Below are 72,089 nucleotides of genomic sequence, written 5' to 3'. Positions count from 1 at the left end.
GACGTGACAAACAAGAAGAACTAGCAACAGACAGAGAACACAGGTATAAATACACAGGATAATGAGGAAGATGGGCGACACCTGGAGGGGGTGGAGACAATCACAAAAACAGGTGAAACAGATCAGGGTGTGACACATATGATCTCTGTGGGCATAGCCTAGTGAATATTTGTCCTATCATTTTTAACATGCAACAAATTTTAACATCAGCCTGGTCTCATAGACTAGACATAACATAGTGCATGTAAATCAAACATTTGGTATGGTTATATAAGACAGATGGTTACTTACGGTTAGGGTGGTTGGTCAGGGTAAATGGGTGGGCGTATAACGCAAACCCAAAGGTTGGGAGTTCCAATCTCATCACGGGCAACTTTAGCATTTTAGCAACTTTTCAACTACTTACTACTTTTTAGCTACTTTGCAACAACTTAGCATGTTAGCTAAACATAACCCTAACTTCAACCCTTTTAGTGAACCCTTCCCTAAACCTAACCTTAAGGAGCCCTAACATTAACCCTTTAAAATGATTCCTAAACTTAACCATAACTTTAAACCTAACCATTAGCCTAGCTACCCTCATGAGACAGAAAAGATTTGGCATGGGTCCTCAGATCCTCAAAAGGTTTAACAGCTGTATCATCGAGAGCATCCTGACGGGCTGCATCACTGCCTGGTATGGCAACTGCTCGGCCTCCAGCCGCAAGGCACTACAGAGGCTAGTGCGTACTTCCCAGTGCATCACTGGGCCCAAGCTTCCTGCCATCCAGGACCTCTATACCAGGCGGTGTCAGAGGAAGGCCCTAAAAATTGTCAAAGACGACAACCACCCTTGTCATACACTGTTCTCTCTGCTACCGCACGGCAAGCAGTCCCGGAGCGCCAAGTCTAGGTCCAAGAGGCTTCTAAACATCTTCCACCCCCCAAGCCATAAGACCCCATAACATTTAATCTAATGGCTACCCAGACTATTTTGCATTGCCCCCTCCCCTCACTTCTACGCTGCTGCTACTCTCTGTTATTATCTATGCATAGTCACTTTAATAACTCTACCTACATGTACATATTACCTCAATTACCTCAACACCAGGGCACCCGCACACTGACTCTGTACCGGTACACCCTGTATATAGCCCTGCTATTGTCATAAGGTTGTATTCAAATTTGATTTGATAAATAGAGATTTAGAAAAGAATAATACGAAATACTCTGAGACCAGGTTGTTTAACATCGGTGGTGTGGGTTTCAAGTTTGGGGATGCTAATTTTCCCCAGAAACATGCACCTTTATAATAAAGCATTCCATGCATCCTCACATTTGCAGACTTATGTAAAATAGCCTACTATTCCTAATATGATTAGATAGTCATACTGGCCGAATGCCATGATTGAGCATTGAACACTTTTCCGGAGCAATTCCGGGGGTTGTCTGTCAGGCAGCCTACCATGACGGTAACTTCCCAGCCCATCAGTAACCTGGCTGTTAGCAGTTCTCATGCAGTGTTCTCTCATCATCGAGCTGCAGTCCTCCTCCTTCCCCTCAGAACGGTCGAAGATAGCATACCTCATCACACTGAGGTCCAGGGAGGGCGCTCGCCTGGGCTACAGCTGTGTGGGAACAACAGTTGGCCGTATGCTTCAGTATGGAGGAGTTCGTGGCGGAGGTGAAGAAGGTGTTTGATTCTCCATTGTCCGGGAGAGAGGCTGCCCGGAAGTTACTCCAGCATTGGCAATACTCCCGCAGTGTGGAAGACTATGCGATGGAAGGGACAGAGCCTTCTGTTTACTGAATACTTCACCCAACTCGTGATATGTTTCTGGAACCAGGGACAAATCAGGAGGTGCAGAGTCACTGACCTGACTGGAAACGGCAGGAGAACAGGCAGTCCTAAGGCAGTTAGCATGACAATCAATGCTCCAACTAGTTACCTTACCCGTCACCCAATCAAACGAGGGATTGTGTTCCTTCAGCCAGGTGTAACCAAGAACCAGAGGAACATGGGGCGAGGACAGAATGAAGAAGAAGATAAACTCTGAATGATTCCCCGACAACAACATCTTAACCGGTTCAGTCCTCATAGTGATCCGTGCCAGACTACTGCCGTTCAGAGTGGTTGCTTCAATGGCTTCCGGCAATTGCTCCTTGGAAAGCCCCAGCTGTTCCACCAAGTCGGCGTCAATAAAACTGCCATCGGCACCTGAATCGATAAAAGCGGTCATCTCTAAGCTCTGATCCTTATTCATAAGGGTCGCAGGAAAACGGGGTCTGACAGGAACTTTGAGAGGTTGAAACTGGCTCGCTAAAATTCCTCCCAAAACTAGCGAGCCGGGCAGTTTAACGGGCGCTGTGGACAAGCGGAGATGTAATGTCCGAGCTACCACAGTAGAGACAGCTGTTGGTCTCACGTCTACGTTGGCGCTCCTCCTTAGTTAGCCCGTGTCGCCCCACTTGCATTGGTTCAGGATCTGGTGGCAAGACCCCTCCACTAATCCCGTGTGGAGAATAACGATCAATACGTTCTGGTTCACTTCCTGAACCGAATGGTAACTGAGTTGCTGATTGATTGGATGGGCCCCACTGCTTCTCCATCCTTCTCTCTCGGACTCTATTATCTACCCGAATAGATAAAGTGACCAAGCTGTCTAGGTCACTAGGCTCTGGATAGGATATCAGCTCGTCCTTGACTTGCTCCGACAACCCCTGGTAAAAAGCCGCTTGTAGTGACTCCTCATTCCAACCACTCTCCACAGACAATGTCCTGAACTCGATCATAAAGTCTGCCACACTGCGAGCTCCTTGGCGAAGAGTGAACAAACGTTTAGCTGCGTCCTTACCTCGGACTGGATGTTCAAAAAGCTTTCTCATCTCTCCCGTGAACTCCTGGTATGAAGCCATGCAGGTCTCCTGTCGTTCCCAAACGGCTGAAGCCCATTCCAGAGCTCTTCCACGCAGCAGTTCAATAACAAAGGCTATCCTAGCCTTGTCAGTGGCGTAAGAATGGGGCTGCAGATCAAACACTAACCCACACTGCATAAGAAACGAACGGCATCTTCCCAAATCCCCTTCATATTTATCAGGCGTCGGTACCTTGGGTTCACGGAAGGAAACCGCACCAGACACGGCAGGTGAGATGGGTGAAACAGGTGGTGAATGAATCGCCGGCAAACTGAGCTGATCCTGGATTTGTGTCAAGCTAGCAGATAAGTTCTGGATTGAACCCGCTATCTCCTGTAGCGCCGTCTTGTGTTGTCCCAATGTCTTCCACTGCTGGGTAATGGCATGGCAAATGGAGTCCAGGTCCGCTGGGTTCATCCTTGGCCGGATCGTTCTGTCACGTTTTTCAAAATCGAACCCAGAAGCAGACCAGGACAAGGAGAGTAGGAAGAAGGTGAGTATTTATTTACAAGTGAATGTGAATGGGTAGATATATCCAGGTGGCGTAGCGGGCAGCGATGGTGAGTTGATGGGAGTAAATAGGTGGATCCAATGGGGTAGCGGAATCCTCCAATGACCAGGCGGGAATGGGGTAAATGATCCGGGTGAGTAACTGAAGACAGAACAAACGGAGGTAAGTTTAAGGCAAGCAATACGTAAAAAACAACAAAACAAATTCTATCCAACTTGAGGCTGATACTATGGCACAACATACTGTTCATGGCTAACGATCCGGCAGGGAATGGATGTCAGGTCCGGGCTTATGAAGAGGAGAGATGATGATCAGGACCAGGTGTGCAGATAGCTGATGGGATACAGGTGCGGGTAATCAGAACTCCCAACTGGCTACATTGCCCGGCAAACAGACAGGGTGCGTTCCAGGACGCCGGAAAAAACACTCCAGAACAGAACACAGGCAAAAAACAGACTCAGGAAACGGGATTCGTGACAGCATGACTGTTGGAAAACGTGTTAAACTCTATTAACGTAAAATTCTGTGTGTAGATTTATATTATGAGGTTTGAACTATACTAATATTGTAGAATTAATAATCATAATCAACATCTGAACATACTTACGTTAAACATTAATTGAGCCACTGAGTAATAGATAAGATATACACTAGGTACGGGGCGACGGGTGTGGTCGATGTAAGACTGGAGTGGTGTTCAAACCAAGTGCTGAGAAATAAGGTAGATTTATTTTGTTATTTTAATTAATTTACACAAGTACTTCCCGGTTATTGATTTTGGTTTGATTGTTCAGATAACACCATTGAAATTAAACAGGAGGTTAAGGTATACTAACATTAGAATCTGTTTTCATTATGGGGAACAATGAAATGCCCTAAGAGTGGATTGCAGGCGGAGTTTTTTATGTTAAAGGGACAGTGTACGTTTATCACAGTTGTGTGTGTGTGTGTGTGTGTGTGCGTGTGTGTGTGTGTCTAATGGCTGGGTATTTAAGTACTTTGGGAAGACAATTTGGAGAAACACGAATAACACATGAAACATCGAGACAAATTATTTGAGTTTGAGGGGATTATCGTAATTGTTAGGTTTTGTTTTTGTAGTAAATGTTTGGGTTAAGGGGATTTCCATGTTCCCAGAGACATGATATCTTAAAGGGGTACACTCACATATGGAATATTAGGAGTTTTATTTTCTGAGTTTTAATTACACAAGTGAATTTTTTTTCAAGATAAAGGGTTCTTTAACATGTCTAATATGGTATGGAACACGAATGTAAGGGGATGGTGTAACCTTTGACCTGCTTTCATGGCTCGCCCGGGTGGTCTAATCAGCCACAAGGGGGTGCCATTTGAATAATGAATTTGTGGTCATGGGTAATACTGTTTAAAAAAAAAATGTTTTTTAAATTTAATTTATTTTTTAAGGTAACATAATTATAGTGGAGATAATTAACCTATATAAGGACTTTAGAAATTGCCACCATAGGCATCTTTTTCTAAAAAAAAAACATGATTTAGATAAAGCCAAACAGTTAGACATTTAGTTCAAATTTGGAAACATGAGAAAAAGAGCTACAGACAGATAGGGGGAAAAGGCAGACAGAAGAGCCCCCCCCCCCCACACACACACACACACACACTGCGGAGACCTTGAAGGTTGAAGAGCAGAGAGGAGAAGTTTTAGAAGGGGAGCCTTGACGAGGAAAGATAACAGAATGTGTAGATAACAGTTACTGAGTGGAGACAAAAGGAAGAATTGGACATGGAGAGGCGCTCCTACATGATAATGTCAGAACAGAAGGATAATATACTAATCTTACCTAAGTCATTATTTAGAGTAGGTAAGGTTGTTACCTGAGCAGAGCCAGGTATCAAAAGGGGGATAGGTAAATTGTGGTCTAGGATAGGATGGGGCCTATTGGATAAGAAACTAAAGATATAATCAGATAAAACATATGAGAAACTGTTTGTTAACCAAGCCTGTATGTCCAGGATTTTATGCATTACAGGTGAAGTCACTCAATCCAGTCCCAGAGGCTTGTTGGGGGGACCATACCAAGGACTCCTGGTGACAGCTAGCTAGGTATTGGTCTGTCACATGTTATGTCCCAGTATTGGTCAGTCACGTGAATGAAACAAGATGGTAATGATGAATTAATTATGCTAAATCATGCAAATATAACTTGTCTGTGTATAGCCGTATATAAAACAACTTCTGGGACTGCCCAGGGAGAGCCCCTGATTGACATGTGTACTATGGTGCATTGAGTTGGTTGGAACCCCTCCAGCTTGCTGACAATAAACAATGATTCATTTAAGATTGACTTAGAGTGTCCCTGAATGAGAATTTCTACTAGAATTTGGTGTCAATGAAAACTTACTTACCCCTGACCAATATAACTAATGAACGCTTAAAAGATTTCCTCCACCCTGGTAATGCATTTTGAAATAAGCCCATACCCTGTTAAATAGAACCAATGGATGTTGAACATGATTTTCTGTTAACTAAACTTAAAAGGAAACAATTTATTGTACTCCCGATGGAGTTTTAGTTGATATCCCAAATTATAACATTCTAAACCAATTCGTGAGTAGGCAAAATGGAGACTGCATCTGTTTCCCTGCTGTCTCAGGTGCCAGACTTATTATGGACAGAGCATGACATCTACTAGGGACTGAGACCGTCCCAACCCAGTTAATACATATTGATCCCTCCAAAAGCATTACATATGAATCTTAAAATAATAGACATTTAATAAATATTGAAGCAGAAAGTGAATATCCAACAGAGAAAAAAAAATATATATAGAGTATCTTTTTGAAGGTATACTCAGATTAAAATAATGCCTTCCAATATTGAGAAAGTTATCATGTTTGTTACAATTTAAATCTTGCATTAGGGGAAAAGGCAGAACATTGTTTGAGAGTGATCTGTGTGTACTAGGAGTAGTAATTGAGAATGTTTTTCTTCTACTGGAAAGAGTAGAGGGGTTTTAGTTGAAGGAAACATATTATGGAGACTAGGGAAAGTAACAAAGTGAATGGTAATTGGCTTTCAGGTAGCAATCCAATAATGCAATATCTTTAGTAATTTGAAGGAGTAAAACAGAGGGATTGAGCATTGGGAATGATATTAAATTAGATGTTTCTCACTCTTCAAAGCCTGGTCCACTGCTCTCGTGTTTAAGTCATCTGTTGTTTGGCTTAGAGATAACCTTTCTGCGGAACAATAGATAGCCGCCAGTACACACTGAACTCAAACAGGCTGTGAGAGACACAATGGGGAAGTTAGGGACAGTTTGTACGCAATTGTACGTCAATGCAACAGGTCAAAGAGATTACGATTACAAGAGAGTTGTTTACTTTAGAAGGGGCCCAATTTAGCTTTACGGGACACCGTATCATCTGATATGTTTGAAGTATAAATGTGTCTGAAGTATAATTCTGTATATGCATGGGCTTATTGAGACTTCCTGCCCAAGATGCAGTAAACTTGATTAATTATTTTTTTAAAGGGACTGATTAAAATGTAGCATAGTGAAAACTAAGTACATGTTAATTTTCTTTCTTTCAGGACTGTTGAAATGTTTGCTACCAAGTTTTATTTTTTCATGTTTATCAATGATTCTGTATCTCTCACACACATGCCATCACCCACACACAACTCACCTGTTAATAAATATTTGTTAGTGGTTCATACTCTGTTTGGGATCTTTTTATTTTGTTTTTGTGGGTTTTTCATGGTTTAGAAAGGATGCTGTACACACATGAAATTCTATTGTCAGAGTGTTGGCTGCACACATGTAAATTCTCTTGATTAGAATAAATGTACTGAAAAACACAGTGTAAATCTGATACACTAAATATTTTAAATATTTTTAAATAATGTCTATGGTACAGGAAAACAAAAACTCACTTAATAGTGCTGACTGATCCCTGACCTCTGTTCTGACTTCCTGGTGAGGCCTGATCACGCTCACTAGAAAGACAGCAGACATGGTTTTTTATGGACTATGTAAAAACAAATTATTAAGAAGAAGTTTATCATTTATCAATAGTCCTATGAGTGAGAAAGAGAGATGTCTAGTCTATTTTTCCATTACCTTATTGGATACAATTATTTCCTTATGGAGTTTATCAAGAGATAATTCAATTTGTTATTCTATTTTGTTTATTTTGATTTAACAGGCAGTTTTTTTGGGGGGGAATGCGTGAATCACGATGTGAGTCATGTGTCCAAACGGGGAATTACCAGTCCCCTGGGGCCCTTTGGTAAATATACAAATAGATTTTCTTCACATGCATGCCTGTAAAAGAGAAAAATAAATGTTCGTAATGGATGACAGTTACTCCAAAATAATTTGACGTTTTCCCCACCCCGAGTGATGTGTATTGTTGTTGTTGTTTTCTTTTCTTTCTATTGTTTTGTCCTGCTTCAATAACAAATCTCCCCAGTTTGGGTCTGCTGGATGGTTGGGATTTCTCTCTAAGGATGAGCCCACTGACTCCCTGGTCTGTAACTCTGCAGTGAGATCGCCTCGATGATAGGGGAGTATAAGCCCCAAAAATTTTTTTTGGGGGGGGGGTGGGATGGTTTCAACTTTGTGTTGTTATTCTCTAAGACTTCTTAGAACTCTGGATTTCCTGAACTACAAATGCCCTAAACTAAACTGTTGTTATGGTCTGTCCTCTCTCGAGGTTATGGCGAAGGTGACCACAGATGGTATCTAGCTGCATGGAAGATAATTTGGCCAAGAACAGAACACTGTGAACCTCAACACCCCATCTAAACCGCCTGAAAATGGTGAAAATGGCGTTCAGACCTGAGTCCGAGCCAGCAACCTGTACACAGCACCCAGAAGCTAACAACTGCATTTTGTCTCATGCTTTTTTCTCTCAGGAGTGCGACATGAGTCCATGTAGAGTGAGCATGGAGAGAGATCCAGTCCAAACTTCTCTCATGCTGCTGGTGTACCGGTAGGAAAATGGACAAAGACATAATGGACTGTAAGGTGAGAGGGCCATTATCAAGGGCCATCCACTTTGAATATGTGCCATTAAAAGGACAAACTGAAACTACCTGAAGAAGAACACAAAGAAATGCCAGGAAAGGAAGGATGAGTGCAGGGGAGTATGGGCGAGTGGGTATGTCGAAAGGAGTGGGTGTACGGAAAGCGAATCAGCTAATTGGGTAGATTTGTTGCCATTCCGATTGGGCTGCACGACGAGTCGACCAGTGCACGCACCTGTGTTGTATCAATGTGCCTGCTGACTTGAAGTGCTTCCTACTGAGCAGAACAAAGCTGCAGCAGAGCCAGGAGCTGTGCGTGCCCAATATGTCTGGAGCGTGGCGCGAGATTTGGCCTTCCAATTTAGCTACTGTCATGGAGATTGCTAAATATTTTCATAAAGAAGCTGATAAAACACACAGTGCAAAATCAAGGTGACTTACAAAACTGAGGACCAAGAGCAAGAGACGGAGTGTGGTGATGCAGTGTCCACAACTACAGAATCAATGTGGAATCTGAAAAGACACTTATCCAAAAAACATGATGGTGTACTTACCATGTGCACATGCTAAAAGAAAGGAACGAGGTGGGTATATAGAGAAGTGTATCATTGTAGCAAAGTATTTATAGACAAACATCTGATCTCTTCAAAGATGTTGTTCTATTATCTACAATAGTGCATAATCAAGGTGCCTTCCATTTTGATTGGGTTATTTTGTATTAAAACCTTCAGGCCTACCTATTGACAAAAAAACGAAACAACTCCGCATCTCTGCCCAACCTGGCAAGAGTGGCCAAAAGGGTGCTTTGCATTCTCAGTGGCTCTGAAAGTGTGGAGAGAATATTGTCTGCTGCTGGCCGGCTCCCCAGGCACCATCGCATTTGCCTGAAGCAATAGACTGGCCAAACTCCTGTTTCGAAAAATGAATTCAAAAGGCACTAATAAGTCATGTTTGTTTAATTTGTATTCAATTCTAAGTAAGTCACAGCCTATATACACAATTTATAGACTATAATGATTTAATACAACAAAATGCTGTTTTAATGCTGAGTGCTTTATGTCCCTACCAGCCTAATGTGTCGCACTTGCAAATGCTTCACAATGTATTTCTTTGTAGGGTATAGCCTTGAAATAACATAGCCTAAATAATAAATGTGCCTTCCTTCATAGGCTCCCTGACTGGCTCCTGACCTATTTAGAGTGTTTATATGCTGTTTAATATGACATGTAGCCTATTTGAAATTATGTTCGCATCTTATATTATCTTACACATTTTCATGTTTATTAAAATACTTTTCATTCAAATCCATATGGTTTAATTTCAATATTTTAAAACCAATTGGTACGTCCCGGTAGTCACAAAAATAGATGGGTGTTGGTTAAATTGTGATTTTAATGATTGGAGCGAATTTGGAGTGCCATTTTTATTTTCTGTGACCAATAGAGCGCTTTTTAGTGGAGTGGTGGGAAAAGACATGGAGGGTAGGAGCTTGATGAGCTGGATTTCCAACCATTCAATCGCCCCAATGCTCTGACTCCGACCCTCCCAGTGCTAGGAGCACAGTAGTACTCATTTTTGAGAAACACCCACAGTATACTACTCAATGGGAAGGACGTAAACTGCAACAACAACGTGACATAGTGCCCTTCGCTCCAGCTTGACAAGCTCTACAGTCCAACAACAAAGTGGGGCTACCTAGTAGCCAATATCAGACAGACAGTCACAGTAAGCACACCAGAGGAGACTGGTGGGAGGAGCTATAGGAGGACAGGCTCATTGTAAAGGCTGGAATAGAATTAATGGAACGGTATCAAACATGGAAACCAAGTTTGACTCGGTTCCATTAATTCCATTCCAGCCATTACAATGAGCCTGTCCCTCTTATCGCTCTTCCCACCAGCCTCCACTGAAGCACACACATGCATACAATGCATGAAGCAACAATACACCCACCATCAATACTTTTCATCCAAAATAAACAATTGTCAGTTATACTCAGACCAAACTCTCGCGGTATGGTAACTCAGAGTACGATAGTTGCTTTGTAAGAAACGGAAGAAAAAAAACTGTGAAATCAAAACCATCTAACCTTTCGACTGACAGTGGAGGCTGCTGAGGGAAGGACGGCTCACAATAATGGCAGGAAGGGAGCAAATGGAATGGCATCAAACACATTGAAACAATCTGTTTCTTGTATTTGATACCATTCCACCAATTCCACTCCAGCCATTACCACGAGCCCATCCTCCCCAATTAGTGTGCCACCAACCTACTGTGATATACCCACTCCTTTCCATACACCCACTACTTTCCTTTCAAAATACCCACTCCTTTCCACAACCCCACTGCTTTCCTTTCGACACACCCACTCGCCCATACTCAGGTTGCCATATTGAGTACTACAGTATGAGTCATAATACCCATAAAACCTAGCGGTAAAACCCATAAAGTTTTTTTTTCACCATTAATTTTTCCATCTGTGATTTTAGAGCGACTTCATAAAAAGGTCTGTGTTTCATGTAGGGTTACCCTGGCGTGACGTTTTGATAACAATGCAGATCTCTCGGACAAGGTCACTTTAGCAATATATTCACCTGTAATCCCCCCCCCCCCAATGGAAATGCTAATTAGCCGCTAATGTGGCTATCATACAGAACTGCACATCCTGACTCAAGCTGAAGTCATCAGACCAGGGATATTTCTCCATGCAAACTCATTGAGAGGTAGTAGCAAGTAGATATTATAGCCTTTTTAGTTTCTCCTGTAAATAATTGATATTGTGTATTAGTCATGTGTATTCTTGTTTACCATTTTTCAAAATACCTAGCTAGCTACCTTAGCATTTTCTAATTACTATAATTTTTTTAAATTATCCTCTGGCCTTTGTAGAAAACTAGCTAACGTTCGGTCTCCATCGATCTGAAGCAAAGATGGCTCTGTACTATGAACTGGATTGTAACCAATACCCTAATTTGTCATTTTCCGACCTCTGTAATCGAGAGGCACCACTGGAGTCGTGTGTGATAAGGTAAGCCCTGTTTGCTATCTGCTAACAAACTATTTTGGTTAGGTGAAAGATCTGTGGTTAGCTATGTGCTTATGAAAATTAGCTAGATACCCACCGACTGTAGTTAAGCGTACAACGCACATTACTTTCCTTAAAAGTTAACTTCCTAGAAGTACACATCACGGACAAACTGAAACGGTCCACCCACATAGACAGTGTGGTGAAGGCGGTGCAACAACACCTCTTCAAACTCAGGAGGCTGAAGAAATTTGGCTTGTCACCTAAAACCCTCACAAACTTTTACAGATGCACAATTGAGAGCATCCTGTCATGCTGCATCACCGCATGGTACGGCAACTGCAAGGCCCACAACCGCAAGGCTCTCCAGAGGGTGGTGCAGTCTGCACAACGCATCACCAGGGGCATACTACCTGCCCTCCAGGACACCTACAGCACCCGACGTCACAGGAAGGCCAAAAAGATCATCAAGGACAACAACTACCCGAGCCACTGTCTGTTCACCCCGCTACCATCCAGAAGGCGAGGTCAGTACAGGTGCATCAAAGCTGGGACCGAGAGACCGTAAAACAGCTTCTATCTCAAGGCCATCGCTGTTACACAGCCATCACTAACACAGAGAGGCTGCAGCCTACATAAAGATTTGAAATCATTGGCAACTTTAATAAATGGATCACGAGTCACGTTAATAATGCCACTTGAATAATGTTTACATATCTTGCATTACTCATCTCATATGTATTTTATACCATCTATTGCATCTTGCCTATGCCGATCTGTCATTGCATATTTATGTTTATATATTCTTATTCCTTTACTTAGATTTGTGTGTATTCAATAGTTGTGGAATTGTTAGATTTCATATTGCTGCACTGTCGGAACTAGAAGCACAAGCATTTCGCTACACTCCGCAATAACATCTGCTAACCATGTGTATGTAACCAATAAAATTTGATAAAATTTGATTTGAAGTAAAAAGAAAACCAGCATAGGCTAACATAATGACTGTTGTGACCTTTTTAGTGTCAATTCTTCAGTGAGTTAGCAAGCTACTTTTTTCACGTGGTGACATGTTAGCTAACGTTAGCCCATCAGGGAAGGGATATTTGTCTAGCTAGTTAACGGGATAATTGTCATCAACAACCGCTGAATTGCATAGCGCCACATTCTAGGAAAACACAGCTTAGCCTTTTGTTAATCCACCTGTCGTGTCGGATTTTGAAAATATACTTTACAGCGAAAGCAATCCAAGTGTTTGTGTAAGTTTATCGATCGCTCGACAAAACATTATGTACACTTAGCATCAAGTAGCTTGTTCACAAAAATCATAAAAGCAATCAAATTAATCATTTACCTTTGATGAGCTTCAGATGTTTTCACTCATGAGACTCCCAGTTACACAATAAATGTTCCTTTTGTTCCATAAAGATTATTTTTATATCCAAAATGCCTCCGTTTGTTTGGCGCGTTATGTTCAGAAATCCACAGGAAAGAGCGGTCACGACAACGCAGACAAATTCCAAATAGTTTCCGTAATGTCCACAGAGACATGTCAAATGTTTTTTATAATCAATCCTCAGGTTGTTTTTAAAATATATAATCGATAATATATCAACCTCAAATGTCTTTATCAGTAGGAGAGGGAAAAGAAATGGCTGTCCAAACTCTGTTGCGCGAGCAAAACTCATGCGACCACTTGACACGATGTTATCTTTCTGGCTAATTTTTCAAAATAAAAACCAAGTCTGAAGACTGTTGACACCTTGAGGAAGCGATAGGAAAAGGAATCTGGTTTATATCCCTTTAAATTGAGCAGAGGGAGGCTATGGAACATGGAGTTTTCATAATAGAAGCCACTTCCTGGTTTGATTTTCCTCAGGGTTTCGCCTGCAATATCAGTTCTGTTATACTCACAGACAATATTTTGACAGTTTTGGAAACTTTAGAGTGTTTTCTATCCAATACTAATAATAATATGCATATATTAGCAACTGAGACTGAGGAGCTGGCCGTTTACAATGGGCACCTTTTCATCCAAGCTAATCAATACTGCCCCTGCAGCCATAAGAGGTTAATGTTAACTCACAATTAGTGTAGTCAGACTTGCTAGCTAACGTTAGGCTGGCACCGTGGCAAGGATAGTTTATTAGCTAGCATGTCACCAATTAGAAAAGTGTCACTACATGAACGCTGAGCTAATCTACTTCCGGCGCTGACAGAGATGGCCGCCTCGCTTCGCGTTCCTAGGAAACTATGCAGTTTTTTGTGTTATTTCTTACATTAGTACCTCAGGTCATCTTAGGTTTCATTACATACAGTCGAGAAGAACTACTGTATATAAGATCAGCGTCAACTCACCATCAGTATGACCAAGAATATGTTTTTCGCGACGCGGATCCTGTGTTCTGCCTTACAAACAGGACAACGGAATGGATCGCACGCAGCGACCCAAAAACGACTCCGAAAAAGAGGGAAACGAGGCGGTCTTCTGGTCAGACTACGGAGACGGGCACATCGTGCCCCACTTCCTAGCATTCTTCTTGCCAATGTCCAGTCTCTTGACAACAAGGTTGATGAAATCCGAGCAAGGGTAGCATTCCAGAGGGACATCAGAGACTGTAACGTTCTGTGCTTCACGGAAACATGGCTCACTGGAGAGACGCTATCCGAAGCGGTGCAGCCAACGGGTTTCTCCACGCATCGCGCCGACAGAAACAAACACCTTTCTGGTAAGAAGAGGGGTGGGGGTGTATGCCTTATGGCTAACGAGGCATGGTGCGATGAAAGAAACATACAGGAACTCAAAACCTTCTGTTCACCTGATTTAGAATTCCTCACAATCAAATGTAGACCGCATTATCTACCAAGAGAATTCTCTTCGATTATAATCACAGCCGTATATATCCCCCCCCAAGCAGACACATCGATGGCTCTGAACGAACTTCATTTAACTCTTTGCAAACTGGAAACCATTTATCCGGAGGCTGCATTCATTGTTGCTGGGGATTTTAACAAGGCTAATCTGAAAACAAGACTCCCTAAATTTTATAAAAATATTGATTGCGCAACCAGGGGCGGAAAAACCTTGGATCACTGTTACTCTAACTTCCGCGACGCATATAAGGCCCTGCCCCGCCCCCCTTTCGGAAAAACTGACCACGACTCCATTTTGCTGATACCTGCCTACAGACAAAAACTAAAAAAAGAAGCTCCCACGCTGAGGTCTGTCCAACGCTGGTCCGACCAAGCTGACTCACTCCAAGACTGCTTCCATCACGTGGACTGGGACATGTTTCGTATTGCGTCAGATAACAACATTGACGAATACGCTGATTCGGTGTGCGAGTTCATTAGAACGTGCGTTGAAGATGACGTTCCCATAGCAACGATTAAAACATTCCCTAACCAGAAACCGTGGATTGATGGCAGCATTCGCGTGAAACTGAAAGCACGAACCACTGCTTTCAATCAGGGCAAGGTGTCTGGTAACATGACTGAATACAAACAGTGCAGCTATTCCCTCCGCAAGGCTATCAAACAAGCTAAGCGTCAGTACAGAGACAAAGTAGAATCTCAATTCAACGGCTCAGACACAAGAGGCATGTGGCAGGGTCTACAGTCAATCACGGACTACAGGAAGAAATCCAGCCCAGTCACGGACCAGGATGTCTTGCTCCCAGGCAGACTAAATAACTTTTTTGCCCGCTTTGAGGACAATACAGTGCCACTGACACGGCCTGCAACGGAAACATGCGGTCTCTCCTTCACTGCAGCCGAGGTGAGTAAAACATTTAAACGTGTTAACCCTCGCAAGGCTGCAGGCCCAGACGGCATCCCCAGCCGCGCCCTCAGAGCATGCGCAGACCAGCTGGCTGGTGTGTTTACGGACATATTCAATCAATCCCTATACCAGTCTGCTGTTCCCACATGCTTCAAGAGGGCCACCATTGTTCCTGTTCCCAAGAAAGCTAAGGTAACTGAGCTAAACGACTACCGCCCCGTAGCACTCACTTCCGTCATCATGAAGTGCTTTGAGAGACTAGTCAAGGACCATATCACCTCCACCCTACCTGACACCTTAGACCCACTCCAATTCGCTTACCGCCCAAATAGGTCCACAGACGATGCAATCTCAACCACACTGCACACTGCCCTAGCCCATCTGGACAAGAGGAATACCTATGTGAGAATGCTGTTCATCGACTACAGCTCGGCATTCAACACCATAGTACCCTCCAAGCTCGTCATCAAGCTCGAGACCCTGGGTCTCGACCCCGCCCTGTGCAACTGGGTACTGGACTTCCTGACGGGCCACCCCCAGGTGGTGAGGGTAGGTAACAACATCTCCTCCCCACTGATCCTCAACACTGGGGCCCCACAAGGGTGCGTTCTGAGCCCTCTCCTGTACTCCCTGTTCACCCACGACTGCGTGGCCACGCACGCCTCCAACTCAATCATCAAGTTTGCGGACGACACAACAGTGGTAGGCTTGATTACCAACAACGACGAGACGGCCTACAGGGAGGAGGTGAGGGCCCTCGGAGTGTGGTGTCAGGAAAATAACCTCACACTCAACGTCAACAAAACTAAGGAGATGATTGTGGACTTCAGGAAACAGCAGAGGGAACACCCCCCTTTCCACATCGATGGAACAGTAGTGGAGAGAGTAGCAAGTTTTAAGTTCCTCGGCATACACATCACAAACAAACTGAATTGGTCCACTCACACAGACAGCATCGTGAAGAAGGCGCAGCAGCGCCTCTTCAACCTCAGGAGGCTGAAGAATTTCGGCTTGTCACCAAAAGCACTCACAAACTTCTACAGATGCACAATCGAGAGCATCCTGGCGGGCTGTATTGCCGCCTGGTACGGCAACTGCTCCGCCCTCAACCGTAAGGCTCTCCAGAGGGTAGTGAGGTCTGCACAACGCATCACCGGGGGCAAACTACCTGCCCTCCAGGACACCTACACCACCCGATGTTACAGGAAGGCCATAAAGATCATCAAGGACATCAACCACCCGAGCCACTGCCTGTTCACCCCGCTATCATCCAGAAGGCGAGGTCAGTACAGGTGCATCAAAGCTGGGACCGAGAGACTGAAAAACAGCTTCTATCTCAAGGCCATCAGACTGTTAAACAGCCACCACTAACATTGAGTGGCTGCTGCCAACACACGGACTCAACTCCAGCCACTTTAATAATGGGAATTGATGGGAAATGATGTAAATATATCACTAGCCACTTTAAACAATGCTACCTTATATAATGTTACTACCCTACATTATTCATCTCATATGCATACGTATATACTGTACTCTATATCATCGACTGCATCCTTATGTAATACATGTATCACTAGCCACTTTAACTATGCCACTTTGTTTACATACTCATCTCATATGTATATAATGTACTCGATACCATCTACTGTATCTTGCCTATGCTGCTCTGTACCATCACTCATTCATATATCCTTATGTACATATTCTTTATCCCCTTACACTGTGTATAAGACAAGTAGTTTAGGAATTGTTAGTTAGATTACTTGTTGGTTATTACTGTATTGTCGGAACTAGAAGCACAAGCATTTCGCTACACTCGCATTAACATCTGCTAACCATGTGTATGTGACAAATACATTTGATTTGATTTTGATATTTGATTTGAACTAGATAGCTAACTACATATTGCCTGGTGGGCTAGCTAGTTAGGCACCTTAGTTGGATAGTTAGCTACATTAGCTAAAGTTGACTAGCTAGCTCACAAAGAACTTGTGGGCTAAAATATTTCCCCAAACAAAACACAGAAACAGTTTTGTTCCACGAGTGCATCTGTTGTACAGGACTAATCAAATGGCCTGTGAAGTCAGTTAGAAATGTCAGCAGGGATAGAAATTAAGCTAACCCAAGGCTAGTACTTTTCAGACTAGGCTAGTAGACAATGTGCCAAACTAGCCTTTAAAAACATTGCATGCCACAGATTTAGGACCACAGTGTAGAAATTGTGGTCTGCTGGCCAGTGCCCAAAATCCTGATGTTACATCCCTGCATGTCAGTCCCTTTTAAGGCTATCCCTTATCACTGTTGGTCCTCCTCAGTGATCTCACGGCTGTCAGAAGTACAGTCATATAGCTCCTCATAATACTTCACCTCTTTGGGCAAATAGTATTCCAGACAATTCTTCCATCCCAGCAGAAATGTCCCATCAACATAGTAGGATTTTTGATGAGAAGATAGACCAAAGTCCAGTCTAGTTTACCATTACTATAGTCAAGTCTGCAGGTTATGGTATTTTAATATAGATGTTACTATTTTGGTAATTTTTACATTTACATTTAAGTCATTTAGCAGACGCTCTTATCCAGAGCGACTTACAAATTGGTGAATTCACCTTCTGACATCCAGTGGAACAGCCACTTTACAATAGTGCATCTAAATCATTTAAGGGGGGGGGGGTGAGAAGGATTACTTATCCTATCCTAGGTATTCCTTGAAGAGGTGGGGTTTCAGGTGTCTCCGGAAGGTGGTGATTGACTCCGCTGTCCTGGCGTCGTGAGGGAGTTTGTTCCACCATTGGGGGGCCAGAGCAGCGAACAGTTTTGACTGGGCTGAGCGGGAACTGTACTTCCTCAGTGGTAGGGAGGCGAGCAGGCCAGAGGTGGATGAACGCAGTGCCCTTGTTTGGGTGTAGGGCCTGATCAGAGCCTGGAGGTACTGCGGTGCCGTTCCCCTCACAGCTCCGTAGGCAAGCACCATGGTCTTGTAGCGGATGCGAGCTTCAACTGGAAGCCAGTGGAGAGAGCGGAGGAGCGGGGTGACGTGAGAGAACTTGGGAAGGCTGAACACCAGACGGGCTGCGGCGTTCTGGATGAGTTGTAGGGGTTTAATGGCACAGGCAGGGAGCCCAGCCAACAGCGAGTTGCAGTAATCCAGACGGGAGATGACAAGTGCCTGGATTAGGACCTGCGCCGCTTCCTGTGTGAGGCAGGGTCGTACTCTGCGGATGTTGTAGAGCATGAACCTACAGGAACGGGCCACCGCCATGATGTTAGTTGAGAACGACAGGGTGTTGTCCAGGATCACGCCAAGGTTCTTAGCGCTCTGGGAGGAGGACACAATGGAGTTGTCAACCGTGATGGCGAGATCATGGAACGGGCAGTCCTTCCCCGGGAGGAAGAGCAGCTCCGTCTTGCCGAGGTTCAGCTTGAGGTGGTGATCCGTCATCCACACTGATATGTCTGCCAGACATGCAGAGATGCGATTCGCCACCTGGTCATCAGAAGGGAGAAAGGAGAAGATTAATTGTGTGTCGTCTGCATAGCAATGATAGGAGAGACCATGTGAGGTTATGACAGAGCCAAGTGACTTGGTGTATAGCGAGAATAGGAGAGGGCCTAGAACAGAGCCCTGGGGGACACCAGTGGTGAGAGCGCGTGGCGAGGAGACAGATTCTCGCCACGCCACCTGGTAGGAGCGACCTGTCAGGTAGGACGCAATCCAAGCGTGGGCCGCGCCGGAGATGCCCAACTCGGAGAGGGTGAAGAGGAGGATCTGATGGTTCACAGTATCGAAGGCAGCCGATAGGTCTAGAAGGATGAGAGCAGAGGAGAGAGAGTTAGCTTTAGCAGTGCGGAGCGCCTCCGTGATACAGAGAAGAGCAGTCTCAGTTGAATGACTAGTCTTGAAACCTGACTGATTTGGATCAAGAAGGTCATTCTGAAAGAGATAGCGGGAGAGCTGGCCAAGGACGGCATGTTCAAGAGTTTTGGAGAGAAAAGAAAGAAGGGATACTGGTCTGTAGTTGTTGACATCGGAGGGATCGAGTGTAGGTTTTTTCAGAAGGGGTGCAACTCTCGCTCTCTTGAAGACGGAAGGGACGTAGCCAGCGGTCAGGGATGAGTTGATGAGCGAGGTGAGGTAAGGGAGAAGGTCTCCGGAAATGGTCTGGAGAAGAGAGGAGGGGATAGGGTCAAGCGGGCAGGTTGTTGGGCGGCCGGCCGTCACAAGAAGCGAGATTTCATCTGGAGAGAGAGGGGAGAAAGAGGTCAGAGCACAGGGTAGGGCAGTGTGAGCAGAACCAGCGGTGTCATTTGACTTAGCAAACGAGGATCGGATGTCGTCGACCTTCTTTTCAAAATGGTTGACGAAGTCATCTGCAGAGAGGGAGGAGGGGGAGGGGGAGGAGGATTCAGGAGGGAGGAGAAGGTGGCAAAGAGCTTCCTAGGGTTAGAGGCAGATGCTTGGAATTTAGAGTGGTAGAAAGTGGCTTTAGCAGCAGAGACAGAGGAGGAAAATGTAGAGAGGAGGGAGTGAAAGGATGCCAGGTCCGCAGGGAGGCGAGTTTTCCTCCATTTCCGCTCGGCTGCCCGGAGCTCTGTTCTGTGAGCTCGCAATGAGTCGTCGAGCCACGGAGCGGGAGGGGAGGACCGAGCCGGCCTGGAGGATGGGGGACATAGAGAGTCAAAGGATGCAGAAAGGGAAGAGAGGAGGGTTGAGGAGGCAGAATCAGGAGATAGGTTGGAGAAGGTATGAGCAGAGGGAAGAGATGATAGGATGGAAGAGGAGAGAGTAGCGGGGGAGAGAGAGCGAAGGTTGGGACGGCGCGATACCATCCGAGTAGGGGCAGTGTGGGAAGTGTTGGATGAGAGCGAGAGGGAAAAGGATACAAGGTAGTGGTCGGAGACTTGGAGGGGAGTTGCAATGAGGTTAGTGGAAGAACAGCATCTAGTAAAGATGAGGTCGAGCGTATTGCCTGCCTTGTGAGTAGGGGGAAGGTGAGAGGGTGAGGTCAAAAGAGGAGAGGAGTGGAAAGAAGGAGGCAGAGAGGAATGAGTCAAAGGTAGACGTGGGGAGGTTAAAGTCGCCCAGGACTGTGAGAGGTGAGCCGTCCTCAGGAAAGGAGCTTATCAAGGCATCAAGCTCATTGATGAACTCTCCGAGGGAACCTGGAGGGTGATAAATGATAAGGATGTTAAGCTTGAAAGGGCTGGTAACTGTGACAGCATGGAATTCAAAGGAGGCGATAGACAGATGGGTAAGGGGAGAAAGACAGAATGACCACTTGGGAGAGATGAGGATCCCGGTGCCACCACCCCGCTGACCAGAAGCTCTCGGGTGTGCGAGAACACGTGGGCGGACGAAGAGAGAGCAGTAGGAGTAGCAGTGTTATCTGTGGTGATCCATGTTTCCGTCAGTGCCAAGAAGTCGAGGGACTGGAGGGAGGCATAGGCTGAGATGAACTCTGCCTTGTTGGCCGCAGATCGGCAGTTCCAGAGGCTACCGGAGACCTGGAACTCCACGTGGGTCGTGCGCGCTGGGACCACCAGATTAGGGTGGCCGCGGCCACGCGGTGTGGAGCGTTTGTATGGTCTGTGCAGAGAGGAGAGAACAGGGATAGATAGACACATAGTTGACAGGCTACAGAAGAGGCTATGCTAATGCAAAGGAGATTGGAATGACAAGTGGACTACACGTCTCGAATGTTCAGAAAGTTAAGCTTACGTAGCAAGAATCTTATTGACTAAAATGATTGAAATGATACAGTACTGCTGGAGTAGGCTAGCTGGCAGTGGCTGCGTTGTTGACTTTGTAGGCTAGCTGGCAGTGGCTGCGTTGTTGACACTACACTAATCAAGTCGTTCCGTCGAGTGTAATAGTTTCTACAGTGCTGCTATTCGGGGGCTAGCTGGCTAGCTAGCAGTGTTGATTGCGTTACGTTACGTTAAAAGAACGACAATAGCTGGCTAGCTAACCTAGAAAATCGCTCTAGGCTACACAATTGTCTTAGATACAAAGACGGCTATGTAGCTAGCTAGCTACGATCAAACAAATCAAACCGTTGTACTGTAATGAAGTGAAATGAAAATGTGATACTACCTGTGGAGCGAAGCGGAATGTTGACCGGGTAGTTGAAGTTCTATTCGGGAGAGGTTAGCTAGCTGTTGGCTAGCTAGCTAGCAGTATCTCCTACGTTAAGGACGACAAATAGCTGGCTAGCTAACCTCGGTAAATTAAGATAATCACTCTAAGTCTACACACTCTAAACTACACAATTATCTTGGATACGAAGACAGCAAAGACAACTATGTAGCTAGCTAACACTACACTAATCGAGTCGTTCAGTTGAGTGTAATAGTTTCTACAGTGCTGGTGGACGTTAGCTAGCTGCTTAGCTAGCTGCTGGGCAGATAGCAGTGTAGACTACGTTAGGACGACGAAATACGATAATTACGCAATTATCTTTGATACAAAGACGGCTATGTAGCTAGCTAAGAAGAAATTGCTAAGATTAGACAAATCAAACCGTTGTACTATAATGAAATGTAATGAAAATGTAATGAAAAGTTATACTAACTGCGGACCGAAGTGTAGATGCGACCGCTCGCTCCAACACGGAACCGGAAGACGTGTGTAATAATTTTATAATTTTCTTTCAGATGGGTGGACGGGAAATCCAGTGACAACACTCAGGTCTGTAGCTGCCATGGCAGAAGAAGAAGATACAGACAGTTTATTGGGAAACAAGAACAAACAATGAGGCATGAGGATTGGGTGTTGAGGGACCACTTGTCACATTGTCCAAGGTGACAATGCATTTTATGATAAACAATGCATTTTCTATCCAGATAAAGATGTTTATACAGCATTGAAAAAGACCCAGCACTGACCAAATGTCTCTTTGTTTTCTAGTCCAACAAGAGTACATCCCTCAGACCATCAGGTGCATGAATATCCTGTGGCAGTGTGATCCGAGCGCAAGCGTCCCATTGTAGAGACTACAGCAGATCAAGCCTGTGGACTGACAGGTCAGTTACTCAAATGTGATGCATCAATGAATTTGTAGATACTGTATATCTGTGCAGTGTTTGTATGGTTCTCATGACTTAAGATTGGGTGTCGACATCCTGTGTCAGTGTAAAGGACGTCACATTGCTTGCTTAGCAAGTACCACTACCTCCCGATTCGGCCCATGCCTGGCGTAAACTCGGAACCTCTGCTTCACCAACACACTTGCATCCTAGGCAATTGCGAAACCTCAAAAGCTAGCTTGTGAGCAATGTTCCTTCTAAACTGTGCATGCGTGGCCACACACCACCTCCAGGACTGCCACACGCAGCGGTCTAAGGCACTGCATCTCAGTGCAAGAGGCGTCACTACAGTCCCTGGTTTGAATCCAGGCTGTATTTCATCCGGCCATGATTGGGAGTCCCATAGGGCGGCGCACAATTTGCCCAGCGCCGTTGTAAATAAGAATTTGTTCTTAAGTGACTTGCCTAGTTAAATAAATGTAAAAACCTTCACTGAGGTCAGAGGGCAGAGCTGTGCATATGTACATTTGTTGATAGTGTTTGCTAGTTAGCAAGTTATTAACCCAGTTATAGATAAGCATAGGTAAGCAATGGGGAGTTATTGCTCTCTACAAGAGCACAAAATGTGTAGGCTACATTTCAAGCTTTTCTTTGAAAAGACAGTCAGGTAAAAAGCCTATGTCTTAATTAAAGAGGCAGTGTTATATTTTGAGACAGGCTTGAATATGCAAATAAGCCAATAGGCAGAGGGGTAGCCTACATTGTCTAATTACCTGTATGGTAATAATAATAATCAGTGGCAGGTAGCCTAGTGGTTAGAGTTGGATTTGTAACTAAAGGGTTGCAAGATATAATCCCCAAACTGACAAGGTACAAATCTTTCTGCCCCTGAACAAGGCAGTTAACCCACTGTTCCTAGGCCGTCTCTGTAAATAAGAATTTGCTCTTAACTGACTTGCCTAGTTAAATAAAGGAAAAAAAGATGTACCTTTTGGTTTTTGTAAAGTGGTTTCTTGCATCATAAAACACAATGCAATTTACAGTCACCAATTTGGCCCGTGGTGTTACAGACCAAGTAGAAAAATAATTCATTAATATCAAGCCCTTCATAATGTAAAAAAGTTTCATGCAATGTAGGCTTGCATTGAACACCACATATAGGCTACTGTAGGCTACATCATAGAAATCAAAAGCTATTTCTATGTGAAAATGTTACGGGATTTGCTCCTTGTTTTTTTTTGTTGGTAGGCCTATATTATGCTCAAATAGCCACAATAGCCTATTGGCTACTGTCTAAAACTGTAAGGGTACAGCCTCAGTGTTCACTGTAAACGAGCGCCGGAGGTGGCACAGAATTCTCACAGCATTCAAGTTTCTGATCACGAGACTTAAAATTTGCTCAGTGCTCCAACAAAATGGAGGGAACATTGCTAATGAGGTGACAGTGAGCAGAACATTTAAGGCTGCAGAGTAAGTTTCACACATCCACATGTGCTACATTCACCCCTCAAACTCACTCAACAGCAACATTGAGCTGAGTGCAACTGTACATCCGAGTCACTAGGCATCACTGTAAAGGACCACTTCCTCCCGATTCGGCCCATACCTGGTGCGAACTTGGGACCTCTGCCGTGAGCGCCCTCCTTAAGGGTCTTACCAGTCAGCGCCACGTGAAAAGCTAGCTAATGAGGCAACGTAAGCGCGGGACACTTAAGGCTGAGGAGTGAGTTTCATACATCACCATGTGCTACACCAGTGTGATTCGAGAGCGAGTGTCCAGTTGTGGAGACTACAGCACATTGAGCCTGTGGATGGACAGGTCAGTAACTCAAATATGAAACAATATTTAGTAAAACATGGAATTTGTAGAATTCGTGACATGCGGAACATCAGGCTCACCCCACGAGAAGCAGTTCTTGATCAACGCCACCCTCTGCAAGGATATCTGCTGGAAGTGACGTACTCCCTCACTCTGGGGATAAGAAATAATTGAAAAATCAAAGATATAAATTCCCACTGATGAAATGCAATGTGAATTGTGTTGTAATACTGAATGAAACTGAGGAGATGCACTCCGACCATCCTTTGTAATTGAACTTAGGTTAACAACATTACTGTAGTTGGCTGCTTGGAGCAAAACTTGAATGTAATATAACCTATTCTAGGAGCCTATTGTTTGTGTATGATCTTTAATCATTGTTAACTTGTTTTTCAACAATGTCTGGGATGACTGGGGCCTTCAGAAAGTAAGACACATGGGGTAAGAAATAATTAGAACATCACATATATAAATTCCCACTGTGCCCATGATAAAGTTAATTACATTACTTTAGTTGGCTCCTTTGAGCAAAGCCTCTATGTAATATAACCTATTCTGAGAGCCTAGTGTGTGTGTATGAACTATGTGGAATATTTTTGGACCACTGGCTTCCCTGAAAACAGGTACTGACAGGAGGAGCAATATGAGTCTGCCTCACTGCCTCTTCAATGGTAAGGTCCCTTGCACCATAAGGACACTTGACCTCTATCACTACTGTGGTGCCCAGCAGATGATCCAGTAAGGCACCCAGGATCCCAGACCCCGTGAACCAAAAGCCCTGACTCCTGCACATCCATCTCAGTAGCCATTTTGAATGCCTTGATGCCCTCCTCTTCGTTATCTGTGCCCCACTTTACAGATCTGAGGACCCTTTTTAGCAGCAACGGAGTAACGAACTTGGCCCTAACCACTGCTCCAAAATTGCTGGCCGTCAACCTCCCTCTCCACATGGTGTGCCAGTTGGTGTTGGTGAGCTGTCCAACTGTTGCCTGCCGTATAGCCTCCTGCTGTTCCACCGACAGCGCCATGCCAGCCAGAAATGCCTGCATGCCCGGGTACGGGTCCTCCACTGACTGCAACTGGTTGGGCACGGCTGGCTCTCTCCACTCGCATTCTATATCCATACCGCTGATATTGTGAACCGCCAAATTAAGCTGCATGGCTGCACTTATGAGCTCCACGGAGGCCTTCGCATGTGGTAGAGAGAATCCCCTGGTCACCTATAGAGACCTGGCCAGAGGAATGATGTTAAGTGCCACATGCCTTTCAATGCATGACTTTAAACAACTTGAAATACATTTGTTGTAAGAAATGTGCTACATATATGAAGTTTGATTTGATTGATGCCATTACAATTGTAGAATATTTAATAAACTGTCATTTTCATGAGGACAAGTGCAGTTTTTCCATAACCTTAACCTAATTGACAACTTGTGATTTTAACACTTGATATATCATATGGGAAGGATCATATAAATCAAGACTGTGTGAATGCATGTACCACTCCGAATAAATAAATACTTTGCCTTTGAATATTTCTTTCTGGTCATGAAACTACTATACAGGCTGGATGTCTAAACAAAGTCAATTGTGGATGTCAATAGATTTTTTTGATGAATTCTCATCAATGACAACATTCTAGAACTGAGTTATCACTCATTATAAACTAGGTAGTTCGAGCCCTGATTGGCTGACAGCCGTGGTATATCAGACCGTATACCACGGGTATGATGAAACATTTATTTATACTGCTCGAATTACAATGGCAACCAGTTTATAATAGCAATAAGGCACCTCAGGGGTTTGTGGTATATTGCCAATATTCCACTTAGCAGTGGTGTGTTGGCCATACCACACCACCTTGTGCCTTATTGCTTTACCGAAGTCTGGTATCCGGGGTAATCTGCTTGATTGTTATATCATTGATTAAGTGGCTCTTTCCTTGTAGAATGTGGACAGCTTTATAGAACACATTGTATTGCTAAGATTCTGAAACTTAACTTAATAGCTACACTCACCGACACAGTATAAACTTTAACCCTCATGCTGGTCCTGACCAAACCAGTAAATTGGCCCTCATCATAGCTGCACCTCTCCACGTGGCCAGACTTATAGTGGTCTTCTCCACATGACCAGACTTTTAGTGGTCTTCTCCCCCTTTTAATGCTCTTATGCTCATCCCTGAAATAGACACCAAAGTTGACATACAGTACAATTATCTAGGCTAAGAAATACAAAAATATTTGTTGATCTAGTCCTCTAACTAGCTAGCTAAAGTGTAGTCAGTGGCTAGCGAAGACAGAGAACGGGTAGGGAAGAAGTTCAACACTTTATTCAATTAATTTCGATACAGGGCATGGATTCGTCACGGGTTGGGCACATTTCTGCTCGCGCAGGTGAACGGTTCTGTCGCTGACCGTGTCAACAAGAGATGACGTGCAGGAGCCTCGTAGTCTTCTCTGTTCCTATTTAACATTTTGGAGAGTAGAACTAGGGAAATATATTGATAAAACCACGTTGACCAAGAGAGAATTACACGTTTATCAAAACGTCACGCCAAGGTAATCCTGTTGTGTTGACCTTATTACCGCAACACCGGCGATCATGAGTCATGAAGAGAGTCAAATTTCTCCGGGTAATTAGGCTTTCCAAGCTCTGATGCAGTTTATGGTCATTAGTAGCCTACCAAACGTGCTAACTGCCTGGCACTCAGCACTCTATTGTCCCTCTAATCACTCTGACATCAATGCAAATAGTTTCAAACAGTTCACGAGAGCCCATGAGGTCATGTTGCACAACGTTTCTGTAGGCTATGCAATTGTGTGAGAAAACAGTGATGGCCTCTACAACATAGGAGGATTCCATCAGCTTTCTATAGGTTAGGCCTACTATATTTATTTCTCAACTTTCCCAATTTTAAGCACATTGCTTATCTTTACAACAGGAGTATAGTGTTGATAACCTGGCTGGCATGAAAAACCACTGGACAAGGATCGATGCCATCTGCTAGATTTATGACAGATGACATTTATTCAGAGTAAAGATTTCCAGACAGGTGCATGATAATGGTCCATTCTAAATCAAAAAAAGCCCACGCTAATCGTTTGCACAAGCAATTAATACAGAACAGAAAGTAGGTTGATTCTGTGTTAGGTTCTTAGGAGGTTCAGGCTCAGGTGGGTGTAGTCTTCAGTCATTGGCTCAGTTGTCTGTCCGACATGTCAATCCTCCATGCCTGTTCTGCCAATCACGGGAATGTTCAGCTGGAATGTTCTGATGCGCTGGTTTGCATCCAAGTCAAGGTTGTCTCTGGCTATTCTGTTTCTGGGCAATGTGTGTGGAGTCTTATTGTCCTCGGCAGTTAAGACCAGGTTCAGCGTTGTGTCCTCACTGGATGTTGTACGTCTGGGCTTCCTGTGGCAAGAGAAGTATCCTATTTTGACAGTGTTGTGGATGATTTTATCTGTTACGTTGCTATGTTTGTCGTGTAAGTTACAGCAAGGCCCAAACAGTTAGTCACTGTGCATAAGATGGTTTAATTAAATTTCTTTACAATAGCCAACCTGGCTGGCATGAAAAAACTCAAGTTCTCCATCTGTCTGGACAATTGTTCATTTATGATAATAGTCCATTCTAAATCATTACATTATTTAGTATATGTAAAGACAAGATTAAATCAAGAATAGTCTGATGGGTGACAATATTAGCCTATCATTTGTGAAGGGGCAGCGGGTAGCCTAGTGGTTTGAGCATTGGGCCAATAACCAAAAAGTTGCTAGATCAAATCCCGAACTGACAAGGTAAAAATCTGTCATTCTGCCCCTGAACAAGGCAGTTCCTAGGTCATCATTGTAAATTAGAATTTGGTTTTAATTGACTAGCCTGGTTAAATAAAATAAAAAATATGTTATCACTTGTGAATGATGCCCAGCATAGGAAACAGCCTTTAAAAAAAAATACTTTTTCAAATCATAGTCATACACCTCATGTAGTCGAGCCCATTGGCCTATACGTTTTTATAAGGTTTGTATCACCTATTAAAATTGAGCACATTAACCTGCTTTACAAGGGGTTTAGAGCCTAACTGGCATACATAAGCAACTTGTGTTTCAAGTTTGGGGAAAATAATTTTCCCCATAAAAATCTACTATCCCCATAAAAAAATGTGCGGTCACTTTTGATAATGGTGTTTTCCCACTAATGGAATATTCCCGCTTATAGCCTACTGCCAGGTGCACATTGCTGTGTTTATGTGAAGTGTCCCAGACTATGTTTGGAATATTTATTTTCGCACAGAATAGGTTGACTTTTGTACTATGGGTGATAGTAGATTGACATAGGCTAGTGCTTTTGCTGTTCGTTATGCCTACTCATCTTGTTAGCTGATGAAAAGTAAATGTGGACAGTTCTTCCAATATCTTCAATATGCACCTTGGAGTTGGATAAGAACTAGAAGTCGACCGATTATGATTTTTCAATGCTGATACCGATATCGATTATTGGAGGACAAAAAAAGCCGATACCGATTAATCAGACGATTTTTTTTACATTTATTTGTAATAATGACAATTACAACAATACTGAATGAACACTTATTTTAACTTAATATAATACATCAATAAAATAAATTTAGCCTCAAATAAATAATGAAACATGTTCAATTTGGTTTAAATAAAGCAAAAACAAAGTGTTGGAGAAGAATGTAAAAGTGCAATATGTGCCATGTAAGACAGCTAACGTTTAAGTTCCTTGCTCAGAACATGAGAACATATGAAAGCTGGTGGTTCCTTTTAACATGAGTCTTCAATATTCCCAGGTAAGACGTTTTAGGTTGTAGTTATTATAGGACTACTTCCCTCTATACCATTTGTATTTCATTAACATTTGACTATTGGATGTTCTTATAGGCACTTTAGTATTGCCAGTGTAACAGTATAACTTCTGTCCCTCTCCTCACTCCTCCCTGGGCTCGAACCAGCAACACAACGACAACAGCCACCCTCGAATCAGCTTTACCCATGCAGAGCAAGGGGAACAACTACTCCAAGTCTCAGAGCGAGTGACGTTTGAAACACTATTAGCGCGCACCCCGCTAACTAGCTAGCCATTTCACATCGTTACACCAGCCTAATCTTGGGAGTTGATAGGCTTGAATTCATAAACAGCAGAGCTGCTGGCAAAACGCACAAAAGTGCTGTTTGAATGAATGCTTATGAGCCTGCTGGTGCCCACCATCGCTCAGTCAGACTGCTCTATCAAACCATAGACTTAATTATAACATAATAACACACAGAAATATGGTCGAATCCAGAAACTATCATTTCGAAAACAAAACATTTATTCTTTCAGTGAAATACGGAACCGTTCCGTATTTTATCAAACAGGTGGCATCCATAAGTCTAAATATTCTTGTTACATTGCACAACCTTCAATGCTATGTCATAATTACGTAAAATTTTAGCAAATTAGTTTGCAATGAGCCAGGCGGGCCAAACTGTTGCATATACCCTGACTCTGCGTGCAATGAACGCAAGAGAAGTGACACAATTTCACTTAGTTAATATTGCCGGCTAACCTGGATTTCTTTTAGCTAAATATGCAGGTTTAAAAATATATACTTCTGCGTATTGATTTTAAGAAAGGCATTGATGTTTATGGTTAGGTGCACGTTGGAGCAACTACAGTTCTTTTTCGCGAATGCGCACTGCATCGATAATATGCAACACAGGACACGCTAGATAAACTAGTAATATCATCAACCATGTGTAGTTATAACTAGTGATTATGATTGATTAAGTTTAAGGCTAGCTAGCAACTCACCATGGCTTCTTACTGCATTTGCGTAACAGGCGGGCTCCTCGTGAGGCAGGTGGTTTGAGCGTTGGACTAGTTAACCGTAAGGTTGCAAGATTGAATCCCTGAGCTGACAAGGTAAAAATCTGTCGTTCTGCCACTGAAAAAGGCAGTTAACCCACCATTCCTAGGCCGTCATTGAAAATAAGAATGTGTTCTTAAACAACTTGCCTAGTTAAATAAAGATCAAATAAAGGTGTAAAAAATAAAAATCTGCAAAATCGACCAATTTCCGATTGTTATGAAAACTTGAAATCGGCCCTAATTAATCAGCCATTCTGATTAATCGGTGGACCTCTAATAAGGACATGCGCAGTTGTGTCCCGATATGTCTGTCTTCACTTGTAGCCTGTGAGAAAGACCTGGTCATGATGGAGAGCATGCAGCACTCTGGGAGAAGGACACAACAAAAGCATGGATTTTCTTTTACGGTGCATTACAACCTCAAAAGGGGATGCCGTCGTGAAATTCGAGGCATTATCAAGTGCTTGTCAAATTGTGAATGCCAGACTAATGACGTGTGTTCAGCCTGCACAAATAACAAAGCAGGGCCCTCCCGATTGGCGCAGTGGTCTAAAGCACTGCATTGCAGTGCTAGCTGTGCCACCAGAGATTCTAGGTTTGAGCCTAGGCTCTGTCGCAGCCGGCCGCGACCGGGAGGTCCATGGGGCGACGTACGATTGGCCCAGCGGCGTCCGCGTTAGGGAGGGCTTGGCCGGCAGGGATATCCTTGTCTCATCTCACACTAGCGTCTCCTGTGGCGGGCCGGGTGCAGCGCATGCTGACCAGGTCGCCAGGTGTATGGTGTTTCCTCCGACACATTGGTGCGGCTGGCTTCCGGGTTGGATGTGCAGTGTGGCTAGGTTGGGTTGTGTTTCGGAGGACTCATGGCTCTCAACCTTCGCCTCTCCAGAGTCCGTACGGGAGTTGCAGCGATGAGACAAGACTGTAACTACTACCAATTGGATACCATGAAATTGGGGAGAAATGGGTATAAAAAACAAAGCAGAGCCTTGCAAGCGACCTTTTGCATCCTTACATTTGTTTTTTTGTTTTTACATATAGTCCAATGTTTGTAGACCAACTAAAGTTACATTAGTAACTCTAAATTAATCATCTAGATATAGGATGACCTATTTCTTTAACCGCTCAACACAGAATAGCCGCATGTGCGCACTCCCTCAAATACACTGCTTAAAAAAATAAAGGGAACACTTAAACAACACAATGTAACTCCAAGTCAATCACACTTCTGTGAAATCAACCTGTCCACTTAGGAGGCAACACTGATTGACAATACATTTCACATGCTGTTGTGCAAATGGAATAGACAACATGTGGAAATTATAGGCAATTAGTAAGACACCCCCAATAAAGGAGTGGTTCTGCAGGTGGTGACTACAGACCACTTCTCAGTTCCTATGCTTCCTGGCTGATGTTTTGGTCACTTTTGAAAGCTGGTGGTGCTTTCACAATAGTGGTAGCATGAAACGGAGTCTACAACCCACACAAGTGGCTCAAGTAGTGCAGCTCATCCAGGATGGCACATCAATGCGAGCTGTGGCAAGAAGGTTTGCTGTGTCTGTCAGCGTAGTGTCCAGAGCATGGAGGCGCTACCAGGAGACAGGCCAGTACATCAGGAGACGTGGAGGAGGCCGTAGGAGGGCAACAACCCAGCAGCAGGACTGCTACCTCTGCCTTTGTGCAAAGAGGAGCAGGAGGAGCACTGCCAGAGCCCTGCAAAATGACCTCCAGCAGGCCACAAATGTGCATGTGTCTGCTCAAACTGTCAGATACAGACTCCATGAGGGTGGTATGAGGGCCCGACGTCCACAGGTGGGGGTTGTGCTTACAGCCCAACACCGTGCAGGACGTTTGGCATTTGCCAGAGAACACCAAGATTGGCAAATTCGCCACTGGCGCCCTGTGCTCTTCACAGATGAAAGCAGATTCACACTGAGCACATGTGACAGTCTGGAGACGCCGTGGAGAACGTTCTGCTGCCTGCAACATCCTCCAGCATGACCGGTTTGGCGGTGGGTCAGTCATGGTGTGGGGTGGCATTTTTTTGGGGGGCCGCACAGCCCTCCATGTGCTCGCCAGAGGTAGCCTGACTGCCATTAGGTACCGAGATGAGATCCTCAGACCCCTTGTGAGACCATATGCTGGTGCGGTTGGCCCTGGGTCCCTCCTAATGCAAGACAATGCTCGACCTCATGTGGCTGGAGTGTCAGCAGTTCCTGCAAGAGCAAGGCATTGATGCTATGGACTGGCCCGCCCGTTCCCAGACCTGAATCCAATTGAGCACATCTGGGATATCATGTCTCGCTCCATCCACCAACGCCACGTTGCACCACAGACTGTCCAGGGGTTGGCGGATGCTTTAGTCCAGGTCTGGGAGATCCCTCAGGAGACCATCCGCCACCTCATCAGGAGCATGCCCAGGCGTTGTAGGGAGATCATACAGGCACGTGGAGGCAACACACACTACTGAGCCTCATTTTGACTTGTTTTAAGGACATTACATCAAAGTTGGATCAGCCTGTAGTGTGGTTTTCCACTTTAATTTTTGAGTGTGACCCCCAAATCCAGACCTCCATGGGTTGATAAATTTGATTTCCATTGATTTCCATTTTGTGTGATTTTGTCAGCACATTCAACTATGGAAAGAAAAAAGTATTTAATAAAAACATTTAATTCATTTAGATCTAGGATGTGTTATTTTAGTGTTCCATTTATTTTTTTGAGCAGTGTAGTTTGTAGAATTGATTTCATTCAGCTTTGTTCAATTGTATTCTTCATGAACTAGTGTAGCCCACAGCCGTTTGGCATAGCCACATTAGGACAACTCAGAGTACACTACATTTTCTTCATATCATGCTTCTTTAGACCTGTCCAAAATAAATCATGGATTTATTGTAAAGATGTAGGCTATATTACATGGATTTATTATACTGTAGATGTTCCAAAGGTCTGCTTCAGTGGCTTGTAGGCTGTGTGGAAGCCAGGATATGCTAAATGTGTATGTTAACAGTCACGGGCTGACAATTATGTGACCGCCACAGCCCAAGTCTGATGAAACCAAGTTTGAACTCTTTGGCCTGAATGCCAAGCATCACGTCTGGAGGAAACGAGGCACCGCTCATCATCTGGCCAACACCATCCCTACGGTGAAGCATGGTGGTGGTAGCATCCTGCTGTGGGGATGTTTTTCAGGGCTGGGAGACTTGTCAGGATTGAGGGAATGATGAACGGAGCAAAGTACAGAGATTCTTGAAAACCTGCTCCAGTTGCAGCGACGCTCCCCATTCAACCTGACAGAGCTTGCGAGGATCGGCAGAAAAGAATGGGAGAAACTCCCCAAATACAGGTGTGCCAAGTCTGTGCCGTTATACACAAGACTCAAGGCTGTAATCTCTGCCAAATGTGCTTCAACAAAGTACTGAGTACATAGTTTGAATACTTATGTAAATGTGATTACATTTTTATTTTTAATACATTTGCAAATTTAAAAATAAAATAAAAACTGTTTTTGCTTTGTTATTATGGGGTATTGTGTGTAGATTGATTAAAATTTGTTTTCCCCCCCTCAATGTTAGAATAAGGCTTTAATGCAACAAAATGTGGAAATAGTCAAAGGGTCTGAATACTTTCCAAATGTACTGTAAATGAAGATTGTTTCCAAAGGCCTGCATTAATGACATGGGTTTCTTGTAAAAAGGGAATTGTGAAAATCAAATCAGCTGCTTTTCATTCATCTTCAATGTGGGTGAAAAGGTGTAATAATTGTGTTTACATACCAAATGACGTGGCCTATTGCACTGTTCATTGTCTACTCTTAAAATACAAAATATTATACATTTGACTACTTTATCTGTTGGGGGAAGTAGGTAGCAGTGGGCTGGTGGGAGGAGCAGCTCATTGTAAATCGCTGGAACGGAATCAAACCAATGGAAACAACGCTTCGTTCCATTGATTCCATTCCAGCCATTATAATGAACCTGTCCTCCTACAGCTCCTCCCACCAGCATCTTCTGGGAGGTATAAGAAACAGGACACAAGAAGCTGAAGCCCCGTGAACAACATTGTCTCCTTCAAAGTGCTGGTTATGACAGGAACAACTTGAACGTGTATCGATTGTCATTCTGAAGAGTAAAGTGTAGTTAGTCATTGACAAACCTTTTATTACCCAGTAGTCACAATCGACTGTCTTATACGCAATGTACACCATCACAATGTATTTTCTTAGATGATTTCACTCTAAATATACTGATTTACAAAACAATATTGTGTATGTTAGACAGTTACTGAACAATATCTTTGTAACTTCTGAACATTTTTGGAAAGTTCTATCCATCCTTGACCCAAGTCTCAATTTAGCCATAACTTATGATAGGTAGAGACCATTCTGGACAACAAGAGGGTAAACCTCAAGCACTTGGCCATTCTGGTGAGCAGTATGGCTTTGTAGTTCAGGTAATTGTGTAAACTCCAGTAAGTTTTTTGCAATCATATTTTTTTACTTTTACATGTGACAGATTATATTTGGAGATAAAGCGTTTAATACAAAACACAAGGCCTTATATCTGAACACTGCCAGTCACACGGGAGAAGACAAACTTCCTGTGCACAATATAGCACTGTCTGTGGCTGGTAGGTAGACTGAACAAACTTGACATTGAATTCACTTCACGTCCAATTTGATTTTGATGTTCATCGCCGCCAGCTCGGCAACAAAGTAGCGGAAGACGTATGGCACAGACACCGTATCGATGGAGTCACTCTTGCCGCAGAGGAGGCAGACAGTTTTGCGGTGGCGTGTGGCCGACCAGATGGGTGGTGGTTTCTCCAGTAGAGGGGACAGTAGGCTACCACAGTCCACACACACCTGTGCCACAGAGCGATCAGAGCAATTGAAGAGGCGGTCGTGGAGCAGGAAGGAGGTCCCGTGGGCCAGCAGGGCGTCGCGCTCCATCTCTCCGAAGCGAATGCCCCCCTGGATGTTTCTTCCACCCACCGGCTGGTTGGTCACCTTGTCCCGCGCGCCAGTGGTCCTCACCTGGAACTTGTCGGAGACCATGTGACGCAGCCTCTGGTAGTAGACCACGCCGATGAAGATGTCCGCCTCTAGCTCCAGGCCGCTGAGGCCGCTGTAGAGGCGCTCGGTGCCATAGTGGTTGTAGCCGGCAGCACGCAACATATCCCCAAAATGCTCCAGTGCAGAGTTCTCCTCGGAGAAAGTGAAGGGAGTGGCGTCGTGGCACAGGCCGTGGAGGGCGCCCGACTTGCCGGCCATGCTCTCGATGAGCATGCCGATGGTCATGCGGGAGGGGAAGCCGTGAGGGTTGAACAGAATGTCGGGGGTCATCCCGCTCTCTGTGAAGGGCATGTCCTCGGCAGGCCACAGGCGGCTCAGGATACCCTTCTGCCCATGGCGGCTGGCGAACTTGTCCCCGATGGTGGGGTTACGGGGCACTCGCACGGTGATGCAGACGCGCTTGAAGCGGCCCGAGCCCACGTCATTGCTGCACACCTTGATGTTGTCTACTACACAGCTTTCTTGACTCCTACGAAAGCGAGGGAAAGACAGCAGGTTATAAAATTGCATTAACCCGCTGCATCTGGCAAACTCATCATCATGGAGTAGAGAAATAGTCAACACTATGGTATGACAATGGAAAGAACATTAGGCCAAACTGGATAACTCACTTGTAAAAGTTGACAAAGGTCTGTCCGGTGTTGAGGTTGATGTAGCTGTAGAAGGGGTCTCCATGTTGTAGCACTGCGCCGATGGAGGGCAGCCCATCAGCGTCCAGTTTGTCCATTACCTTGGGGTCACCGGGTTTGACCCCAAACACCAGGTTGTCCTCGCCCTTCATCTTCTGTGCCAGGTCCACCACCTCAGTCTTGTAAACACAGCCATGACCAAAGCCCCTCTCCCATGACGACTTATTCAGGATCTAGGCGCAAACGGAATTAAAATAGAACACGTATGAATATACACACACACACAAAGTATACATGTATTCTACACACACAGCTGGTACAGTGAAATCAGCCAATGGGTAAATAAAAAGTGAATTTATGTAGAGCTAGCTGTCTCACCATGGCGTCCTCCATATCGTAGCCAGTGTAGGAGATCACAGCGACAATGGCGTTGGTGCCGATGGGGTAGTTGTCCATGTTGTAGTGGTCGTACATGACAGGCCTGACCAGAGGGCTCTGAGGGGTCTGAAGGCGGTACAGCTTGTTGTCCGAGCGGTCCTGGAACGAGTGGAGGGGGAAGCCCATGGTCTGTTTACCTGTGGAGGAGAAGATGAGTTTCACCAACATCTACGGGATCATTTTTGAAAAGTCAGGCATTCTAGAAGAATAAAGCACATTTTTTCACATGTAGTGTTCTCTGTATAGGAATTAGCTGAAAAAAAACACAAAAAAAAGGTATCTAAAGGGTATCTGAACTCAGAAAACACCAGAGATGCCTGCTTCTGAAAACTTAGTGCACCCTTACCCATCTGGCACTGGTACATGTTCCTGGGACTCTGGTTGTGGTCCGAGTAAGGGATAAAGTTAGCCACCACACTCAGCATGCTGTGGAGGAAGAGCTCCTGGTGGGTGGTCACACCCGGCTCGATCTCATCCTCACTGATGCCCACGTTGATGTAGAGCTGTCAAACAGGAGAGAGAAGCTAAATTCACAAATGTTTCCGTGTACTCAAACAGAATAAGGTACTGTCCACACAAGAAGCAAACATCACAGCATACTGTAGATTTGAGTGTATAAATGAGATTATAAACTGGGTAGTTCCAGCCCTGGATGCTGATTGGCTGAACGCTGAGGTACATCAGACCGTATACCACAGGTGTGCCAAAATGTTTCTTAAATGCTCTAATTACATTTGTAACCAGCTTATAATAGCAATAAGGCACCTTGAGGTTTGTGGTATATTGCTAATATCCCATGGTTAAGGGCTGTATCCAGGCTCTCTACGTTGCGTCCTGCATAAGGACAGCCCTTAGCTGTGGTATATTGGCCATACCACACCACCTTGGGCCTTATTGCTTAAAATAATTAAGTTAAGTCGGAATGAGCGGCCACACCATACCACAAGCCTCTAATGAATTAGGACTAAAACATATACAGTCCTTCAGAAAGTATTCACAACCCTTTACTTTTAGCACATTTTGTTGTGTTGCAACCTGAATTTAAAAATAGAGTACATTTAGGTGTCACTAGCCTACAGAAATGTTTACAAATTAATTAAAAATGAAATAGCTGAAATGTCTTGAGTCAATAAGTATTCAACCCCTTTGTTATGACAAGCCTAAATAAGTTCAGGAGTAAAAATCTGCGTAACAAATCACATAATAAGTTGCATGGACTGATTGGCTGTTTGAATGACTACCTCATCGCTGTACCCCACACATACAAATAATTGTAAGGACCCTCAGTTGAGCAGTGAATTTCAAACATTCAACAAAGACCAGGAAAGTTTTGCAATGCCTCGCAAAGAGCTCCTATTGGTAGATATATACAGTTCCTTCAGAAAGGTACAGACCCATTGACTTTTTCAAAATGGTAAGTTATATTTTTTTAATCCATTTTAAAATAAGGCTATAATATCCTCAGCAATCTACACACCATAATGACAAAGCAAAAACAGGTTTAGACATTTTACCAAATTTAAACAGAAATACCATTTTTACATACTGTACCAGTCAAAGGTTGACACCTACTTATTCAAGGGTTTTTATTTTTTACTCTTTTCTAAATTGCAGAATACAGGTGAAAGTATCAAAATTATGAAATTACATGAAATCATGTAGTAACCAAAAAAATACATTTTAGATTCTTCAAAGTAGCCACCCTTTGCACAATCTTGGCATTCTCTCAACCAGCTGCATGAGGAATGCTTTTCCAACAGTCTTGAAGGAGTTCTCACATATGCGGAGCGCTTGTTGGCTGCTTTTACTTCACTCTGCGGTCCAACTCATCCCAAACCATCTCAATTTGGTTGAGGTTGGGTGATTGTGGAGGCCAGGTCATCTGATGCGGCTGGAGATTCCCATCTCCCTCACTAGCTTTAAGAACCAGCTGTCAGAGCAGCTCACAGATCACTGCACCTGTTCATAGCCCATCTACCTCATTCCCATATTGTATTCATTTATTTATCTCTATTTGCACATCCATCTTTTGCACATCTACCATTCCAATGTTTAATTGCCATATTGTAATTACTTTGCCACCGTGGCCTATTTATTGCCTTAACTCCCTTATTTGCACTCACCGTTTCTTTTTTTCTACTGTATTATTGACTATGTTTTGTTCATTCCATGTGTAACTATGTGTTGTTATGTGTCGAACTGCTATGCTTTATCTTGGCCAGACCGCAGTTGCAAATGAGAACTTGTTCACAACTAGCCTACCTGGTTAAATAAAAGGTGAATAAAAAAAATAAAAACAATGCAGCACTTCATCACTCTCCTCGGTCAAATAGCCATTACACAGCATGGAGGTGGGGTTTGGGTCATTGTCCTTTAAAAAAACAAATGAAAGTGGGACTAAGTGCAACTCAGATGGGATGGCGTGTCGCGGCAGAATGATGTGGTAGCCATGCTGGTGAAATGGTCCTTGAATTCTAAATAAAATAAGACATTGTGACCAGCAAAACACCCCCAAACCTCCATGCTTCACCTCGGGAACCACACAAGCGGAGATCATCCGTTCACCTACTCTGCGTTTCTCAAAAGATATTGCGGTTGGAACCAAAAATCTCAAATTTGTACTAATCAGACCAAAAAGGACAGATTTCCACTGGTCTAATGTCCATTGCACGTGTTTCTTAGCCAAAGCAAGTCACTTCATATTGGTGTCCTTTAGTAGTGGTTTCTCTGCATCGAAGACCTGATTCACGCAGTCTTCTCTGAACAGTTGAATTTGAGATGTGTAAGTTACTTGAATTCTGTGAAACATTTTTTGGAGTTGCAATCTATGGTGCAGTTAACTCCAATGAACTTATCCTCTTCAGCAGAGGTAACTCTGGGTCTTCCTTTCCTGTGGTGGTCCTCATGAGAGCCAATTTCATCCAATTTCATCATAGCTCCTGATGGTTTTTGTGACTGCACTTATAGGGCTATCTTCTGTACACCATCCCTACCTTATCACAACACAATTGTTTGGCTCAAAACGCATTAAGGAAAGAACTTCCACAAATGACCTTTTAACAAGGCACACCTGTTAATTGAAATAAATTCCAGGTGACTACCTGATGCAGGTTGAGAGAATTTCAAGAGTGTGCAAAGCTGTCAAGGCAAAGTGTGGCTACTTTGAAGAAACTCATAAAATATATTTGGATTTGTTTAACACTTTTTTGGTTACTACATAATGCTATAAGAGTTATTTCATAGTTTTGATTTCTTCACTATTCTTCTACAATGTAAATAATAGTAAAAATAAAGAAAAACCCTTGAATGAGTAGGTGTGTACAAACTTGACAGGTACTGTAAGTATTCAGACCCTTTGCTATGATAATCGAAATTGAGCTCAGGTGGCTCCTGTTTCCATTCATCATCCTTTCTACAACTTAATTGGAGGCCACCTGTGGTAAATTCAATTAACTGGACATGATTTGAAAAAGGCACACACCTGTCTATATAAAAAGGTCCCACAGTTGACAGTATCTATCAGAGCAAAAATCACACCATGTGGTCAAAGGAAAGATGAATAGAGTAAAGTACAGAGATCCTTGATGAAAACCTGCTCCTGAGCTCTCAGGACCACAGACTGGGGTGACGGCTCACCTTCCAACAGGACAACAACCCTAAGCACACAGCCATGACAATGCAGGAGTGGCTTCGGGACAAGTCTCAATGTCCTTGAGTGGGCCAGCCAGAGCCCGGACTTTAACCCAATCCAACATCTCTGGAGAGACCTGAACATACAGTGGGACAAAACAGTATTTAGTCAGCCACCAATTGTGCAAATTCCCCCACTTAAAAAGATGAGGCCTGTAATTTTCATCATAGGTACACTTCAACTATGACAGACAAAATGAGAAAGAAAAATCCAGAAAATCACATTGTAGGATTTTTAATGAATTTATTTGCAAATTATGGTGGAAAATAAGTATTTGGTCAATAACAAAAGTTTCTCAATACTTTGTTATATACCCTTTGTTGGCAATGACAGAGGTCAAATGTTTTCTGTAAGTCTTCACAAGGTTCACACACTGTTGCAGGTATTTTGGCCCATTCCTCTATGCAGATCTCCTCTAGAGCAGTGATGTTTTGGGGATGTTGCTGGGCAACACAGACTTCCAACTCCCTCCAAAGATTTTCTATGGGGTTGAGATCTGGACACTGGCAAGGCCACTCCAGGACCTTGAAATGCTTCTTACGAAGCCACTCCTTCGTTGCCCGGGCAGTGTGTTTGGGATCATTGTCATGCTGAAAGACCCAGCCACGTTTCATCTTCAATGCCCTTGCTGATGGAAGGAGGTTTTCACTCAAAATCTCACGACACATGGCCCCATTCATTCTTTCCTTTACACGGATCAGTCGTCCTGGTCCCGTTGCAGGAAAACAGCCCCAAAGCATGATGTTTTCACCCCCATGCTTCACAGTAGGTATGGTGTTCTTTGGATGCAACTCAGCATTCTTTGTCCTCCAAACACGACGAGTTGAGTTTTTACCAAAAAGTTCTATTTTGGCTTCATCTGACCATATGACATTCTCCCAATCTTCTTCTGGATCATCCAAATGCTCTCTAGCAAACTTCAGACGGGCCTGGACATGTACTGGCTTAAGCAGGGGGACACGTCTGGCACTGCAGGATTTGAGTCCCTGGCGGCGTAGTGTGTTACTGATTGTAGGCTTTGTTACCTTGGGCCAAGCTCTCTGCAGGTCATTCACTAGGTCCCCCTGTGTGGTTCTGGGATTTTTGCTCACCGTTCTTGTGATCATTTTAACCCCACGGGGTGAGATCTTGCGTGGAGACCCAGATCGAGGGAGATTATCAGTGGTCTTGTGTGTCTTCCATTTCCTAATAATTGCTCCCACAGTCGATTTCTTCAAACCAAGCTGTTTACCCATTGCAGATTCAGTCTTCCCAGCCTGGTGCGGGTCTACAATTTTGTTTCTGGTGTCCTTTGACAGCTCTTTGGTCTTGGCCATAGTGGAGTTTGGAGTGTGACTGAGGTTGTGGACAGGTGTCTTTTATACTGATAACAAGTTCAAACAGGTGCCATTAATACAGGTAACAAGTGGAGGACAGAGGAGCCTCTTAAAGAAGAAGTTACAGGTCTGTGAGAGCCAGAAATCTTGCTTGTTTGTAGGTGATCAAATACTTATTTTCCACCATAATTTGCAAATAAATTCATTAAAAATCCTACAATGTGATTTTCTGGATTTTTTTTCTTCTAATTTTGTCTGTCATAGTTGAAGTGTACCTATGATGAAAATTACAGACCTCTCATCTTTTTAAGTGGGAGAACTTGCACAATTGGTGGCTGACTAAATACTTTTTTGCTCACTGTAGCTGTGCAGCAATGCTCCCCATTCAACCTGAGAGCAGGGCTGCCCAACCCTCTTCGTGGAGATCTACCGTCCTGTGGGTTCAGTCCAACCATAATTTAACACATCTGATTCTACTTATTAGCTGCTCAACAACACCCAAACACTGGGAGACAAATTCACCTTTCAGCAGGACAATAACCTAAACACAAGGCCAAATATACACTGGACTTGCTTACCAATACAACATTAATGTTCCTGAGTGCACTAGTTACAGTTTTGCCTTAAATCTGTTTGGAAATCTATGTCAAGATTTGAAAATGTCTGTCTAAAAATGATCAACCACCAACTTCATAGAGATTGAAGAACTTAAACAAGAACAAATGTGCAAATATTGTACAATCCAGGTGTGCAAAGCTCTAAGACAGACTTACCCAGAAAGCTGATTCAATAAATGTTAGGTGATTCTAACAATGTATTGACTCAGGGGTGTAAATACTTATGTAAATGTGATTTCTGTATTTCATTTAATACATTTATAACAACATATTTTCACTTTGTCATTGTGGGGTATTGTGTGTAGAGGGGGGAATTTTTTAAATTTATTACAACAAAATGTGTAATAAGTCAAGTCGTATGAATACTTTTCTGAAGCCACGGTCAGACTAACCATCTACAAGTAAGTAGGTACTGACATGACACTACCAACCAAACTCAATAAACAAACTCCAACAATTACTGTCCTAGAGTTGACAAAACAAAGAATCACTGACAAGACCCTCAGCTTGAAAACTAGTTTGATCTAGCATCCCTCCTTGTCCCAGAGGCTATGAATAGTAACTAGGGGGTTTACTAAGGATGCCCAGGAATTTAGATATTTTAAGCAGCTTGCGACTGTAGTACCTGTTCAAAGGTGCCGATCAGTTCCTGCTGGCCCAGGGCCAGGTTGTGGACAGGCCTCACCATGCGGCAGGGGGTGGTGAAGAGGTACAGGCCTGGGTACATGCTGGCCTTGCTGGTCTGGGGAACCAGAACTATCTCAGTCCAGGGAGGGATCTTCTTCTCCTTCAACACCTGCAAGAGAGTGGCATGAACTAGAATGAGTAAGAGGCAGAAAAACCTTACCAGCTGCCACTATTCATGTGCGATGAATTAACCTATTACATAAGTGAGTGATGATCAAACCCATGTTATAACTGCAGATGGTTGGGAGACGCCCTGCCATACCTTGAACCTGCGGAGGGAGTCTGCGAGGAAGGGGGCCAGATCATTCTCTACCCAACCCACCATGGCACCATCCAGGAGCACAGGATAACAGTCAGTGTAGGCCCTGCCAGGAGAACCATCCACAGGAGTCACACCTGGAGGAAAACGATGGGACAACACAACCGCATATAAACGACTGAGCATTTTCACACATCGACACACAGTATGCACGAATAAACCTTAGGACCCAATAGGTTCCAGCTGCATGCCAATCGCAATGAGTGACGTAACCTTGGAAATCCTGTCACGTTCAATCCCAGGCCTTTGTGTTTTACTTTGGACACATGTTCAGTGTTTGTCATGTACAACTACCCCATTGGAACCAACAGCATAGTCTCTGATCTCCAACACGGGCTACGACATGGAGGACGCCATAGTGAGGCAGCTAGCTACACATTCACAATTCCCAAGTTTGTCTGTACTCACCGAGGGAGCAGAGCAGGGCAGGGAGGGTGGTGGTGGGCAGGGCCGGGGCTATGATTTCACAGTGGGCCGTCATGTGGTTCATGAGGCCGCAGGGCTCTCCGTCGGGGGTGTGCACGGGGCACAGGAAGCCCCAGGACTCGGGCAGCAGACGACGTACAGAGGTGGTCCTCATCTTGGCAAAGGCTGCCCCTCTGTGCACGCAGCGGAAGTGGGACAGGTAGCGGATGAAGTTGAGCTTGTCGGCCACCACACACAGTCCCGTGTTCTGGAGCATGCCCAGACCTGACGGCAGGAGGGAAGAGGAACAGAATCTCAGGACCAGCATGTGTTTCTAGGTAACTTATACACGTCATGTATATCTGCATAACTCCAAATAAAATAGAGAAGAATAGAACAGTGGATACGTTGTAATGACAAATAAGTAGAATGTTTTGTATCACAGCATACCCGTCTTTGAAGTGAGATTCCCAGTGGCTAGCAGATACTCAAAGGGATGGGTAACATCAGAGCCCATGTTGAACATCTTCACCAGATTATCAGAGCTCACCCCACCAGTAAGCCTATGGGCCCTCTTGTCCATAGACAGTTTCACAGACACCATCCAGGCAGCCATCTTCTCCTATCATCACATAGCAAATGGTTAAAACACATCCTACAGAGGAATTATATGACCTGGAGGACAACTAGTGTGATTTTAATACCAAGGCCTTACAGTCAAGGTTTCACCGCTAGCATTCTGGCCTGACATTGTTGTGGTGTTTTTACATTACCCATGCCAAACATGACAACTTCTGTTCCCCACAATGTTGTAGTATCTTGACAAGAAATTGTTTTTGGATTCACCAATACGTCAGATCCAGAACTGTTCATCATTTGTCAGTAGTCCAGTGCAGGGCTGTCCTGATGTCTGAACTGACCTTGAGAAACATTAGGTAGAGCCGTCCTGGCGTGAGCACCTCCTGACACATCAGACTGTCCGGGTTCTCCTCCATGCACTCCTGCTTGGCAAACGTGAATAGCTTCCGCGTCATCAAACACAGCAGGTAGAACTTCTCCACGTCCGACCTCAGGTGGATACAGATGCACTGGCTGAACAGAGAGATACGACACATTCCATAAAGAGTGTGTGTGTGTGTGTGTGTTGGTAGAGCATGGTGCTTGCAACGTCAGGATAGTTGGTTAGATTCCATACACCAAAAAAAAAAAAAAGACCCACTCATGACTAAGTCATCATAATAAGTGTCTGCTATAGGCATTCACTACATGGCCAAAAGTATGTGGACATCCCTTCATATTAGTGTATTCGGCTATTTCAGCTACACCAGTGGCGGACAGGTGTATAAAAATCGAGCACACCGCCATGCAACCGCCATAGACCAACATTGGAGGTAGAATGACACGTACTGAAGAGCTCAGTGACTTTCAACGTGGCACCGTCACAGGATGGCACCTTTCAAAACAATTCAGTTCACCAAATTTCTGCCCTGCTAGAGCTGACCCGGTCAATGTCTTTAGAATGCAATTAAAAATGAAAAGCTGAAATGTCTTGAGTCAATAAGAATTCAACCCCTTTGCTATGGCAAGCCTAAATAAGTTCAAGAGTAAACATTTGCTTAACAAGTCACATAAGTTGCATGGACTGCATTACTTTTTGAATGACTACCTCATCTCTGTACCCCACACATACAGATAATTGTAAGGTCCCTCAGTCGAGACGTGAATTTCAAACACAGATTCAACTGTAAAGATCCAACTGTAAAGACCAGGGAGGTTTTCCAATGGCTCGCAAAGAAGTGCACCTATTGGTAGATGGGTAATAAAAATTAAAAAAAGCAGACATTGAATATCACTTTGAGCATGGTGAAGTTTTTAATAACACACTTACTCTAGCAGGTAGTTGGCACACTGTTCATGGGTGTACCACTCTGGCAGGTTCATCTTGACCCGGAAGCGCTCGCCCAGGTAGTTGAGCACCTTGCCGCGGGTGATGCATCCCTCCTCCATGACGAGTCGCAGCATCTCAGACACACAGCTCTTGTAGAAGGAGTTCGCCTCACGACCTTTGATCAGCTCCTGGTAAATCTGGAAGTCTGTGAAGTCCACTAGAGCCTGGCCAAAACAGAAAGGCAATGTGGTTAAAATGTTAAATATATACTGTAATTTCATACAGTATAGGCCATATGGCCCAATTCTCATAACATTCTTATGTTTCGCATGCATAAAAACCTAGTGGACAGACTTTAATGTCACATGCAAGTTCCTATTCCAAATATCACTGCTCCATCTCACCTTTAGTGCAAAGCCCAGGGGGAGGAAGAAGAGCTCTTTCTGGTATATGAAGTTGAGCATCACAGTCCCATTGTCCAGGTAATGCAGGTTCATATTGATAGCGGTGTGCTCCTCCTTCACACAGTGCATTGAGACACCTGGGGAGACAGACAAAGAATAGCTTTAGCTTATGTCTGCATCAAGGCGATCGGACTGCGCTAATCAAATGTTAGGCTACTTATAGTAGGCCATGGGACTCAACTGCTCCAACAATGCAATGTTCGGCTTGTACATTAACACCCTCCACATTCTGTACATTAACTGCCTTGCGTACCATACTGAGTGTATCCCTGGCCTCTGTTCTTCCACTTCGGCCTTGACATAGCGATAGGGTAGTTCCTCCTTGGCATGATCAGCATGCGAATAACCTTCTCGTTCCCATTCACAATAAAATAACCACCCATTTCCTGTTTCAATGAGGATGGAGAGAAAGAGATTGAATCTAAAGAAATGTAAAGACACATTGCAAACTGTAAAATGTAAGTGTAAAAGTAGAAAAATGTGCCTTGATTTTTGCGTCGAAGCATAAATGATCAGATTGACTGGTTCCCACAGATCAGGGTTTTCCATTGTGAAAATGTAGAGCAGGACATTTGACCGGCAGCATTTTAATTTACCGGCCATATATGCATTGGGTACATAACCTGATTAGGGTGGCCACCCAGGGAGCGTGACGTTAAAGATTGGGGAATGAATTTCACCATAAAAATGCACCATTTAATAAAGCATTCCATGTATCATCGCATTTGCAGGCCTACTATTCATAATGTGATAAGTAGACGGAATAGTCATAATTTAGGCTAATAATAAGTCAGCTTTCTTTGGATGGAAAAAAACAGCAACCTATGAGCCTATGTTAGTCTACTATCCCCATAGAAGAAAAGTTTACATATTCTATTGGTCAGCTTACCTAGAAGGAAATAGCCCAAACAGACTCAGGGATGATATATATCAAATTCACACAACTAGTAGGCCTAGGCTACATGAAGAAAAAAAAAGGCTACTGGTTTCAATGGCATATGGAAGTCATATGAAATAACTGCCTTCACGTATTTGTTCAGATTTTTCCTAGGCTACTTGAAAGCAAGGTAAAACATGCCTCGTAATATGTACTAAAACGTTAACTTTTCAAACAATTAAGTAGGTTTATAGGTTTTCAAAATGCATACCGCCTCCAGCTCATTGCTAAGTGGTGTGTGACGCACTGATGAAGCCTGCCTTCTCTTGACTATGCATTTGAATGGCGAATGGAGAGGCAGCTTCAATTACCAGTTGAGAAATAAAAATATTAGCCATTTTTAACACACGAGTGCATTTAGAATCATTGCACAATGACTGGGCGTGTAAAAGTGCTGCCTGACAGATTTTCCATTCAAAGGCTCTGTATCTGTATGCCGTGCCCATGTGATAAGATAACTAATATGCACACATGGCAATTTAATTCCACAGATTTATGCAAATTAACTCATAGACCGACAAGCATGACCGGTCAAATGTATTTACATAAACTGGTATTTCTATCAATGAATAGGCTAAAAAGCCTTATTTTGCAATGGGATTTTTTTCTTTCTTCTCCCAGACAATTGGCCGATGGCAATTTTATTTAACTGCTTTAAAAGCCAGCTATTACCGGCTAAAGGAAACCCTGTCACAGCACGGGTAGGAAGCGTGCCATTCTCCTACCTCAGCCTCCTCATGGTGCTCAATGAGCTCTTTGGGAGGGAGCCCATGTAGGTTACACAGCCGAGACTTCACCATGATGGGCAACTGGCCCAGAGACTGCTTGATGATGCCTTTGGGAACCCCATTCACGGACCAGCTGACATCTGCCTGTGAAGAATCACAGCACAAAACTTAAATTCATCACAATGGGTAAGTCTTGTGATAGATTGTAGAAAGACCTCGTCTTGACCGTCATATACAGTACAATCCATATGGTACAGGTGTTGGGTTTGCAGGCAAGCTTACCACGAGCTTCCCCCGGTAGGAGCAGCGCCTCCCTCTGCACTCTGCTGGGAACACCCTCAGGTCCCGGCAGATGCTTCCTTTGCCCACCACTGGTTTAAAGATGGTGGCCTCCACAAATGCCAGGCTGATCCGGTCATTTTTAAACATAAACTCCAAGGGACGGATGGCCTGAAAAGGAGAAATGGAACAAACATTTTTACATGAACTCTCCAAACCCATGGTTTTGCATGACAGATATCAACTACAACCAGGTTGCTGCATAGTTACAGATTAAGTCACATTATCTGGTGTAACAACCAAAAAATGTTGGTATCCATTACTGTGAATTACAGGTTAGGTACAGTTGTGTAGCACATCATTTTCAACCAACCTTGACAATTTCAAATCTCTCATTGATTGAAACAGGTGGGTCTTCCCCAAAGTGCCGCATGTCATGACACCCATCTTAATTAATGACAAGATTTGAAATAGACAAGATGGCGGTGTACAAGTTGTTGGATTAACAAAATGGCGGCAGAAGAAATGGCAGTTTTATGGACTCCTAACCAATTGTGCTATTATGTGGGGGTTTTTGCGTTATTTGCAACTTATTTTGTACGTAATGTTTCTACAACCGTATCTTACGGCAGAAAATAGCTTATGGATATCAGGACAGCGATCACTCACCTCGGATTAGACAAAGATTTTTTCTACAACAAAGACGAGGCACAAGACATTCTCCAAACACCCCAAAGGACCGACAACCCCGTTATTTGCAAGAGAAAGCGATGCAGGTACAGAGGACAAAGAGCCGGATGCCTGGTCAGGACCCGGAGAAGGCAACTGGGAAAGCTGTCGTTAGCGTCAATATTACTCGCCAACGTGCAATCATTGGACAATAAATTAGACGAGGTACAATCACGAATATCCTACCAACGGGACATGAAAAACTAATATCCTATGTTTCACGGAATCGTGGCTGGATGACGACAGATATTCAGCTAGCGGGATATACTCTGCACTGGCAAGATAGAACAGCAAACTAAGGTAAGATGAGGGGTGCCTAGAGTGTTTTCAGCTATACTTTTCGTGGCTGTTTATTTACCACCACAGACAGATGCTGGCACTAAGACCGCACTCAGTGAGCTGTATATGGAAATAAGCAAACAGGAAACCACTGACCCAGAGGCGGCGCTCCTAGTGGCCAGAGATTTTAATACAGGGAAACTTAAGTTTTACCAACATGTTAAATGTGCAATCAGAGGGGGAAAAATTCTAGATCACCTGTACTCCACACACAGAGACGCGTACAAAGCACCCCCTCGCCCTCCATTTGGTAAATCCGACCACAACTCTATCCTCCTGATTCCTGTTTCCAAGCGAAAATTAAAGCAGGAAGCACCAGTGACTCGGTCTATAAAAAAAAGTGGTCAGATGAAGCAGATGCTAAGCTACAGGACTGTTTTGCTATCACAGACTGGAACATGTTCCGGGATTCCTCCGATGGCATTGAGGAGTACACCACATCAGTCACTGGCTTAATCAATAAGTGCATCGATGACGTCGTCCCCAAAGTGACTGTACGTAAATACCCCAACCAGAAGCCATGGATTACAGGCAACATCCGCACTGAGCTAAAGGGTAGAGCTGCCGCTTTCAAGGTGCGGGACTCTAACCCGGAAGCTTACAAGAAATCCTGCTATGCCCTGCGACGAACCATCAAACAGGCAAAGCGTCAATACAGGGCTAAGATTGAATCATACTACACCGGCACAGATGCTCGTCGGATGTGGCAGGGCTTGCAAACTATTAGACTACAAAGGGAAGCACAGCTGCGAGCAGCCCAGTGACACTAGCCTACCAGATGAGCCAAATCACTTCTTTGCTGGCTTCGAGGCAAGCAAGACTGAGGCATGCATGAGAGCATTTAGCTGTTCCGGACGACTGTTATCACGCTCTCCGTAGCCGACGTGGGTAATATCTTTAAACAGGTCAACATAGACAAGGCTGCGGGGCCAGACAGATTACCAGGACGTGTTCTCCGGGCATGTGCTGACCAACTGTCAGGTATCTTCACTGACATTTTCAGCATGTCCCTGACTGAGTCTGTAATACCGACATGTTTCAAGCAGACCACCACAGTCCCTGTGCCCAGGAACACAAAGGCAACCAGCCTAACTGACTACAGACCCGTAGCACCCACATCCAAAGCCATGAAGTGCTTTGAAAGGTTGGTAATGGCTCACATCAACACCATTATCCCAGAAACCCTAGACCCACTCCAATTTACATACCGCCCAAACAGATCCACAGATAATGCAATCTCTATTGCACTCCACACTGCCCTTTCCCACCTGGACAAAAGGAACAATTATGAATGCTATTCATTGACTCAGCTCATCACTAAGCTAAGGATCCGGGGACTATACACCTCCCTCTGCAACTGGATTCTGGACTTCCTGATGGGCCACCCACAGGTAGTGAGGGTAGGTAGCAACACATCTGCAACACTGATACTCAACAGGTCTCTGGTGCTCAGTCCCCTCCTGTGCTCCCTGTTCACCCACGACTGCATGGCCACGACTCCAACACCATCATTAAGTTTGCAGACGACAACAGCCTGATCACAGACAATGACAAGACAGCATATTTTAATTTAACCTTTATTTAACCAGGCAAGTCAGTTAAGAACAAATTCTTATTTTCAATGACGGCCTAAGAACAGTGGGTTAACTGCCTGTTCAGGGGCAGAACGACAGATTTGTACCTTGTCAGCTCGGGGGTTTGAACTCGCAACCTTCCGGCTACTAGTCCAACGCTCTAACCACTAGGCTACCCTGCCGCCCCATAGGGAGGTCAGAGACCTGGCCGTGTGGTTCCAGAATAACAACCTATCCCTCAACATAACCAAGACTAAGGACTACAGGAAAATGAGGACCGAGCACGCCCCCATTCTCATCGAAGGGGCTGTGGTGGGGCAGGTTGAGAGCTTCAAGTTCCTCTGTGTCCACATCAACAAACTAGAATGGTCCAAACACACCAAGACAGTCGTGAAGAGGGCACGACAAAGCCTATTCCCCCTCAGGAAACAAAAATTATTGGCATGGGTCTTGAGATCCTCAAAAGGTTCTACAGCTGCAATGCCAAGAGCGTCCTGCATTGCCCCCACCCACCCCCCCAAACCCTCCTCCTACGCTGCTGCTACTCTCTGTTTATCATATATGCATAGTCACTTTCACTATACATTCATGTACATACTACCTCAACTGGGCCGACCAACCAGTGCTCCCGCACAGTGGCTACCCGGGCTATATGCATTATGTCCCACCACCAGCCAACCCCTCTTTAACGCTACTGCTACTCTCTGTTCATCATTTATGCATAGTCACTTTAACCATATCTACATTTACATACTACCTCAATTAGCCCGACTAACCAGTGCCTGTATATAGCCTGTCTTTTTACTGTTTTATTTATTTTCTTATTATTAACCAAGCACCTTTTTTTGCACTATTGGTTAAATCCTGTAAGCATTTCACTGTAAGGTTGTTGTATTCGGCTCACGTGACAAATAAACTTTGATTTGATTACTTCATGGAGCAAAATATTGATTTCTTTAAATAATGGAGCATTTTCAAAGTCCTAAACGCACCACTTGCAAGTGGACACAAGACATATTAAAAAGATACGTTTGGCCAACATTGTGGCTTGGGGAGGCACGGCTGACACAGCATTGACTGTCCCACGTGAAAGTTCGCCTACCTGTACAGCACGACACAGTCCTTCTGAAACTGCTTGGTCAAACGACTCAATATGAGCCTTCGTTAGGTCCTGAACAGCGGCATGTTGTTTTTCCTTCGGTATGCCGTAGCCTGCTTCTGTTAAATGTTTAAGGCTTGGACTTGTCAGTAAACTACTCCACTTACTCGCAAAATCCATGCTTATTCTTGTTTACCACATGCGCATAGTTACACAGGAAGTACAATCGTTGTAATAGGAAGTGAGTTAAAGGTCAATTCCTTTAAAGGGACAGCATCCAATTTTCAGAGCTATCAAACAAAATCAAACCGTCTTGTTGAATGTAATTGTATTAGTTTGGTTGACTATTCATAGAAGTGAGAAAAGGGAATTACCAAACAGCATCTAAAGTGTAATGCTATGTCTAAATCAGTTTCAGCATCAAAGATAATGTCCACTGTAACCAAACAGCTAGAGGTCTATAGATATCAGATCTCAGTTGCTCTATGTACTGATTGTGGCCGTGTTCGAGAGCATCAAGACCGTGATAAATGGGTAAATTGTGACTGACTTGACAACGGGCGTGTTTCTCTTCCCAACTGTCGCCTGCCATATTTTACAAGTAGTTGGATAGGTATTTTACATAAGCCAACCACATCATGTTATAGAAATCTGTCAGTCTGACGTGGCACACAACCATTGGTTGATGCATCAAACATTTGATCAGGGGAATTTGACCAACGTCTGTCATTAACTGACAGATTGCTAACATTTGTGGTTAGCCGATACTTAAAACACCTATCCAGGCATTGTAAAATTTGGCAAAGGAACGCACCAACAGAGTAGTTATTTACGATGCAAGGACATTTGGAGATCTGTCAATCTCGACTCGCCTTTGAAGTCGGCTGCAATGTCGAACTCGCCCTTTGTGTTGGTCGATTGCAGTCATCATGACTGCCATTTGTTGGATCCTGTATTTTACATTATATCCATTACCATATATATGATTGAATATGATCTGCTGTTGGCTTGTGTGGATGTATGTATGTGTTATGCAACATAGCTGACTTGAAACATTGTTTAATAAAGAGCGTGTGAATTTTTTCAGCTTTTTGTTAAAAATCGCGCAAAATTTCAACGTCCTGCTACTCATGCCAGGAATATAGTATATGCATAAGATTAGTATGTGTGGATAGAAAACACTGAAGTTTCTAAAACTGGTTAAATCATGTCTGTGACTATAACAGAACGTTTGTAGCAGGCAAAACCCCAAGGAAATCTGTTCACAAAAAACACACAAAAAATATCACTCCGCCAGTCTCTGTTTTGTCTATGGCAAGAGAAAATAGATACGGCCCGGTTAACAGTTCCTACAGTTTCCGCACGATGTCGCCAGTGTTGGGAATTGGGTTGAAGTTAATCCTTGGTGAAATGAGAAATAGGCACTTCCTGTCATCGAGTACAGAAGAGAAAGTTATGGAAGAGAGAAAATCGTCCATGATTTGTTGACTTGCTGCTATTGAATACAGATCGCTCCGTGATCAATTTGATTGATTATTAACGTTTACTAATACCTAAAGTTGGATTACAAAAGTAGTTTGAAGTGTTTTGTCAAAGTTTATAGGCAACTTTTTTAATTTAAAAAAATGATGTTGCGTTTTTGAAACAGAGTTTTTTTCCTGGATCTGACGGTCTTAATAATTTTACCTTTATTTAACCAGGCAAGTCAGTTAAGAACAAATTCTTATTTTCAATGACGGCCTGGGAACAGTGGGTTAACTGCCTGTTCAGGGGCAGAACGACAGATTTGTACCTTGTCAGCTCAGGGGTTTGAATTCACAACCTTCCGGTTACTAGTCCAACGCTCTAACCACTTGGCTACCCTGCCGCCCTGTATACCCTAAATGGACATTTTGGGTATACATGGACCGATTTAATCGAAAAAAATTGTGATGTTTATGGGACATATAGGAGTGCCAACAAAGAAGCTCGTCAAAGGTAATGAATGTTTTATATTTTATTTCTGCGTTTTGTGTAGCGCCGGTTACGCAAATTATTTTGTTTACGTCCCCTTTCGGGGGGTTGCATGCTATCAGATAATAACTTCTCATGCTTTCACCGAAAAACATTTTAAAAATCTGACATGTTGGCTAGATTCACAACGAGTGTTGCTTTAATTGAGTCCCCTGCATGTGTGTTTTAATGAAAGTTTGAGTTTTATTGAGTACTATTACTTGTCACTCTGAAATTTCCCCTGATGTTGATCCCTGTACAGGGACAGCAGCCATAAAAAGTTTTAAAGTATCAGGACCATGGGACTTTCTCATGTTGGAAAAATACAGAGAAGCATGAAGACAGGAACTGTTCAAATTAGTTGGGAGGGGGGCACATTCAGAGCGGGGTGTTGCGAGAACAAGCTGTCTTTTGTTAGATAACAGGAGCCAGGTGTGAGAACGGTATGGAGCATGAGAGCCTGGATGTTCTTCACGAGCAACAGTTACATCTATCAACAGAAGCGCCAAGAGGCGGGGACCCGCCTGAGCGCCTGCAATAGGCTGAGCAAGTTTAAACCACGCCCAGTCTCTGTGATAGGCCAACAGACGGGTTGGAACTGTCTATCACAGTATAAAGAATACTGTTTTACATACGTCTTGTCAGTTCTCTGTTCTGCCCTGCGTGGTATTACAGTGAGCCCGTATATACGAAAGTTGCATTTGCCATTTATTACTTAGCTAATAAAAAATACATAGTATAAAATTGGTGACTCAATTGTTATATTTATCCTGATACCAGATTCGAATTTACGCAACTCTAACACATTCAGTTGGATAAAGTCAATGCTGGCAATCATTTACAACATCTATATGATTTTCTTTCATGTCATATCTAGTGTACATCACTGGGACTTATCAGTTTACGCCACAAGAGAAGTCAGGAGACTCAGATCAACGATACATTTTATTCTCCATGATAATGTGACAGTTTTCATGCAAAAGTTTGATAAACATTAGCTAAAAGAAATAGGCATTCATCTGACTAAATACAGTTATATCATTTTGACTGGGGGAGAGGTTAACATTTCAATGTGCCAATGTTGCTGTTGTGTCAACTGATTTATTTATTCTTGGCTGCCTTGGTTTAGTGAAAATGTTTGATAATGATTGATTTAAAGTTGCAATCTAACTTCTTTGTCTCCCATGGCCATGATACACTCAAAGGAAGATACAGATTGCACTTTAAAGGACTTGAAATACATCAAACCCACAGATTTCATAGCTGGGAAAGTAATACTGAGGGGGGGATTGATTTTAGACATACAAACAAGTTCTCATTGATAAGAAATAAGAATTCATAACCTACTAAGCAGGTAATTAAAAATGGGAAAAGTTCAGTGCAAAGAAACTCTGCATGAGTACAACCAGACATTACAAAAGATTGAACAATTAAAACAGTCACACAGACGCATATGCCAAATAGCAATAGGCAAATTCACATCTTTACAATCAAACAAATGAAAGGTGCATTTATATGCAGGAGGTCTATTGCTTCTTCCAAACATCAAGAGGCAATTCCCACTAAGGCACCCCTTCCCTTTGATGGAAAGACATTTCCCCAATTTGTATAATAATACTGATCATTTCCTTTGGTTGTTTTCCCAAGCAATGTGTTGAATAATACAGTTCTTTTTTATTTTGCAAAACAATCTAGAAACCAACACCTTTTTTTGTGCCCCTCTGATATACAAACTAACCGAACAGTTAACCACAAATAGATTATAATTCATAAACATTGTATGCTTTGACCATGTGCATATCAAACAGATACTATTCAAGCAGTCATTCACACCATACGTCATAGCAATCTTTAAACATTAAAAAAAAAGACAGTGATTAAATGTCTCAATGTTATCCCTTTAAGTAGTGTTTCACTCAAAACACATTGAAACATTTCCTCAACTAAAAATATTTGAAAATGTGTGATATTGAAGAAAGGAGTTGGTGGTTAAGGGACTAACTCATACTTAAAACAAAGTTTAACATAGGACAAGGTAACTTAATCTCTGGGATAACCGTGGGTGATAATGCTACAAAGCATCTGTAAACTGAATGTGGTCAGGTGTTCTACATTGAATATCACAGTGTAAACACAGAAACAGACAAGGGCAGGGAAAACAACTTTCTAGCAGGCAGGTATCACAAGTTCACTTAACATCATGGAAGCTGTGTTAAAAACCTAACTGACTGTGTTTATAGTCTTAAACTACTTAAAAAATAAATACACTTAAATCTGGGATCCGCCCCAGGCACATTTGTTATCGTTTTGAAGAAAGGAGCATCCAGCATCGTGGTAAAAAAACAAACAAACTCAGTACTGCTGTTCTATCGCGCATCCACTGCTATGGATTGCCGCTTTAAAAAAATATTTTAAAAAGACCTTGCATTGACATTAAGTCAATTCTGGGGTTGAAGCTACTACGTTTAATTCAAGTTCACTACATGTTTTAAATAAACAAGCAAAAACTAACAAGAAACACATTTTCTTTGAGCAAGCGTCACCAACACACACTAAACAAACATTTCTGCAAAAGCAATTGGTGCAGAACTACGCAAAACTAGGCAAATCTATTTCAAAACATCTGGTGTCAAAATGCAATTGCAGTTCTTGACAAACAGGTGCGTCTCATGGACCTATTGGGAAGGTAAAAAGTATAAAGAGACCATTTTAAAGGAAGTGCTTGGCTAAGAACTCTCAGTATTAGAGGCAAAAGGGGAGAGTAGGCCTACTTGCATTAGGAGATAAGACACTGTGACATGCATCCACACCAACATGCAGTCCCTCTTATGACAAACAAACTGATTTACAGCTGTATCGGAGGTCCCCTGTGCGTAACTGTGTACGTGGATTTGTAAATTCCTTGTCAATATATTCCATCTGTATGTGTTTATCATCTATATTCTGTTTGTTGATTCTGTTTACTGTGGCATCACCATTTCGCCGAATCAAATTCCAAGTAGGCCTATATGTAAATGTACTTGGGAGAATAAAAGTGACTGATTCTAATTCTAACAGTTTTACTGGCAGAACCATAGAAGGTTCAAAATAGTTTGAAATGTTATCTCTAGTCATTCAACAAATACTCTGTTGACAGAAATATAAGTAATCTGTCTATGAATCTTTTCTTACACAAGGGGGGAATTAACAACACTGACTAAATTAACTTGGGAAAAAAAGGTCTCAAATCGAAGACCTAAAAAACTACACGGCATGCGCAGAATAATAGCTATCAAATAGCTATAATACAATTTACATAGCAATAAAATAGAAACTGGATGCCTCCTATTCTTTTGCTTTAATACTTTTTTAAACTGCAGTACACAACTCTCCGGGGCTTTGTGAATAACCATGATATGAAACAAAGATGTAGGAATGCTAACTTTTGTGGATAAACCCAAAGATCTACAAACCCAGAGAGAAAAAGAAAAAAAAAGTCTACATCGCACATACACACACACTTGCCTGACCGACAATACACTGGCTCACGTAACACACAGTAGCAGAAATGCTATGCTAATTCGTCAGGTTGCATCTTTAAGTGGGTATGGGTGGAGATGTAAGGCACTAGTCTGTATAATAAGTAAAGCATCCCCTCCATCTTCAGAGGTCATCCATACACAGTCTAGGGGAGCCTCAGTGGCAGCACTGGAACACAAGGGCTTCTCTCATTGCTCTGGGACCCCCAAACCAGTCATCAGTCTGTCGCCCATTCATCATCATCACCCAAACATTCACCAAGTCTCCACATTCATATTCTGCATGTCTGCCGAGGCTTTCCTTTGAAATGCCCTTCCATTGTGGTGTATGAGAGAGGAAAATCTGGTAGCACATACGAGAAGACCCCACATTCAATCTTCAGTCAATCACAAGGGCAAACCACTTTGAGACTTGCCAAACAAGAACCAATGAGGTGGCAAGCTTCCAGACCTGTGGGACCTCTCAGAAAAGACTAGAAGTGAGGAGCGGAGGGTGGAACTTCTGAAGCGGGGGGGGGGCCTTACAATCGGGTGAATGGGCCCACGTGTAGAGGTCCTCTCAGTTTCGGAGAGGAACAAGAGGATGAGGTGAGAGCAGAAAATGAGGGGGAGGAGGAGTAGGGAGCAGGGGAGGAGGAAGATGATCGTGGTTCGGAATCGTTGTTCAGTGTGAAGACAGTGGAGATGGCCACGTCCACGATACCTTGGCATAGCTCCGGGTAGAGTTTCCTAGAGGGAGAGTTGACAGCGCAATTAATAAGACGCCATGCCAGTTAAATCAGACAGATTATATAGGGAGGAATTAATGATCAAGAGTCCAGAAACTTTATCTAGCATGGAAAATCAATTCAAAGGACAATTTTACACTCAAGCACATTCAGAATCACTGGGAAGTCAGAGATCTTAAAATAAAACATCCATTAAATCCTAACATGAAAAGTTATTAAAGCCCTCTAAGCCTTGAACAATGGAACAAACATTTTCAAAGGAATTAACATTTCTGCCCAAACCTCTTGGCGTGAATGAACAAACAACTGCCGGTCAGTCTGAGTAGAGCACATACCATGCACAGTTCTCAAATCATTTAAATCAACAAAGATTCTATGAATAAAATGTAATGAATAACAGTCTAACGGATGTAGAGAGGATGACCCAAACGAGTGCAGGCAAGAGGAAGAGGATAAACAGGACAATATCAGAGACACAGTTTTATAGCCTATTACTACTACCTGCTACGTTTTTATGACCACTGGGAGAAGAATATAAAATAGGACTGACTGTGCGCAGGCCGGAGCTCCATTGATCTCTATCAGCCACACCTTGAAGCTCTCATCCACCATGAAGTCAAAGCCGAAGAGCTGGAAGCTCTGATAGGACAAGTGCTTAGTGCTGATGGCAGGTTCAATGCATGTCAGACAGCTCCTAGGAGACCATACAGAACAACCATTGTCAGGAGTCTAAGTAGAGTATAGCCTAGTTGTGAAGCATATGCCAATATATAACTATTTGTAGAACTTCGCAATGTTAAGGGAAAGGCCACGTTTAAGGTCATTGAACAAAACTGTATTTTTCCATCTCCTTCAACAAAGTAAAAAAACAGCACCGGAGAAGTAGCTACCTTATAATCTGCTTTATCTGAGGTAAAATGTTGGTCTCCAGCACTATGTTGTGGGTGCTCAGCAGGTACTGCCGGAACTCGTCGAAGAACATCTCGTTGCCCTCCTCGTAGCGGCCATAGTTCTGCGAATGCTCTTTCTGGATGCAGTGGTTGGTCAGGTGGCTGGTCACGTCCTGGAAGTTGGAGCTGTCGTAGGGCTCCGAGGCCGTCCGCAGCACACCCTCCCGGTAAAGGTAGATGTTGTACTGATGGTCCACGAGCACCCAGCTCCTAAGAACACAATAGCAAACCCGCAGAGTCAGATTACTGGGAAAAACACCAGCGATAACATTTCTTATTTTGCTGTTCCTTAGACAGCTTGAATTGTGTATTAGAAGCCTATATGGTCTTTGTTGGTAATAAATGTGTAGTAAACACACTAGATGTACTATCACTCAAAGGTATTAGTATCAGCTGCTTACCTGATGTCAAATTTACGGTTGCCAGGTTGCAACAGTAGTGGTCTTTCTAGGTACTTCTGAATGACATGAACCTGCCCTTGATTATCAATGAACTCCAGCAATTGATTTGCATCGTGGGATATCAAAATCCCAGCACCTGGAACAAGAAAACCAACCCAAGCCTCATCTTTGTATACAATCCTTGGAATAGATATTTTGCCAACAGAGTGTTTGTAACTCCCTGGGTAGTCAAAGGAAACTTCCAAAAATATGAGGCATGCATTAGCTTAAAAAGAGAGCTTCTTTAGGCAGCAATACTATAACACACACCCCCATAATACCAAATGACTACAGAATCTAGCAGTACTAGCTGTTAGTAGAAATATGAGCCTCTAGACATGATGACTGTTTGGTACCTTTTGCTCCAGCAGATGACTTGGCGATCCACACTGTTCCCTCTCCGCTTTCCTTCCTTGAGTGATAAGAGGCCAGGAAAACTTCTCTTTCATCAGTCTTGGGGTTACTTTTCAGGTGGCTTATGCCATTCTTTGCAGGCGCAATGGGAGTGTTGAGGTTAGTAGGATAGATGATATACGATTCAGGCAACCAGTTGCCGGGATCTGGAAGCTCCGGGCTAGTCTTGATTAACCTGCACAATGCAAAGTAAGCGGATATTGATGATATTTACAGTATTAGCAGGATTTAGTGAAATTTACAGCATCAAAGTGAAAATTATTACACTGGAACCTTTTCAACTCGTCAAGGTTTGAAAATGCCTACTTGACTAAAGATGCTTTGCGGCACAACTTGTCTGCTCCTCTGTAATAATTCACCAGTTGCATCAGTCCAGGCTCATGACCTGTGGAGGAGAAACAAACGCATGCAGAAAAAAAAGGGATGAAAGTGATTACAATAGGGCGGTGTAAACAAGAATTAATTTAGGTCCTCCCTCTCCGAGGTCAAACACGGCATTTCAGTGTGTCCAATATAGCCTACTTGTGGCATCTTCTGACTTATCCACAGAAGATACGATTCAGTGACCAAGGATGCATGTGGATACAGTGATATCGCCAAAATATGATTATAATTTTGTAACAAAGTAGCAATAGACAATAAACTCAAGGATAGTCAAGGCCAAACTCTTGATCATAAACTGAGACAGGAGTGGGCCACAAATGAATCATTCTGGAAAATTATCAGTTTAAGGGAGTAACTTTATTTTTACTTTTGCATAATGTAAAGGTCTTGGTTTGACTCCCAAGGAGACTGGGCGCATTGCAGTGAGTGCCAGATTAGCACTTGTGATGTGTATCAGCCTATGGGCCTCCATCAGAGGTCTACATCAGCGGTTTCATGCGACATAATTCATGGGTTTAGCTTGAGGGCGAGAACAAGAATACTGACACTGCAACAAAACGCATTCAATGCAATGTAAGACCATTTACTGCGTATGCCAAAAGTGTTAACTCCTACCAAGCCGTCCAAATGGCAGTCTGTTCCGTTCGCCCAACATCAAGTTGAATCGAGGATTATCCTTCTTCAGTCTCTTCCATTGTCCAGTAGCGACGAGAATTTTGGAAACTTCAGCATAAATAGTACTGTTGTCGTCTCGGGCGACAAATGTATACATGGGTGAATTCATAATACCACAATATTATATGTGCAACAAAAAAAACGAATTGTTTTCAAGCTCCGATGTAGCTAGTTGATTTAGCAGACTGGCTGGCAAGCGCTATCTCGCGGGCGGCTGTAGCATGATGAGGCAGCCATGTCCAGATTCTGGAAAAAAATGAATGTCTTTCACGATGACAAAAGTCCTACTACATGTTGCATTACTCTGGTCTACATTTCACTCATGTTGCCCCAGATTAGGGTGTGACTACTTGGTCACACGTCTGGTCGAGAACCTATCTGGTGTGCTAACTAGCTAGCTTAGCTGTCAAAGCAGTATATTGCTGTCGATTACTCTGGTAGCTGGATATTTTTCTTCATAATTTTTTGTTTGACTGGTTAACTATGTAAACTGCTACTTTGCTAAGATTTTAGCTGTTCAATTTGAGGACAAAACGACCAAACAGAAGATATCCAAAATGTTCTGTTGCAGATCAACTGTCCTTTTATTCTTGGCCCACAGCTCTCATCCATCATCTGTCGTCACATGGAACGTGGATAAACATGACCTGCAATGGATTGTGGTTGATGTAGTCTTTCTATTCTGGTACCTCACTTGAGGTTATCAGATTAAATACCGTCTGCAGAGCAAAAAGCAATAAAGTAACTTTTAATTTCTATTTCAATTTGTGTATAACGGAAATATTGATGTGACTGTATATCCCAGAAAGCATATAATATATTTTAAAGGGTAAGGGCAGAGATTTAAGGGCCAGAGGTTTCGGTAGAGAAACATTTATTTTTGGTCAAAGAGAAACCTCTATTTTGATTGTTTGAAATTGATACAGATGTAACCCCTGAACAAATGTCCAGATTGAATATATCTCGTTCACTTGAAAGCATGGGCCTCATAATGGTCAGTTGAACTTGCCTCCTATTCAATACCCAGGAGATTATATTAATTAAATAATGAGACAAAACATTATAAAGTTAAATGCAATGCAGAGCAATGTCTGAGGTCCAACACTGTTTGGACATACAGTACCAGTCAAAAGTTTGGACACGCCTAGTGTTTTTCTTTATTTTGACTATTTTCTACATTGTATAATAATAGTGAAGACATCAAAACTATGAAATAACACATGGAATCATGTAGTAGCCAAGAAAGTGTTTAACAAATCAAAATATAGCCACCATTTGCCTTGATGACAGCTTTGCACACTCTTGGCATTCTCTCAACCAGCTTCAGGAATGCTTTTCCAACAGTCTTGAAGGAATTCCCACATATGCTGGGCACTTGTTGGCTGCTTTTACTTCACTCTGCAGTCCAACTCATCCCAAACCATCTCAATCGGATTGAGGTCAGGTGATTGTGGAGGCCAGGTCATCTGATGCGGCACCATCACTCTCCTTCTAGGTCAAATAGCCCATACACGGCCTGGAGGTGTGTTGTGGGTCATTGTCCTGTTGAATAACAAATGTAGTCCTACCAAGCGTAAACCAGATGGGATAGTATATCGCTACAGAATGTTGTGGTAGCCATGGTTAAGTGTGCCTTGAATTCTAAATAAATCATTGACAGTGTCACCAGCAAAGCACCCCCACACTATCATATCCTCCATGCTTCACAGTGGGAACCACACCTACTACTGTATGCGTCTCTCAAAGACACAGCGGAACCAAACATTTCTAATTTGACTCATCAGATCAAAGGACAGATTTCTACCGGTCTAATGTCCAATGCTCGTGTTTCTTGGCCCAAGCAAGTCTCTTCCTTTTATCTGTGTCTTTTAGTAGTGGTTTCTTTGCAGCAATTCGACCATGAAGGCTGCAATTTCTGAAACTGGTAACTCTAATTAACTTATCCTCTGCAGCAGAGGTCACTCTGGGTCTTCCTTTTTTATGGCGGTCCTCATGAGAGCCAGTTTCATCATAGCGCTCGATGGTTTTTGCGATTGCACTTGAAGAAACTTTCAAAGTTCTTGAAATGTTACACCTTGACTGACCTTCATTTCTTAAACTAATAATACACCGTCATTTCTCTTTGCTTATTTGAGCTGTTCTTTCCATAATATGGACTTAGTCTTTTACCAAATAGGGCTGTCTTCTGTATACCACCCCTACCTTGTCACAACACAACTGATTGGCTCAAACACATTAAGAAGAGAAGAAATTCCACAAATGAACTTTTAACAAGGCACACCTGTTAATTGAAATGCATTATAGGTGTCTACCTCATGAAGCTGGTTGAGAGAATCCCAAGAGTTTGCATAGTTGTCATCAAGGCAAAGGGTGACTACCCTGAAGAACCTCAAATATAAAATATATTTTGATTTGTTTAACACTTTTTTCTTACTACATGATTCCACTTGTATTATTTCATAGTTTTGATGTCTTCACTATTATTCTACAATGTAGAAAATAGTAAAAAATAAAGAAAATCCCTTGAATGAGTAGGTGTGTCCAAACTTTTGACTGGTACTGTATATAGACTTGACTGACTAGACTGGACTGGAGTATACTTGACTGGACTAATTGGCATGGACTGACTGGACTTGAACTGAACTTATTGGACTGGATTTTCTGGACTTGCCAAGACTATCCCTAATTAAACTGAACATATTTTAATTTCCAAAGTACAGTAGCAGTTTTCTGGTATTAGCTATATCTTCACCACCAGATGGCGTCATGCACATGATTTGAGAGGGGAGGGCTCAGGGTTAGCCCCAGTTCGAATTGTACCCTAGACTATAGGGCCTTACCTCCCTTACACAAGTGTTCACAGGAGGTGTAAACATAAGTCCCATCTAGCCCTACGTATAGCTACATAGATCTACAAATCCCTGCATGATTGAGAAACGAGTGTTGCGTAGGAGTGACATCACCTGACGTATGCCAAGCTTATGGTTGTGTTGCAGCAATTCGAACCAGTGACCTTTAAGTTACTGGCCCAATACTCTTAACCACTAGGCTACCTGCCTCAGCAGGAACAAATCACAGATAGCAGCTGTGTTGGTGGCAGCTGCAGAGATGTACTTTGGTGTACAAGATTTTACTGCAGAAGAGTTACAAGCTGTGTTGAGTGATATAGTGTCCTGTCCTCCCAGGCTGCCGGCCTGGTGTAGGATCAGTTCGGGCCAAGTAGTGGAATAGTGGAGAGGTTTTTTAATGGGTGTAGGGTTAGTTGGTAGGGCAATTTCTTTACGAAGCGTAATGAACTCACAGTCCAGAAGAGTAGCTGGAAACACACTGCTATGGCAGTGGACGATGCCAGTCTGTGGATGTCAGTCAGTTGATGATCCTGAAATATGAATTGTGAAGAAGGTTGATTTTGTTGCGTTTATTGCTCTAGTGATTATTTGTACAGGACAATTGAACAAAAAAAATCAAAGAAACTGGAAATCATTGTGAAAGTGTCTAAAAGGTTCTTTGATCTCCAAGATTTCACAGCTGAAACATTGCAGACAATACTGTCTTTTCTATTTGATTTATTTCACCTTTATTTAACTAGGTAGGCTAGTTGAGAACAAGTTCTCCTTTACAACTTCAACCTGGTCAATATAAAGCAAAGCAGTTTGACACATACAACAACACAGAGTTACACATGGAATAAACAAACATACAGTCAGTAATACAGTAGGGGAAAAAGTATGTATATATACAGTGTGTGCAAATGAGGTAAGATAAGGGAGGTAAGGCAATAAATAGACCATAGTGGCGAGGTAATTACGATATAGCAATTAATCACTGGAGTGATAGATGTGCAGAAGATGAATGTGCAAGTACTGGGGTGCAAAGGAGCAAAATAAATAAATAACAGTATGGGGATGAGGTAGTTGGATGAGCTATTTACAGGTGGGCTATGTACAGGTGCAATGATCTGTGAGCTGCTCTAACAGCTGGTGCTTGAAGATAGAGAGGGAGATAAGACTCTCCAGCTTCAGTGATTTTTGCAGTTTGTTCCAGTCATTGGCAGCAGAGAACTGGAAAGAGAGGCGGCCAAAGTAGGAATTGGCATTGGGGTTGACTAGTGAAATATACCTGCTGGAGCGCGTGCTGCGGGTGGGTGCTGCTATGGTGACCAGTGAACTGAGATAAGGCCAGGCTTTACCTAGCAAAGACTTGAAAATGACCTGGAGCCAGTGGGTTTGGCGACGAGTATGAAGCGAGGGCCAGCCAACGAGAGCATACAGGTCGCAGTGGTGGGTAGTATATGGGGCTTTGGTGACAAAATGGATGGCACTGTGATAGACTGCATCCAATTTGTTTAGTAGAGTGTTGGAGGCTATTTTGTAAATTACATCGCCGAAGTTGAGGATCGGTAGGACAGTCAGTTTCACGAGGGTATGTTTGGCAGCATGAGTGGAGGATGCTTTGTAGCGAAATAGGAAGCCAATTCTAGATTTATTTTCTGAAGATGCTTCCCCCTCTCAGGCCCCAGAGCCTGTGTAGGGATCTGAGTACATTTTAGTAAGTGAAATATTACATTGATTTTTGTTTAGCTTTATTTATTTATTCTAATTTTTATATTTTATTTTCGTTAAAGTATTTTACCCCACCCAGTTGGTGGTGGCAATACACCTTTTTGGATGTAGTCTGCCAATAAAACCATGTAAAACCAAGTTGTATTTATATCTAACTAGGCAAGTCAGTTAAGAACAAATTCTTATTTACAATGACGGCCTACAAAGGTCAAACCCAGATGATGGGCCAATTGTGCGCCACCCTATGGGACTCCAAATCACAGCCGGGTGTGATACAGCCTGGATTCAAACCAGGGCATCTGTAGTGACACCTCTAGCACTGAGATGCAGTGCCTTAGACTGCTGTGCCACTCAGGACCCCCATGGTATATTGGGGGGAGTCATCACTAGGGTTCCAACATCTATGTCCATAGACGATGTTAAAGAACATTTGAAGGGGGGCAGAGTTATTGAGTCCTAAAGGTTTATCAGTAGGAAAGAGGGTCAAATAAGTGAAAGCTTATCAGGGATGCTGAGGTTTGAGGAAGTTTTCCTGGAGAAGTACATATAGGATTCCTTAGTTTCAATGTTAGAGAATTTGTCCCATATGCACTGCAATGTTTTAGATGCCAAAGAATGGGACATGTAGCTGCTCATTGTAAAGGAAAGAAAATATGTGCCATGATTACGGTGAATGTTGATGCAATGTGAAGGTTAAGTGCTGTAATTGTGGGGGATAACTCAGTGTAGTATTTGGTGGATGACAGGTGCAGAGAGACGCTAGAGAGGCTCAGAGATATAGGATCAGTCATGATGTATTATATGCAGAGGCTGTAAGACAGATTGGTAGAACTACAGTGCGGACTGATGGAGCTTATAAGGATGTTCCTGTAGTAAGTGGACCTACTGTTGGGGCTGGTGCTTCTGATGGTCCTGGCATGGTTCTGTAATCTTGCGTTCATGAACGTGCGGTGGTGCAATGTTGGCTTCATAGCTTTTATTGGTAAGGTTATCAATAAGATTTGGGTTGTGGAAAGCAGAAATGCAAGGTTGAAGGTTATTGTGGAGACGGCAAAAGTGATATTGGGGGTAACAGATGTTACTGTTGATATGGCTGTTGACATGCTGAACAAGGGTGGAGTTTTTCAGCATGATTTAGATCAAGTTTAATGGGGTTAGGGGGTTGGGGAGTTGGTAGGGATTTATTTGGTTTAGAAATGTATTTTCATGGCAGTATGTGTGGTGCAGCGGTCTAAGGCACTGCATCTCAGTGCAAGAGGTGTCACTACAGTCCCTGGTTTGAATCCAAACTGTATCACATCTGGCCATGATTGGGAGTCCGATAGGGCGGCGCACAATTGGCCCAGCATTGTCTGGGTTTGGCCGTCATTGTAAATAAAAAATGTTTTAACTGACTTCCCTAGTTAAGTAAAGGTTAAATAAAAATATATATTTTTAAAAAATAGTATAGAATTGGGCAGAATACATTCCAGCACAATAGATGGCAGCATGCACTTTAAAGTTTGTTTGCGGTCCGTCATGATATCATTGAAGAAGAAGACATAAAAATAATTTTCAAAAATGAAGAAGAAGAAAGGTCACCTGACGTACCCAAAAATAACATAGGGGTGATTTCAAAGAGTTGGCGCGGGAATCATTTTTTGTACTTCCAGCTGCGAATGTGATATTGATATAACAACTTTTCCGTGGTGCAAAAAGTTATGCTCTCTATTTTCCAAGCTACAACTGGTTGTTACTTATCTGTGGTAAGTCGAGATATGTCTAACACGACAGTTACAGTAGGTTAGTAGCTAAGTCAACTGGCTTACTTGGATCTTGCTATCTTAGCCGGTACTACAGTAGTTTAGCCGGTACTACAGTAGTTAGCTAAACAGTCTAGGAACAGTGAGCTAACGTTAGCCAACAATGGAGCCCCGTTTCCATGGCATAGCTCGAATTTGGCGCTGGTTCGTGTGAAACCCGGGCTCGCGCATCCCTCTTTCCTGAGAAAATGAGCATCCTAAATGTAAATTGTGTTCCAAGTCGTTTTGTTTCAGTCGCGCATCATTTATCAAGGCTTTGTTATGAGAATATGTGCAGCGTGAGTGAGAAATGACAACAGTAATTTAGGGGAAACAGCTAGCTGGCTTCTGCCACAGGCTGGAGCCAATGCTAAGGTGTACCTATTTGACACTACGTTATCTTTCACTTATCGGTATATTCATCATCACAATATGTCATAGCTGGCTATGTAAGTTTAGCTACTTGTAAGTCTAGACATGACTTATATTGAATAAGTGTTATAATGTGGTGATGTCTTTTTTTTTTAAGACTCATGGAATTTATAAAGTGTGTGTGTGTGTGTGTGTGTGTGTGTTTGCTTGGCTGCTTCTTGTCATGCATTTTTAATGACTCCTGTCCCCCATTCCACAGGCGGGAGCACGCCAGGCATGAGTGGTGCACACCTGGGCGAGTGGCAGAGGAGATCCTTTGACATTTCGTCTGGCACCTGCACACCTGAACAGAAGGCAAACGCCTATCGGGTGCACATCCTTGCCATACAATATGCATGGGCGAGCGCCCAGCTCTCTCAGGCCGGCATGGGCAGCCTGCTCAGGACCTACTCGGAGCGCTATGCTGCAGTGCTGGACTCGGAAGAACCTCGCACGGGGCTTAACAACTATGCAGAGAGTGTACTGAACCTGGCCTGCAGTCAGAGGAACCACAGCGATAAATGGGAATCGTCCCTGACAACTGCGGGTGTGCTGGAGCTGCCGAAAGTCCCTTGTGGCACCTGCAGATGTTAACATCTTCGTTGGACAAGAGAACAGAGGCAGCGCCCTGTCTCTTCCTTCCACTGGACTCGAAGCTGAAGAGACTCCATTCAAAGCATTGGGACCCCCATCATGGCCCAACCCTGAGGGCAACAGCACTTTCAGCATTTTACATAGTGCTACAGCAGAAAGACCAAGAGGCGCTCAGGGAGTCCCCAGCTACCCCCCTTCCTCTGCTGGCCCCTCAGCATGGGCTCAGTCTCTGTTTTGCCAGCACTCCTCAGCTCCACCACAACCAAACCCAGCCCCTGCAGGTCACCAGTCTGTCTTAAACTCTAACACCTCCAAGAGGAAGATGTTTTACAACTCTGGTGGAGAGAATGGCAGAGGGGGGCATCTGGAGGACAGGCAAGGCAAGACCCATGCTGTGGTGGCACAAACTTCAAAACGGCAAGGGAGCAGTTTATTGTTGATCAGCAGAAAAAACACCCCCAAGAGTCCCAGAGAGCCCAGAAGCCCCCTGCGATGGCAGCTGCCATCGGGGGTGCCACTAAGAAGTCACTGGGGGCCAACAGACCACGGGGGACATTTTCCAAATCTGTGTCCCCCATGTCGAGGTCAGAGGACAAAGAGAGTGTTGTCGGTAGCAGCAATGCTCAGGAGACTCAGCCAGTAGACGAGCATCTGAAAAACTTTGAGCCCAAGATCATCGAGCTTATCATCAGTGAAATTATGGACGATGGACCGCCCGTAGCCTGGGACGACATTGCTGGCCTGGAGTTTGCAAAGGCCACGATCAAGGAGATTGTGGTGTGGCCTATGCTCCGGCCTGACATCTTCACTGGCCTCCGTGGTCCACCCAAAGACATCCTCCTATTCGAAGGATTCGGCACAGGAAAAACACAGGAAAAACTCTGATCAGGAAGTGCATTGCTTGCCAGTCAGGGGCCACCTTCAGCATCAGTGCCTCGTCTCTCACCTCGAAGTGGGGGGGGGGAGAGAAGATGGTTAGAGCACTCTTCGCCATCGTCCACTGCCATGAGCCAGCTGTTATCTTCATCGACGAGATCGACTCTTCTATCCCAGCGTACGGACGGGGAGCACGACTCATCCCGACGGATAAAGACAAGAGTTCCTGGTTCAGCTGGACGGGGCAGCCACCCCAGCCGACGACCACGTCCTGGTGGTGGGGGCCACCAACCGCCCTCAGGAGACAGACGAATCGGCCCAGCGCCGCCTTGCCAAGCGTCTCTACATCCCCCCTCCCCGAAGGCAGATAGTCTCTCACCTCATGGCCTGTGAGAAGAGCCAGCTGGGAGAGGACGAGCTGGAGACCGTGGTCACAGGGACGGAGGGCTTTTCTGTTTTGGGAGGCAGCGCTTGGCCCCATCCGGAGCATCCAGCTCCGTGACATTGCCACCATCACCCCCGACCAGGTGCAGCCCATCCTCCACTGTGACTTCCAGAAGGCCCTGAGGACAGTATGGCCCAGCGTCTCAGCCAAAGACCTGGAGCTCTATGAGGGGTGGAACAAGACTTTTGGTTGTGGTCGTTGATCTGGGCAGCAGTATAGACTCACATTACAAATATCAGCCTATATTTAACATTTACTGCTGTTGGGGATATATTTAATTTGTTTTGTTCAGTAAATTACCTTTCATTTAAATGTTAGTTTTCCTGTGACAGACTACCATAAGATGAGGCTTTTTAAAATATTATTTCTGAGTGTTAACTTGATTTTTCACTTACTGATCCATGGTACAGTATATCTATTCACAAATATATGTTATTAGTTTTTTTACACTTGGATTCACTAATTAAGATTTTGGTGTAAGTAATATGTTCTTAATAAAGTTGCTGAATTTTTTTCTATGGTAATGCATTGCTAACAGCTTTTCCTTTTGTACACAGAGAGGAAATGTGGCAAAGTGTTTTTCTGAGGGTGGGTTATGGGGCCATGTGGCCATATGTTCCCTTTTCACTCCATTTGCTACCTGTTTATCCGAAGTAGATGAATATAGGCCTACATCAGCTATCAGTTTCATCATCTCGGGTTGTTTAAGGTCCAATGGAGCTGTTTTTAACTCTATCAAGTAATTTCTGGGTAAAAATGAAGTACCTTACTGTGATTTGTTTTCAATTAAAATGGTAAAAAAAAAAAAAATAGATTATCAAATAGCAATTTCTAAAGTAATAATTTAGCTAGGACTGTCAGGGAGTGGTCAGAGTGGGGAGGGGAAAACCAGCTGTTATTGGCAGAGAGGTTTGAAACTCTTATTAGTCTATTTACTGTGTTTTTTATATATATATATCCACACTAAGGGGTTGGAGTAATACTGTGAAGATGATGATCATGCCCTTTTAGTGTAAAGGCTGTTTGAGAAGACCGCCTGAAATTTGAGCCTGGTTTGGTGGAGTTTTGGCCTGCCTGGCGAGATCACCAGGCGGTATAAGATAAAGGTACACAATGCAGAAATTGCCTCGCCATTTGCTGGTTGTAAAAATTCTAATACTTTGTCTAATTTCAGTTTGTGACAAAAACAAGTATAGTGTAGAGAATTGTTGTGCCATCTAAACCGCTGTGACAATATTTTTGGTTTTGGAAAAAATATTTATTTTCAGCTGTCTAAAGCTGGTGTACAAAACTGAAAGTAAAAGACGAATAAATGAAACTTAAGAATGAGAGGCATAGAAATGTAGCACAGAACAGATCTACCGCTTCTTAGACATTCAATTAGAATGACAAATCTATAACGCATATTTCTATGTGAGTCTGGTCGGTCGCCCAAAAAGTTTTAATAGATGAATAACAAAGTGTTTCAAATCTCTACCAATAACAGTTTTCAGGTTACTGATCCCTCCCATTAGGCTCATACAACTAGGCTTCTCACTCAGACAACTCCCAGACAGACCTAGCTAAATTCTTGCTTAAGAAATTGGTCTTTGCTAAGAAGCATTTTTTTTCTCCTTTTTTGACCATTTCCATTGTAAAAAAAGATAACCGTAGGGGGCCTTTTAACTAATGGATGTGCCAACCATGGCTGGGGAAGTTGGTTAACGCTGAGAGTATCCTGGTCTCATGTTAAGGCTTGCCCACAGATCTGCCTTGTATTGCCTTTCTTCCTGCCACAGTGACTATGTGCTATTAAACTGGTACTTGACAAAACAGGAAAACTCATTTAATGTTTGTGTAAGAATCCATATTTGAATTATCTCAAAACAAGTACTTTTGGTATCCTGCTGACTTCACAAAGCTATTTAGTCAGGTTTCACCAAATGCAAGACTGTCCTCTCCTGAAAGCCACAACTTTTTCCCTTCTCTGCCAATTCTTGGTCCTCCAGATACACAAGGAGTCAACAGAGATTTTGAATGTAGTAGATCTCCTTTTCAGTTGAACGCCTTTCTGGACATAGACTGCCACTGGTCGAGGAGTAGACGATTATAGATTGTGCACACATGAAATGAAATTGTAATGTAATTTTCATGAAACAATCTTTGAAAAACTGGAAGACCATGAAAAAACTATTTCATGTATTTTTTATCTTTTTGTCAAGTCGCTGATTAATATTTCAGAGTTCTGGGGCTGGCTTCAGTGTTGAAACTTTGTAAAATTAGCCAGCAATGCAAGTACTGAGCATATCCCAGAGGGCTGATGGAAGCTTGTCAGAACAGCGGGGCTCCCCGCAGCTGGACCGGGCCAGATGCACAGAATTCCTCAGGCGCTGGCAGATCCAGCCACTTGACACCAAGAATAATGTCATCTTCTAACGTCATGTATCTTTAACACCTTATGTTATATGTCTAGGAATGTTGGGTTGAGTTTTGGCTTTGAATTGAAGTTGAACAGTACTAGGCTACAAAGGAAAATGAACCCTGTCAAGAGGATATAAGATGATACACTGGAGATAAACATGTCTTATGTATTATTTTAGTTGCTGACTGCCAAATAGGCCCATACATCCGTGTTTCACAGTATTATGCCCTTTTATTTGTCCCAGTTTGAGCTATGATCACGGTTGCCCACGGTCTGCGCATGTAATCTAAACCCTTGAGGACCAGTATGACATTTGCAGTCCATGGATAAACGCTTTTCCAACAATTCCTAAGATTAACAGATATGACTTGTGGGCATGTTAAATTGTGATGCTTTTTCCATGATCTTTTACTCTGGACATAATCTGGCATGGTCAAATAGGATCCTCCCTAATGGAATAGTTCACTGATTCTTAAATGGTAGAGTAGGCCTATTTCAGTAAACTGTCCGAAAGGGGAAGTGACATTTGGGATTCTGGCAGGGGGGGAGTGTGTTGGCCAGATTATCCCTTTTATGCAAATGTCCTCCCTCCCCTGTTAGGTCCCAGTGAAGCGTGGAGGGAGCCTCGGCGCTGCCCACAGCTGCTTCCCATTTCTGCAGAATCACATAGTAGCCATCTGGAAGGACAGCGTTGTCGCTGCACAGCCCTGATGAGCTCCTCTGCTGGGCCTCGCCTCTCTCTCCAGGAAGCTAGGCCT

The 72,089-nt window shown here is 43.4% G+C and overlaps 2 protein-coding genes and 1 pseudogene across 2 annotated transcripts; 1 reads left to right on the top strand and 2 right to left on the bottom strand.

The window, feature by feature from the left end:
* Positions 1-33,395: 33,395 nt before the first annotated feature.
* Positions 33,396-51,370, bottom strand: polr1b (RNA polymerase I subunit B). Its single transcript, XM_064932147.1, has 15 exons — positions 51,164-51,370; positions 47,423-47,590; positions 47,138-47,284; positions 45,729-45,861; positions 45,416-45,552; positions 45,012-45,235; positions 44,044-44,215; positions 43,574-43,745; positions 43,127-43,408; positions 42,662-42,795; positions 42,338-42,508; positions 36,435-36,591; positions 36,029-36,225; positions 35,633-35,883; positions 33,396-35,490 (listed from the first exon to the last, which is right to left on the bottom strand). The coding sequence occupies exons 1-15, from the start codon at positions 51,338-51,340 to the stop codon at positions 34,608-34,610; spliced, it is 3,405 nt and encodes a 1,134-aa protein (XP_064788219.1). The 5' UTR covers positions 51,341-51,370; the 3' UTR covers positions 33,396-34,607.
* Positions 51,371-54,084: 2,714 nt separating this feature from the next.
* LOC135510855 (tubulin--tyrosine ligase-like) lies at positions 54,085-60,870 on the bottom strand. Its single transcript, XM_064932146.1, has 7 exons — positions 60,202-60,870; positions 59,509-59,587; positions 59,145-59,377; positions 58,750-58,885; positions 58,289-58,558; positions 57,949-58,092; positions 54,085-57,399 (listed from the first exon to the last, which is right to left on the bottom strand). The coding sequence occupies exons 1-7, from the start codon at positions 60,368-60,370 to the stop codon at positions 57,192-57,194; spliced, it is 1,239 nt and encodes a 412-aa protein (XP_064788218.1). The 5' UTR covers positions 60,371-60,870; the 3' UTR covers positions 54,085-57,191.
* Positions 60,871-66,369: 5,499 nt separating this feature from the next.
* On the top strand, positions 66,370-69,454 carry LOC135510854 (fidgetin-like protein 1; annotated as a pseudogene).
* The last annotated feature ends 2,635 nt before the right edge of the window (positions 69,455-72,089 follow it).

Source organism: Oncorhynchus masou, chromosome 23 (assembly GCF_036934945.1).
Source record: "Oncorhynchus masou masou isolate Uvic2021 chromosome 23, UVic_Omas_1.1, whole genome shotgun sequence".
NCBI lineage: Eukaryota > Metazoa > Chordata > Actinopteri > Salmoniformes > Salmonidae > Oncorhynchus > Oncorhynchus masou.
Note: the sequence above shows the minus strand (reverse complement) of the source record. Positions and strands in the feature narration are given on the sequence as shown.

What these genes read in the sequence shown, in the direction of transcription:
- polr1b (XM_064932147.1), bottom strand. Translation starts at nt 51,340, where the DNA reads ATGGATTTTGCGAGTAAGTGGAGTAGTTTACTGACAAGTCCAAGCCTT. An exon ending in CCAGGGATACACTCAGTATG is followed by an intron (nt 45,553 to 45,728) that starts GTACGCAAGGCA and finishes CTGTCTCCCCAG; the next exon opens with GTGTCTCAATGCACTGTGTG. An exon ending in TGTGCCAACTACCTGCTAGA is followed by an intron (nt 44,216 to 45,011) that starts GTAAGTGTGTTA and finishes CTCTCTGTTCAG; the next exon opens with CCAGTGCATCTGTATCCACC.
- LOC135510855 (XM_064932146.1), bottom strand. Translation starts at nt 60,370, where the DNA reads ATGAATTCACCCATGTATACATTTGTCGCCCGAGACGACAACAGTACT. An exon ending in ACTGCCATTTGGACGGCTTG is followed by an intron (nt 59,588 to 60,201) that starts GTAGGAGTTAAC and finishes TCTCCTCCACAG; the next exon opens with GTCATGAGCCTGGACTGATG. An exon ending in GGAGCTCCGGCCTGCGCACA is followed by an intron (nt 57,400 to 57,948) that starts GTCAGTCCTATT and finishes CTCTCCCTCTAG; the next exon opens with GAAACTCTACCCGGAGCTAT.